The sequence below is a fragment of the Ursus arctos genome, unplaced genomic scaffold, assembly GCF_023065955.2.
Source record: "Ursus arctos isolate Adak ecotype North America unplaced genomic scaffold, UrsArc2.0 scaffold_19, whole genome shotgun sequence".
In the NCBI taxonomy this organism is placed as follows: Eukaryota; Metazoa; Chordata; class Mammalia; order Carnivora; family Ursidae; genus Ursus; species Ursus arctos.
In genome coordinates this window covers 44,854,175-44,915,122 of record NW_026622863.1, presented here as the reverse complement: position 1 = coordinate 44,915,122, position 60,948 = coordinate 44,854,175, and the positions used below count along the sequence as shown (strand labels likewise).

Below are 60,948 nucleotides of genomic sequence, written 5' to 3'. Positions count from 1 at the left end.
AAGTTACCCCATTAAAAAAAAGTTATATCCCTATTTAATTGTACATATATGATGAGCAGGTAGGATTAATATTTTGGAGTCACAGAGTGTCTAATTGATATAAACTGCTCTATTTACATAAAAAAGTTCAATAGCCCAGTGACGCAGCTCTGTTTCCATTTTTGCAGATTTGGATACACAGGCACAGAAAACGGTCAAGTCTTCTGCCTACTATCACCAGTAAGGAAATGCAAAGCTGGGTTTATGAAGCTTCAGAGCCTGTGCTCACCATGACGGGACACAGTGAAAAGACAACTCTCCTAACCCCCGCTCCAGGGCTCTTTAAGAGCCTCGGAACCGGGAGGAAAGGCGAGATCACAGTAAAGCGAGATCAAAGCGTATGTAAATAAGGACCAGGGGCTGCCGGGAAGTATCACTGTGGCGAGCCTTTAGGGAAAGCGGGCGTCAGAGTCCTGCTGCGCCTGCGCAATCCTGTCTCTTCTTTCCGTCCGGCGCCTGCGCATGACACCTTGTTAGCCCACCTCGACCCAAACTTTCCCAAAGTACGCAGGCGTTCGGCTCTGAGTCGGCCTCCTGCCCTGCTTTGCGCTTGCGCTCTAGCGCTCTACGAGTTCATCTCTCGTTCTTTTACGTCAGTTCCTGTTTGTGGTGGGAGAAGGCGGTATTTCCGGCCAGAGGGTGGGAGGGGGCGGTAAGCGGGGGCTGGGGGGAGGGGGCGGGGGGGCCGCGCCGCGCGAGCCGTTGGGCCTGGCTCGGAGAAGGCGTTGCCGCTGCCGCTGCAGTTGCCGCCGCCAGGAAACACAAGGAGCTGGACCAAGCGCAGCGTGGCGATGGGCGGGAATAGAGCCCCGCCGGAGAGGCTGGGCGGCCGCCGGTGACAGGTGAGTGCGCCAGCGCGTGTCCCCGAGCGCCTCCCCCCGCGATGGTCGCGTCCGGACCCCCCGCAGTGCGGCGCTGGGCCGTACCACCAGTGCCCGCCGGGCGGGGACCGCCGTCCTCGAGCCCCCCCCTTCCGGGACTGAGTGGGGGCGGCTACGCGGGGGCGGTCGTACTACCCCTGAGGGGCCGGGGGCGGGGGCGGGGGCGGCTGGCCGTACCACTGAGGCGGCGCGGGGGGGGGCACACCAAAGTGCGGGGACCGAACCACTGAGAATCTGGGGGCTGAACCAGTGGGATGGGAAGGGAGCGCCTGCCGGGTGTGAGAGAGCTAAGCCATCGTGGTGGGGGGGCGCCTTACCAAGTGTAGGGGGCTGTACCTATTCGGGGCTGTGGGAGCAGTTCCTCTAACGTGTTTAGGGAGGTGGGGGGCTGCTGCGGAGGGAGCTGTACCAAGTGCGGCCGGGGTAGCGCCTTGTGGGTTATACCACTGAGGTGTTGGGGGGGCATCCTGAGAGCGTGGAGGAGCGCTGTATCAAAGGAGGAGGGTTGTGATGTTTAGAATCTTTGAGGGACGCGCGGGGGTGGGGGGGCAGACCCCAGTGGGTGTTCAGGGGAGTACTTTGGGAGGGTTGTGATGCGGAGTGTTGAGGAAGGGCTTTGCCTCCCGAGTTTGGTGGGTGGGGCTTGGGGGTTTGCACTGAGCCTGAGGAGGGAGGGTCACTATTGAACTTCTTAATAACTTTGGGGGAACTGGATGGTCGCTGGGATTGCTGGCTGTCCCACCACTTTTTCATATCATTAAACCTTATTTTAAGGTGTGTGGGACGCTTTGGCACATTCTTTGTTTCTATGGCAGGAGATGTCTTAGAAGCCTCTGTCTGAAGTTTTCTGAGCTTTCAGCTCCATATTAGGGAGGGGAGGAGGTATTGAACTTAGATTTGAGGAGCTGTGCCCCCTGGATCTGCTTGTTAAGACTTAAGAGGAAGGAGAGTTTGGAGGGACACCTCTCTGCCAAGGCAAGGTGGCTGGGGACGTCTTAATCTTTGAGACTCTGAAGACCCCCTTTCTCTCATTTGGGGGCTGCTTGGGCTCAGCAAGAGGCCTGGGCTAGAGTAGTCAGGTTGCTCCTCCATGGTCTGCCTTTCAACCTTGTCCTCTCTTCCCCTCTCAGAGAAGCACTGGGGAGTTCAGCCCTGGCCAGACCTTGCTTGGCGGTGGGTGCAGAGGAGCCAGGCACCAGTACAGATCATGGCAGTCTCCATCCTGGTCATGAGGCTGTTTGTGACTCCCTGGTTAGCTGTCCAGCCTCCTATCGTGTTTTCGCTCCCCACCAGGCGATAACAGTTGGTCTCACCATTAGGTGACAATGAGGCTGAGTGTTGTTTTCCCAGCTGTTCCTCTCTGCACAGGTCAAGGGGACTTGGGTGGGGTGCCCTAGCCCAGCCTGAACCAGGGAGGAAGGTTTCTCTGAAGAACTTAGGGTAGCCAAATCCCCCACAGATCTAGTTTCTCACTGTGGTCACTCGGTGGGTGCTTGGAGCCACTGCCCCTGCTCCCTAGGCCATCTCGTGACCTTGGCTTGCCCGGTAGCCTTTGCCCTGGGTCTGGAGTTCCCGGAGGGCTGGCTGCAGTCCCTGATTGACCCAGCTAACGTGGGCTGGTGATGTGGTCACAGGGGGCAGATAGTTGCTTCTGATCCACATCCTTGGCTTTCAAGTTGACTGGCTTCTCTAGTTATGGTTCCTAGAGAACAGTCCTCGAGGTCCTTGAGTCTCTTCGAGACTGTGGGGCTCTAGAATTTTTCTCCACTAGGGGTTTGTTTCTCTGGTCTCCTTCTGCCAGCTTTTAGAGGGTTTGCCTGATGGGGTTAACAGCAGCAATAAAAATCGCAATCATGAGATTGATGGCTGACGTTTTTTGAGTGTGTTCTGTGTTGCCACGCACTTTTCAGAATGCTTCATACAGATTAACTTGCTGAGTACATCCTAGAGCTGTAGGTACTGTTGCACGATCTCCGTGTTAGAAGGGAAACTGAAGCACAGAGAGGCAAGTCATTTCCAGAGCCAGTGAACAGCCGACGTTTATTGGCCGTCCACAGTATGTCAGGCATGTGGCAACCCTTTTACACACGTGAGCTCTTTTAAATCTCAGAAATGCATCTACCTAATAGGTATGGTTATACCCATTTTGTAGACTTCTGTGAGCTAGGTAGGAGTGTGGTACGCATTTTACAGATGAGGAGACTGAAACACCTGCTGTGAAGTGAAAGGATCGGCCTAATGTGTCACACCCAAAAGTAGTAAAACCAATACATGAACACCCCCCCCCCCCCCGGCCTGGTGTGGCCTCAGTGAACCTCTTGTCGACAAGTAACTAGAACCGTGGGTTAGTTGCTCCCAGCAGTGGATATGGTATCTCTCCTTTTTGCAGAATGAGACCTCGGGACTCAGGGGAAGAATTGCTTTGCCCTAGGACTGTCAGACCCTAGGGGGCAGGCTGAGCTGTGCACCTGGGTGGGCTTGCCTCTAGTGATGTGCGCTCTTTGTTCCCCAGGTCCCAAGCTGTAGTGGGTCTCTGGCACCTCAAAGGCCCTGCCCTGGACCCTGCCAGCTGCACCCTTGGGCATTTCCTTCCCCTCACCCTCTGAGCTCAGGGCTGTCGGCAGCCAGTCTGATAGATCTGGGCTTGCTGGTGTAATTTGGTCCCTTCTCAGAGTTGAGCCATGGTGTCTTTTAACCCAGTGCAGAGTGTGTGCTGGGAGCCCGGAGAAAACAGCAGGGGAGACATGCAGGGGGTGACGGGAGCTGTGTTAGAGGTCCCTGCCCAAGGATGGCGTGGTGGTCCGCATGCAAGTTCTGGAGCTATCGTGTTCTGGCTGTGTGACCTTGGACCTTAGTGTTCACCTGTTGTGCAGTGGGCACTGAACGGCACCCACCTCAGACTGTTGTGAGGACGAAACGAGTACACCCACGAGGAGCTCCTAGGATGGTGGCTGGCACTGTGCAGATGCTCAGTGGGCAGTCCTGAGCACATCCGTCCTTCCCCACACCCTCCCATCAGTCCTCTCAGGTGTCTTAGTGTCCAGCTCCCCAGCTGGCCCAGCCAGAATCCGGGAATCCGGTGTCCTGCTTTCTGACCTCTGTAAAGAGCTGCACCGAAATGATTCAGAGCATGGGGTTCGAATCCAGCTCTAGCACTCCCTGGCTGTGTGCCCTTGAGCAGGTTCCTCAGCCTTTCTGAGCTTTCATTGTCTGAGTCAGGGGATGGTCATTCCCTCTCATACGTTGTCTGAAGGTTAAATGGGTTAATTTGTGGAAAGCATTTATAGCCTCCCTGGTGTAACAGCCTCCAGTAACAGCCTCCAGTAAACGTTTCCTGTTCTCGCTCTTTCAGAGGAGTGCCTGACACGCGGTGAGCCCTCAGGATATCTTAGCGATTGTAATTGTATTATCTTGGAGGCCCTTCCAGGGCTACAGAGCCTCCGCAGGTACCACCAGGAGGAGGGCCCGGCTGAAATTAGCATCTCCATTTTCCAGATGAGGAAACAGAGGTTTTGGAGGGTTGGGGCGGGGGTGGGGACATAATCAAATAAAGGGTGGCAAGTGCAGCACTCAGGCCTCCTCATCCTCCCACACAGCTGCTGCCCAGAGCTCCTCTGAGGTCAAAATTCTAGCTCTTTTTCAGATGTCAGGCTCTGCTAAACCCCCCTGTTATATGTGCTTTTATTGAATCTCCACCCCAGCCCCCAGAAGTGGCAGGAAGGACCTTGACCCAGGTGAGAACAGCCCTTTTGAAGGCTTCGAGGCAGAAGGGTGGGTGCAAGCTGGGTGAGGAGCAGAAGTGCTCGTGGGAGTCAGGGGCCCAGCTGTGCAGAGCCACCTGGGCGGGGAGAAGTGTGCATTGGATCCTGAAGGCATTGCAGAGCCAGAGGCTTTCGTTTATCCACCAGCCTTTACTGAGCGTCTGCTGCGTGCCTGGCATGGCTTCAGGTGCTAGGATGCCGCGGTGCACTGGACAGAGGCGCTCCCTCCATGGCACCTGGGGAATAAACAAGGGACAGGTTAAAGGGAGGTGCTGGGCAGTCAGTGAACATCAGGTGTGGCTGGGAGCTTCTGTAGTTGGGCTGTCAGGAAGACCTCTGCTGATCCCTGATCGGATGGACCCGGTGAGGAGAAGGACTGGCCTTGGGGCGCGGTGGGGGAACCACGGTGCCAGAGTTGGAAGCTTGGTGAGGTGCGGGGACCTGCGGCACGGAGGAGGCGTGTGTGGTGGGTCAGGGTGAGTGAGGGCAGGCGGGGCTCAGAGCCTTGCAGAGTGCTCTGAGGAACAGCTCGGTCAGATTTCGAGCTTCAGAAGGTGCCTTTTGCCAGAAGAGGTTCTCAGGCTTCTGCCTGGGGTGGGGGGTAGATTTTTGAGCCGGTCAGGGAGTTTCACATGCCTCCCACTTCCCCCTCGAGTAGAATCACTGCCTTAGAAACAGCGAAGGCGTGATGGTCGCCTCCCTCCTCTGTGGTTTTCACACCGCATTCCCCAGGGCCCAGGGCTGTTCCGTTTAGGGACAGATGGGGGAGGCTCAGCGAGGTAATTTGTGGCCCACCCCTCCCCAACCCAAACAGCTGGGCTAATATCAAATAACAGCGCAGAACAACAGTAAATACCTGATAAAAGCTGTGCTTGGCTGATTTGACCTTCCACGCAGCTTGTGTGCCTGAGGACCGACCACATTCCCGGTTGCTGCTTTAGAACTTGGAAGACCCAGGCCTTATGGGTGTACCTTCTAGTGGAGACAGGTGCCCAGCAAACAAATCTGGGAGAGGATATCAGTGTGTGATCAGTGTTAGGAAGGCAGAATGAATGGGGGTCAGGGGAAAGAGAGTGTGGGGATATTACTGTGTTTTAGCTGGGGTGACCCGGGAGGGCTTCCTGGAGGAGGTGACATGTAGGTCGGGATTGGAGTGCTGTAAAGGAGCCCTGGGAGGACTTGAGTGAAGACCCCTTAGATCGAGGAGGACTCGGCTCTGAATGCAGTTCGCAGAGGCCTGGAGAGCCTTGGTAACTATTGCTGGGTACCCAACCCTACTGGGCTCTGAATGTGGGCAGTGTGGCTCCAGAGTCTTCTGAGACCAGGTAAGCATAGGTGAGGAAGCTTCATACTGAAGGCTTAGTGCAGTAAGCAGAGGCCGGGATGTTGATTTTCCCAGGCTTGCTCTGGGCTATCTTCCCGGAAGGAATGGAGACCCTCAGAGCAAACCTCTTGGGGGTCTCCGGAAATCCTTTGGGATGGGGGGATGGAAAGGAGTGTCTTTTGAAGTTGATCTCCAGGCCTCTGGAGGACCCAGGGGCACCCCTCCCTGGGCCTCTCTTCAACTTTCCAAGAGCTCTCAGTGGAAGGCTCTCAACCACCAGGCCTCTGGGCTGCACAGTGGGGTGGTTCCGTGGCAGGCTCTTCTGGACAACCAGCCAAGCAGCAAGAGGCCCAGCTAGGGGAGACAGCCCTGGGAGCAAGACCAGGAGGGAGGGAACGAGGGAGCGGGGGTGGGAGGGGCAGGGGTGGGGGGTGGGAGCTCGGGCCTGGCCCCCTTGGGGGCAGGACCCACCGCCAACTCAGCACCCGCAGCGCGGCCTGGCTGTACTGGGTGCGTGAAGCAGGGGACGGTAAGCCGGGCTTGGCTAAGGGAAGACTGCATGTAGAGTCCGTGCAGGAAGTTCCTCGAGCCCTGCCGTTCTGCCCAGGAAGCTCGTCCGCAGATGTTGTTTCTAAGGGTGAGGCCAGAAATCCAAGCCTGCCTTGGTTTGCCACCTTGTGGACCCTTTCCGAATGGACCCCAGGGGATGGGGGGGAGGAAGCTGCCACTCCCTTGCCCCCTCCCTGCCTGATTTCAAAGTCTTCATCATCTCGTGGGTCATTGCACTGTGGTTGGGGCTGAGCTGGGTGTGCTCCCAGCTCCTAGCCTCTCCCTTGGTTGCTTTGGAGCCCTGGGGGCCTTATTTCATATCTTCGAGGTACATTTTGCTTGGCTGAAATGGGAACAGTCCTGCCAAGTGGGGAGGATTCAGGGATCCCATGTGTTTGAGAGTGCCTGACACGGGGCCTCCTGTGAAAGTGCTCGGTGGATCCATGCTGCTGCTGCTGGAGATGGTGAGCCTGGGTCAGGTTGGGCATCTGCGAGGGCACAGGGGCTCTGGACGCAGCCAGCCTGGGCTTGTTGCTTGGTGAGCCGCTGTGTGTTTGGAGCCTTGGGAGGAGGTGACAGGCCAATCAGCTGAGGTTCCTGCTGGGGAGGGCTCCCGACAGGAGTATCAATCATACCCATCACTGAGCCCCCGCTCAGCCAGACACGGCTTGGAGCAGCCTGTGCGTGTGAGCTTGGACACAGCAGCCTGTGAGGTGGGTAACAAGCACCACCATGGGTGGTTGGGAAACTGAGGCACAGAAAGCTACGTAGAATGCTCTGTTGTTATTCAGAGCTAACAGGGCGGCCTTTCTGTGCCGGGCCCTGTGGCGCCTTATGTGTCTGCTCTCACCAATCCTCACCGTGACCTGGGAGGTCAGCAAAACTCTTCCTCCCATTTCATAGGTGAGCGAGCAAAGGCCCAAGCAGGTTACTGGATTTGCCCAAAGTCACGGTGTTGGTAACAGACAGGAAATTTGAAGCCAGCTCTATCTGGGGTTGAGTCTGCGTTTTTGAGACTGGCTCTTCTGCCTCCGATCAGTGCCATGGCCACTGTTTCTGAGGTAATTACTGTTGTTGTTTTAAAAGTTTTTAAGTGATCTCTACACCCAGCGTGGGGCATGAACCCACAACGCCGAGATCAGGAGTCGCACACTCCACCGACTGAGCCAACTGGGCACCCCACAATACTGTTGTCCTAATGATCTTTTTGGCTTTCTCTTCTCCTAGATAGAGCTGGCCCGAAGTAGGCCCCAGTTCCGGAAATGACTGGATTAGCTCCATTCGATCCCTGCTTGGGAGATGGGGTGCAGCAGCCTCTCTCCACCCCCTAAAGCCCACGGAGCCCTGGCCTTGGCCAGCCCCTTCCTTCCCTAGAGGCCAGGGGGCAGGGGTGAGGGTTGGGAGATACTCCTGTATCCCCTACCTCGGGATCTGATTCCTGCATGGCCTCTGGAGCCCGCCCTTGGCTATTTGTGGTCATTTGGGTATTCCATTTTTTCACCGGTTAATTTATTGAGGGCCTACTGTGTGCTGCGTACAGTTTTGGCCGCGTACAGAGAGGCTGTACAGCCTCTCTCCACCCCCTAAAGCCCACGGAGCCCGCCCTTGGCTATTTGTGGTCATTTGTGTATTCCATTTTTTCACCGGTTAATTTATTGAGGGCCTACTGTGTGCCGCGTACAGTTTTGGAGGCAGAGAAGTCCAAGAGTGCTTGGTGCCGCAGAGGAAGGGAACAGAGATCTGGCTGGTCTTGGCAGGAGGGGGACTAGGGGAAGGGTCCTGAGGTGAGTCAGGCCTTGACCTGAAAGCCCAGAGGAACGGGCCAGGGAGGGGTGCAGCATAGGTAAAGGCCCTGAGGTGGCAGTGTGGTGACCCTGAGCACATACGCTGCAGCCAGGGGGGTGGGGTCAGCGCACAGGAGGGTGGCAGGGCCCAGGGCTGGCAGGCAAGTCTGTGCTGCTCAAACTGGTGTCCCTAGACCAAGGGTGGGGTGGCAGGCGGGTAGGGGAGGTGGTGAGTGTTGAGCATGTGTTTTGGGGTAGCGTCTGCGACTTGTCTACTTTTTTTAGCTGTGTGTTTTCATTTAGATGATATTTTCAACAAGTTAATATGGGCATGTCATGAATCATCTGGATGATTCCTTTTAACCAGCTAGTGACAGTATGAACGTAGCTGCCACTTCCATAGCTCTAACTCAGGCTCAGGCTGGCCCTTGACTTTGGTGTTTGCCTTTGTGTGATTGCTGCCTGTTTTCCCAAGTGCTGGCCTCATCCCCAGTTGTGCTTGAAGTACGTCTCATTGGGTCCCCGTGATGATCCTGGATTGCCAAAAAAAAAAAACCAAAACCAAAAAACCCAAAAAGCAAAACATCTTTTAAAATAATATAAACACACACTCAGGTTGGCGTTAAGATCGCGTTTTATAGGTGAGGACACTGAGGTTCAGGGAAGCGACCTGTACATCCTGGAAGGTAGCAGTCCGGATTTGAGTTGACCAGCGCTCTGGGTGTGGATTTGGGCCTCTGAGCCCTGTTTCAGCTCCCTGGGCTGAGTGGGTCAGGGGTTGGGAGTGATGGTATCACATGGGAGCTTCTCCGCGGCAGGCTGGGATGATCCAGCCCCTCGGGCCTGTGAGCACACCCCGGCCCTCACCTCCCTTCACCCCTCTTCCTGCTTTCAGTCCCCTGGTGCTTCACCAGAGAGGTTCTGTGGAGCTGCACCTCCAATATGCTGGCCCCTAGCCCTGTGTGGCTATTTGAGTTTTAGTTAAACTTAAATACAAGTAAAAATTTAGTTTTTTATCTGCACTATTCTCTGTAGCTACATTTCTATTATTACAGAAAGTTCTGTTGGCTAGATCAGCCGTCCCCTGCACTCACCTGCTGTGTGATCTTGGGCATGTGATTTCATCTCTCTGGGTCTCAGTTTCCTCTTCTGAAGAATGGGAACAGTAATGGCATCTACCTCCCGGGATTGCTGTGAGGATTCATAGGAGTCCAGACCTGGCACATCGTGAACACTTGGTAAACAGTAGCCGTGGGTAGGACCCTACCTGCTTGCTCCTGGGTGCCCCAGGGATAAGATGGGGACTCACACCACCAGACCCTGCCTCAAAACTGCTGGTCAGGGAGCCAGGCAGATGGTGACGTGGAGCAGCGCCTGTGAGGGTGGAAGCAAGCCCTCAGCCAGACTGGAGGGGCCCTGCTTGTGTGTGTGCGCGCGTGCATTTCTGTACATTGGGCAGCCCAGGGCTGCAGGGCATCAGGGATGGTAAGGGCAGGCTGGCCCGGCTGTGAGACGGGGCTCAGTCTCTTGGGAGTGAGGGCGGAAGGAGGTGGAAGAGGATCAGGGCTGGGACAGTTGCGATCCAGCTTTTCCTCTGCCGTGTCCCGGCTGCCCAGCGTTGGGTACTTGCTGCATCCTTCCTGTCCTCAGTTTCCCCATCGGTAAAATGTGGATCCTCGTGGTCCCCAAGTGAGCCAGGAGGTGAGAGAGTCAGGCCAATGGGGACAGCCGCAGAAGGTGGCTGTGATAGAAGCTCTGTCTCACGGGGGCCAGGAACTCCGCATCCCACTGTGCCCCAAGCCAGACCGTTCCCCATCTGTCCCTGAAAAATAGCCACAGCCCTTACAGCAGCCTCTGTTCCCCTCCACCCTCCTTACTGGGTCTCGTGCAGGCCACACCTGGCCTTGGCGCTACTCTCCCTGGGCCTCGGGTGCTCTCCCCCTCTCCCCGGTGCCTCATCTCTCGGTGGCTGCCTCATCTCTCGGTGAGAATTTCTGCTCACATTTCGCCATCTCAGTGAGCCCTTCCCTGATCACCCTGGATAAAACCAGAAACTCTCGCGCCTTCCCACATACCTAGTCCTCAGTGAGCTGCTTTTCTCCGTAACATCTGTCAGCTTCTGTTCCAGCATGTAATTTGCCTCTTCATTTAGCTTTACTTGAAGGCCTGTCCACCGTCTCCCCTCCCCCCATAAACTCCCCTAGGGCAGGGAGTTCTGTTTCAGTCACTGCTGTCTCCCTGGTGACCAGAGCAGTGCTGACACAACACGGGTGCCATATTTGTGGAATGAATGAATGCAGGATTTTTTGTTTTGCCTTTATTTGACCCAACTCTGACCTCAAAAGCTATGATTGTGTTTGCTACCCCTACCCTGAGTTCATGGAAGCTCTGGGCCTGGCCCTGTGGTTGGGGACACAGTGAGGGACCAGGACACTCCCATCCCTGCCTTGTGGAGTTCTGCATCCAATGGGGGAGGCACCATTACCCAGATAATTGTCCAAGTGACTGAGCACATTAGAGGTAAGTTCCGTGAGGGGGCAGGAAGGCTGAGCTCTGAGGATCTGTGACTCGTTGTGGGGCAAGGAGCAGTCTGGGTAGGCTTCCCTGAGGAAGTGAGGATTTAGCAGGTGAAGATGGCTGAGTAGTGTTCTGGGTGGGGGACTACTACGTGCAAAGGTCCTGGGGTGTATGTGTGTGTGAGAGAGAGCATGCACGCTCACAAATATCGTTCGAGGGACCAGAAGGGAAAAGTGCGTGTGGGGATGGCGCTGCTGTTCGACGAGCCAGGAGGCTAGGCGGGGGCCACTTGAGGTGGGCCCTTGTCTCCATGAAGGCCTTGGATGTGATCCCCAAACAGGGGAGGGACAGGGTGACAGGGTCAGAGCTGTGTTTGGACGGTCTTTGCCTGGCTGCAGCCCATTGTTTGGAGCCCGTGCCCAGGCCGACTCAGATATCTGACGTGATTTCTGTGGGGTGCTGTAGGGCCCTGGGTGGTGGGCTGAGGGGGAAGGTGTGGGGTGGGGGTGGCAAGGAAGAGAAGGAAATCTGCTCTGTGCTTATTCTTGTCCCAGTATCTTTTGCAGCCCGCCTCCGTCTTCAGCCTGCTCCTAGTCCTACCTGCTCCAAGTAGACAGATGGGGCAGCTGAGGGGACTGTGTGCTGTTTAAGAGAAAAAAAGTGGACCAAGAAGGTGGACTAGGTAAAAATTCACATGTTACAGAAACGTGCGACGTAGGAAGCGAGGGTCCCCCCGCCTCCCACCAGCAGAGGCAGTAACACCTGATAGGTCCTGAGCGGTGGCCACGCTGGCAGAGTTCAAGGGACTTGATGTGGATTGACTCCTTTAGTCTTCACCGCGGCCTTGGAGTGCGTTCCTATGTCTAGTGTGTGGATGGGGAGACCAAGGGGAGGAGCGGGGAAGTGACGTGCCCAGGGCCCCCTAGGAGGCCGGCAGAGCCACGGTGGGAGTGCGGAGGGTCCTGAGGCAGCCTTGACTCCGGCCTGTGATCCCGCCTCTCTTGGCACAGTTCCTTCCCCACGGGCGTCCGCGTGCACCCCCGCCTAAGGCGCTCTTCCCCAAGGCGCTCTTCCCCGTAAGGTCCATCGGTGATCGGGTGACTGCTTTTCTGAAGAGGATGCTGTGGCTCACGTCTACACTTGGGCCAGGACCAGCACGGCCAGCTCTGGAGCGTCGGCATGTGAGAAACCATCAGAACGGAGGACCTGTGCTGGGCGCACGTGTGTGTGGCAGGAGGGGGGGTCAGGTCGGATGTTCCGCGGAGCCGGAGCGCGCTGAACGCCGATGGCCAGGAGCCCGCGGAGGCTGCTTCTGTCTGAGGGCCGCACCGCCCATGGCAGGGGACGGCCCCTCATCCAGGAGTCTGAGCCCCAGCCCGTGGTGGAGGCAGCTCCGGCCTCCCTGCTGCACAGGGGGGAAGCTCGGAGCCCACCAAGCTGGGGAGCAGGGACCTGGCTCCTGATGTGCCGGACTCCCCCAGGCCATGTGGCCGCCGGCCCCGCCAGCTCCACGCTTTCTGGTCTGGACACTGGCACCGGTCATTGCGCTTCGTGACTTGGTTTCTTCATTAAAAAGAGATCGTAAAAGTGCCTGGGAGGGTTGAATTCCCACGCGCAGAACACTTGGGTGTGCCTGGCCTGTGGTAAATGAGACACAGCCGTCCGCTCCCTCTTTTTAGTGCTGTCACATTAACCATCGCTACGATGCCAGAGCCCTGGGGCAGACGTTTTGGTCACTTCCAGTCTTTTCATGATTTCAGCAAGTGTACCCTCGGCACAGTGGTTCGCAGCCAGGGGGTGGCTCTGCCCGCAGGGGACATTTGGTAGCCTGTGAGGACTTTTTTTTTTTTTTTTTTTTTAAGATTTTATTTATCTTAGAGCAGGGGGGAGGGGCAGAGGGGGAAAGGGACAAGCTAATTCTGCTCTGAGCATGGAGCCCCAGGAGCCCCAAGCGGGGCTCGATCCCATGACCTTGAGATCATGACCTGAGCCGAGATCGAGATTCACTGAGGCACCCAGGAGCCCCTGTGAGGACTTTTTGATAGTCACAGCTCAGGGAAGGCTGTGCAAGTAGACACCAGGGGTGCTGATAAACCTCCTCCTATGGGCACAGCGGCCTCTGCGCCAGGAATTACCTGGGCCCAAATCACATTCCTGCTGAGGTGGAGCAACCCCACCTCAGAACCTCTGTGCACCGGCATGATCATTTTCTGCAGGAGAAATTCCAACAGGGGCAGGTTGCCCCTTTTGTAGTATTACTAAAGTGCGCTCACAAAGCGCGGGACCAGTCCCCAGAGCTGCGGATGGCAAACAAGGGTGCTGCTTCCCTCCGAGCACCCCGCGCACACGTTTCCTCCCAGATTCCCGCAAGCAGGTGCTGCCTGTGGAAGGACAAGTTCTTGTTGTCTTTGCATTTATCTCCTGAGCAAGTCCTCCTCAGGGAGCCATAGGGAAGGCGCAGATTAGAGGGCAGGTGGCAGAGGCCCCCGGGGGTTGTAGCCCTGGGAATGAGCCCCACCCTGCTGTCTCCAGCTCCAGGAGCTGCAGAGCCTCGGCCTCCCCTCCTGCCTCCCTTATGCCATCTGTGCCGTCTGGCATAGAAACCAGGTCAGGGAGAGGGGGGCCGGAGGAAAAACGGACTTGACGAGTGGCAAGGGAAGGAATCTAACTTACTCTGAGCCTGTTCTGGGCACAGGGCTTCACTCTCTGCACATTCATTCCACAAATAGCTTTTCAAGTGCCCACTGTGTACCCAGCATCTTGCACGGCTCAGAGGATCCAGCAGGGCCCAAGACAGGCCATAGCCCATGTTCTTACCATGCTGACATCCTAGTAGGGAGAGGTCGACAGTAAGCTGATGAACAAGTAAATACATAACGTCAGCGATGATAAATGCTTACGGAGAAAAGTAAAGGATAAGGAGAGGTATAGAGAAAAATAAAGGGTAAAGGGAGGTAGGATGGGTGCTCCCTTTTGTCTGCTTGGGAAGGCTTCTTGAAGAACGTGGCATGTGGGCAGAGGCTGAAGAAAGTGGGGTAGAGCCCCTCAGGTACCTGGCAGCAGAGCATTCTGACCAAGGGAGCAGCACGTGCAAGGGCCCTGAGGTAGGGACGTCCTGGTGCGTTGGAGGAGCCACAGGACTAGGCAATGCTGAAATGGACTGTGTTTGGAGAAGTAAAGGGGGAACCATGCAGGCCTCATAGGGTCCTGAGGCGGCTATAAGGACTCTGGCTTTTACTCGGGGTAAGATGGGAACACCGGAGGGTTTGAGCACAGGAGGGATGGGCTCCAACTCGGGTGGTTACAGGGTCCCAGGCTATAGGAGGGGGTAGGACAGAAGTGCTAGAGCTCGGTGAGCCTTCACAGCCCTCCCTCTCCCTCCCCAAGCAACAGGAACCACACAACCCTAATTTTATAGATGAGGAAACAGGTTTGGAAGGACCCTTCCCAGGACCCAGTCCCTTGCCAGAGCTGCCACGAGGGCCTGCCCTCCTCTGAGTTGCCTCTCACGGATCTGACTCTGGCGCGTGAGCTAAAGCTTCTGAAGAAGGTACAGTTTGGAAACCATTGAGTAATAAGTAACACCTGTGAGTCAGATCGATGAGAATACTTCTTTAAATGTCTTAAAGAAGTTTTAAAATAAATTATTGTAGAGCGTTTCAGCTCAAACGGTAGAGTATGTCAGTGATACCCGTGTACTCAGCAGCTCTTGAAACCAATAAAAGCTCGTCAGAGTAGTTGGAGCCTCCTCGGGGACCGCGGTCCAGTCGCCTTCCCCCTCCCTGCTCAGAGCTGACCCCCGAGAGCAGTGATCTTCATCCCTGTTCAGTTGCCTTCTGTGCGGAGCTAGACGTCCCCTCCCCTCCCTCCAGCCCCCTCCCCACGCTGTGGGCTGGGAGTGTGCGCCTGCTCCCTGCTGGGGTGCGTAGCCCTTCTCCAGCAGGATCACTGTACAGAGGCAAGCTCTGCAGTCACAGAGGTCAGGGCGTCACCTGCCTGTGGCCACACAGCTGGGAAGCCAGCAGAGCCTGGGGGTGAAATTCGGATCCTCTGGATCTCTGATGCCTCTCCTTCCTCATTGGTGAGCTGGCCTTCTTGAGGGGAAAATCCAGGCACACCAGCCTTGGGGAGGGCGAGCCCTGGAAGCCAGGAGGCCTGATTTTGGCTCCCCCGCATTCTTTGGACTCTCAAACCCAGGTGTTTTTTTGTTTTTATAGTTATTTCTTTTGTCATATGGTACAGAAAAATATATTAAACCCATTTTGTATGGTGCAGTATAACAAACAGCTATAGAGCAGAGCCCTGTGTAACCACAACAGAACACGGTCCTCTCCCAGAAATTCCCCCTTCCGCGCTCCTACCCGCTCTCCCGACTTTTGCAGATTTGTTTCCTTGACGTTCAGCATAGTTTTATAAGTGAGAAAGGCACCCCTAAACATGTAGTGAGGTGTTGCCCGTTCCAAACTCACTGTGAATGGACGCAGTCTTGATGTGTTGTTGTGTGTCTGGTTTCTTCTGTTTATTTCGTGGTAACCTTATGCTGTTTCCCTGTTGTATGTGTCAGTAGTGAGTGGAAGAACGTTCTGCTGTATGAATTTACCTCCGTTTGTTTATCCGTTCTCCTGTGGGTAGACACTCGGTCTGTTTCCAGTTTGGGGGTTACTGTGAGTATTGCTGCTGTGAACATTCTACTATATGTCCCTTGGTAAACAAACACACTCCTTTCTTTCGGGTTGGGTTGTGGAATTGCTGGGTCATGGGGTGTGGGCACATATTGAGTTTAAATTTTTACTGCCAAGCAATTTTCCGTAGTGGTCTAACCATTTTATACTTCCACCGGTATTCATTGATATCTTTGTCAACTCTTGGCATTGTCTGTTCTTAAAATTTCTGCCATTCTGCTGGATGATTTTAATTTGCATAAATCCCTAAATAATGAGATTATGTGTGTTCCTTGTAGTGTGGGTGTCCTCTCTTGTGAAGTGGCCTTGCTCTTTTCGCCTTGCCTTCCAGGGGCCTCACCTCAAGCCTACAGGCTGCCCCAGGCTCTCGGCCAACTCAGGCCCAGACACTCAAGGAAGCAGCGAGTGGGGATGGGACCGTCCAGGTCCTCCCTGCCCTGGGGTGTGCTGCCTGCGGGCTGGCGGCCAGGGCAGGCCCCTGCGTGCTGACTCCTGGCTTCCAGAGGCTGTTCTCTGTCCTCTCGCCTGGGCGGCCTCCGCCAGCAGCTCCCCAGGGAGCAGGCCATCCCCCTGGCTTCCGTGCCTGGTATTTCATCACCTCAGTACTGCGTCACAGACACCTCAGCGGAGGCGCCACCCTCAGTGGGAGGACGGGCTGGATCCAGGCAGGGCGCAGGGGATCTTCCAGTTCCTCCCCCTGCCCTCGCTCAGGCTGCCTCTGGCTTCTTAATTGCCGAAATGGGAATGTAAAAAGTGGCCCCGGGGTGCTAAGCAGTGGCCAGGGCTTCCGCCACTCCTCAGCAGGAAGACCTGAGGTAAATGGCTTCCACGCTCTGAGCTTCTGCCCTCCCCTGGGCCTGGTCACTGCCCCTCTGGTGGGTCGGTTGGGATCATTCAGGAGGGTCTCCATGAGGGCACCGGCACCCTGATTGCTCAAGGCCACCCAGCTGGCAGTGGCTCTCGGACTCTGCGACCCTGACCACTCATGGCCACACCTGGCTGCCTTTGCTTCTCTCTGATCACAGCAGCTGCGTGTTTGAGCGCTCACCCACGTGTTTGAGTGTTCCCCGGGGGCCAGGCCAGGCAGTGGGCCGAGCCTCTGCACGCAGAGGGTGCTTCAGCGCTGATACCCCAAGACATGTGGAATAGCGGAGGTGAAGTTGCCGGGCTGGGGATGGGAGGGGAGAGCTGAGGTTGGACGTCAGGCCCCTGGTCTATTCTTCCACGTCCACCCTTCCTTGGGACTTGGGTTCTCCATCCCGGTTCTTTGAAACTTCCAAACTGAGCTGGTACCGGGGAAAGTGCAGTGTCAGCCCCTACATCAGGGGAAGACTTCTCGAACTTCCCACCACCGCCTCGCGTCAGGCCCTGTGTGTTCTTCCTGCCCACCTCTCCTCACTCCTTGGCCACACTGGCCCTTGGCAGTTCTTCATGCTCTACAAGTATTTCCTGACTCAGAGGCTTTGCACTTGCTATTCCCCTGCCTGAAATTCTTTTCCCTACGTGGCAGCATGGCTCCTTCCCTCCTCACATGTACCCCATACCACACGGCTAACATAACACCCCACATTCCCCGCCACCCTTTCCTCTGCTCTACTTTGCTTCTCAGAGCCTCTCTGCCACCTGACACTGTTCCGTGCGCACTCGTGCGTTGTCTGCCTCTTCCACTGGGATGTGAGCTTTGCGATGGCAGGGGCTGTGTCTTCCTGATGCTTCATTCTGGTACCCCTCTGGTTGTCTGGAGCTTAGGATACGCTCAGAGATTGGTGGCGTGAATAGACTCTGGAAATGTTTCCATGGCTCAATCTGGTCCTGGACTGGGGAGAGCTGGGTTCATTCATTACCTACTCGGCAGATATCCAGATGCTGTGCTGGTCCACTAGACTAGCACTTAATAGGTGTCGGGAGAATTGGCCGAGGAGGTGCACACAGAGCACCCAGGCAGCCTCTGAGGTCAGGAAGGCTTCCTGGAGGAGGCTTTGGTTCAGCTGAGACCTCAAGGAGGAGGGAGAACCCACAGAAGGTACAGGGGATGGAGGCCAGAGGGATGGGCCTGAGAGACAGAAGCCTGGTTGGGGGGGGGGCTGGAGACAGAGGTAGTACCGGGTATAATTATTGTCACGGTCATTAAGTTTTATGGAGAGCTTTTTAGGTGACCCTAGGCTTGTGGTGGGAACGACTTTGTTCCGTCTGAGCACGCTGGGGAACCCTGGAAGGGTTTTTAACCTGGAGGGACGGGGCCAGATTTGGATGGAGTCTAAGGGTTGAAAGCAGAGACTCAGAGCCCGGGGAGAAGGCCAGGGCAGTTGGGAGAGGCATCAGGAAGCGGGTGGATGGACAGTCGGGACTGTTGGGCTGAGCAGGGGCAGGAGGCAGCTGGAGTGAAGGTCAGCAGAGGCCGGGTCCTGAAGAGCCTCGAATCCCAAATGAGGGAGCTTGGCTCTTTCCCGAGGCCAGCGGGAAGCCATGGAAGGGTTTTGAGTGGGGGAAGGACAGGGTCAGGTTTGAGCGGTCCAGCTGGTGAATGGGGACAGATCGAAGGGAGCAATAACGGAGCAGGGAATCTAGGGAGGGGGTGGGGGGGGCCCTCGAGGGAGAGGAGAGCGCTGGACCTGAGCCAGTGAGCCAGGCCACCCGGAGGGCGGGAGGCGGGGCGTGGGGCAGGGCAGGTGCAGAGACCGGTCACATCAGAGGTGGACGTGCAGGCCAGTGGGATCTTCAGGCTCTGCGGTCCTGGGTGTTCCTGCGTGGAGCGTGAGCCCCTTGGGACTGGTCTGCCTGCTGCCAGAGGGAGCCCCTGTGCTGCTCCTGGCCCTGCCTTTGCGGCTCAGAGTCCAGAACGTGATTTCTCACCCTGCTGTTTACTTCTCTGTCACTGCCCATCTTGTCTTTCCTTTCGCTTCCTCCCACTTAGCTCCCTTCCCTGCCTGGACCCGGGCAGCCTGCCACTGTCACATGCCAGGCAGTAGTGCGTCCGGCCCACCAGCTCCCCTGGGGCATGAGAGAAAGCTGATGCCCTCGGTGTCCCTAGAGCCAGCTGCCACTTCTCTGGGGGCCGATGTAGCTCCTGACCTGCTGTCCGCAAATAACCCCAGGCCGGGAAAGGCGAAAGGCGCCTTGGGCTCCGTGGCCCCTTTCCAGGCCTGTGGCTCCAGGTAGGGGCCCAGCGGGCGGCTGCCTCCCGCCCTTCTCCCTTCCACCCTGGGAACCTGAGACGATGCAGTGGCCTCGGCGTCTGTCAGTCTGTCGGCTGCTGGTCTCTGAGGACGGAAGTAGAGGTCTCGGGGAAGGGACTGGGGCCTTGATCGAGCCCCCGGGACTGGCTCTTAAGCCCCAGACAAGTGCATACACAGTAGGTTGCTGTCTTGTTCAAGATCCTGAGCGTTGGAGACTTGTCTTCCCTCAGTCATCTGGTGGGGGCAAAGAGGGGACTGAGTCTGAGGGAGTGACATAGGGTGGTTCGGAGCAGGGGCTTGGGGGCACTTGGTTTGCTGAGGGTGGTAGGTTGGAAGGAGGGGAGGGGGCGGAGAAAGTGTGTGTGCGCATGTGTGTGTCTGCGTGTCGGGCTGGGGGGTGGCAGGCAGATGCTGGTGGCTTTGAGCACTCCCTCAGGTGCCCAGGGCTGTCTGATTCATCCCAGGTTACCTCAGTGTGGGAGTGACACGGGTGGAGCCACAGCTCCTTCCCTCCAGCCCTGTCTGGGCTGAAGGTGGGTGGAAGGGCTGCCGCTGCTCAGCAAGGCCTGCGCAGGCCAGGGAGCTCTGTTCCCTCAGGAGTAAGGCTCTGAGGGCAGGGTCATGCTCCCCCGACCCCAATCCCCAGTTGGAGTCCCCGAGGACGAGGCCACATCTTCCTCCCCGGACTGGGCCAAGTGGGCAGGGCTCCCTATCCTCACGGACTCCACCCTGTGCGGCGCCAGCAGAACAGCCCGAGGGTCGGAGAGCCTGGCCATCCTGAGGGCAGGGGCTGTGGCTGAATCCCCCTTGCGTTCTGATGAGCTCCTCTCTTGTCTTGCAGACTGTGCTCTGTCCACCGCGCCTCCTGCATGTCCTGCTGCCCTGAGCTGTCCCAAGCTAGGTGACAGCGTGTCACCCTGCCACCATGAACGAGGTGTCTGTCATCAAGGAAGGCTGGCTCCACAAGCGTGGTAAGGGGCAGCTTTTGTCCACTGGGTGGCGTATCTCCCCTCCTGCCTTGGCTTTCCTCCTGGCAGCTGGTGCCCAGGGAGGGCTGAGCCCTACCTGCCAGCCCCAGGCCAACAGCAACTTCCAAGCCTGTTTCATGGAATCCTTCAGCAGCAGCCTGGGGAGCTGCAGATTTGCCTGGGCCCGAGTCCCCGGCCTTGCTGGGCATCATCCTGTGTGAGCCCGCAGGCCAATCTCGAGTCTGCCTCTGCATTCATGGTCTCAGTCATAGCCCCATTTTATAGAAGAAGAAACTGAGGCTTGGAGAGGGGAGGTCACTTAACTGAAGTAACACAGTGAGGTAATACCTCAGCATTCATTCTTTCTGTAGTTACTCAGTGTGTGTGCTGTGCCAGGCTGGCTCAGGCTCCCAGACTCCTGGGACGTGTGGTGCCCTCATGGAGTTTACATTCTAGTGGGGGCTGGGGACAGCGAACAGAGAAGCAGACATACGATGTCAGGTGGTGAGGAGTGCTGTTGTGAGCAGTAGGGACTCTGAGGGCGAGCCTCTCTGAGGAGGGGACAGTGATGGACACCTGGGCGGGGGGAGGCCAGGGAGTGAGCCACACGCATAGCTGGGCAAGGCTGTCCCACGGAACAGGACAGCAGGGACGAAGACGGGAGTGTGTCTGGTTGAGTTGACCAGGCTGGCTGGAGTGGAGAGAGCGAGGACGAGCCAGATGTTGCATCCAACCACCCTGGGCCCTGGAGGCCACAGGTAGGACCTTGGCTTTAATTAACCGTGCAGGTGACCTGAGCCCAGGGCACCAGGAGCCAGGGCATGGCCTTGTCTGCTTGTATGGGTGGGCAACTGAGGCCTGGAGAAATGAAGTCATTGACAGTGAAGAGCCTAACAGCCTACCCTGTTAGAGCCCAGGCCTCCTGTCCCCAGAAGCGTTGTGCTCACTGGCTTGGTGGGGGGGCAGCTGTCCAGGCACTGTGGAGTGAAAGAGGCAGACTGTTCTGGCTTCCGTGGACCTTCTCCTAGGGAGGGAGGGAGGGGGCCAAGCCTAATGGGAGCCGCTCTCTGTGTGCGTGCATTCAGTCAGCAGACGCATACGGAGCAGCTACTGTGCTCCAGGCACTGGCGACTCGGCAGTGAACCAGATAGGCGAAGGTTCCCCTTCTCACGTTGATGTCTTACATTTAGTGGGGAAGGTGGGCGGCACCCAAGTGGACCAGTGCGTGCAGTGGTGGTAAGGGCCATGGAGAACAATTGAGCAATGTGAGAAGGGATATGGGAGGAAGCAGGGGGAGCTGTCGTAAACAAGGCGGTCAGGGAGGGTCTCACTGAGAAGGGACATTTGATAAAGACCCGCAGGAGTGCAGGGAACGAGCCCCAGGGCTAACTGGGGCAGGAGAGTGCAGGTGAAGGGGCCAGCCGTGGGTCTGGAGGGAGAGTGGACTGAATGTATTTGAAGAGGCAAGGAGGCTGAGGGGGCCAGCCCCGTGGGAACCAGGAGAAGTGCCCACCCATCTTGCCCTGTCCCAGTCTGCAGACACAGAGCAGTGATGAGGCATGGAGGTGATCCCCAGGGCCAGGCCTCCACGATCAGACTGGGCAAGGGAGACCTGTTTCCCAGTGCCCTTTCCGGGCATGGGTGGTATTTGAGGCACCTTGGCGCTACCCGCCCAGGGTGGGCCGTGAGTTTACAGCTGTCGATGGAGCTTTCCGAGCCTTGGCAGATGTCAGAGTTCTAACCCTGGCTCGCCACTTCCTCTTGGTGACTCGGAGCAAGCTCTGTCACCTTTCTGAGCCTTGGTTTCACATCTGTAAAATGGGTTAACAACCTAGGCCTCTGATCTAATCAGTTCTCTGAGGGCAGGGATTTTATCTGGCTGTTTACTGTGGTATCTCCAGGGCCTAGGAAAGTTCTTGGCATGCAGTAGGTGCTCAATAACTGATTGCTGAATGAATGATTGGGATTGTGTGTGGGTGGTATGAGTGTGTTAGGGTGTTGCCAGGGTCTCAGTCCCTGAGTGTCCCCAGGCCCGTGGCTCACTGGGCTGGGCTGTGAGGAGCCCTGGAGGCAGCCAGAGAGCTGTTGCTGGGGCGGGAGCTTGGGTCTGGTCTAGGGCTGCCGACGGCATTAAATGGGTCTCAGCCCCTCTTAGGCCTTCAGTGCCTCCATTCATGCTGCAGGGGCCCAGATGAGCTGCTGGGATGGCCTCGCTGGGACGCACCCACCTTGGGTTTGCACCGTACACACAAGGATGCACGGTGCTCCTGGGCCTCCCATTGCCCGCCATTCTTTTTTTTTTTTTTTTTTTTTTTAAGTAAGCTCTAGGCCCAACTTGGGGCTTGAACTCACGACCCCAAGATCCAGAATCGTATGCTCTTCTGACAGAGCCAGCCAGGTGTGCCCCCCCCCCAACCCATGGCCCACCATTCTGAGCAGAGGTGGGCAAGGGCAGGTGGGTACCTGTGCCATCTCACCCCACCGCTGGTGGTTAAAGTAATAGAGCCCCAGTTTGCCATGTGCCCGTCCGGTGCCAGGCACAGGGCTCTGCTCTAGGCAAGCCCAGTTTTGTGGCGTTTCCATAGCTGCCCTGGGAGGCCGGCGCCATCTTGTAGGCAAGGAAGCTGAGGCTTGGCAGGAAGACTGATTTACCCAGGATTCGGCAAAGACTTACCCTCTGCCTCCTGAACCAGCATTCTCAAGGTCTGGCCTACAGGCTACCTTTTGCTGAGCAGGGTCTGCTTTTGGAGTCCCTCATGCCCTGCGCCAGTCCCCTTTCTGACACAGCCTCTGCACACCTTCTGCCGGTCCCCACCAGGCCAGCCCCCGTCTGCCAGTTGTGAGGCAGGCAGTGTAGTGGTCAAGAGCGTGGACTCTGGACGGAGCAAACCTGACTTCCAATCCCAGCTCTCCCAGTTAACAGGCAAGTAATGGAGCCTCTGGGCTTCAGTTTTCTTGTTGGTAAAATGGGATTGTTGTGAAGATGTTTTCCCTTTCCTTCTAGGTTTCTCCCCCCCCCTTTATTACCAATACAGAAAATACTGCAGGTGAGTGCCTGGATCATAAACTCACTCTAGAACCAATGTCCAGATCAAGATATAGAACAAGACAGTCCCCAGAAGCCCTCTGCCCTTCCCAGACAGGAACACTTTCCTAACTTCCAGTAGCCTTAGTGTGTGTTTTTCTGGTTTTTTTGTTTGTTTGTTTGTTTGTGTGTTTTGCTCTTTAAAGTGGAGATAAAATTGGGATGCCTGGGTGGCTCAGTTGGTTAAGCGTCTGCTTTCAGCTCAAGTCATGATCCCAGGGTCCTGGGATCAAGTCCTAAATCAGGCTCCTTGCTCAGCGGGGGTCTGCTTCTCCCTCTCCCTCTGCCCCCCACCCCAGCTCGTGCTCACTGTATCTCAAATAAATAAAATCTTTTTAAAAAATTAAAATGGAGGTAAAATTTGCATAACACAAAGTTTACCATTTCAAAGTGTAGAGTTCAGTAGCGTTTAGTACACTCAACGATGTGGTGTCACCACCCCTCTGTCTAGTTCCAAAACATTTTCATCTCCCTGAAAGAAAACCTCGTACGTATTAAGCTGTCACTCCCCATTCCCCCCTCTTCCTAGCCCCTGGCAGCCTCCGATTTGTTTTGATTTGTTTTCTGTCTCTAAGGATTTAGTTATTACGGACATCTCATACAAATGAATCATACAATAGGTGGCGTTTTGTGTCCGGCTCCCTTTCACTTACCACAGTGTCTTTGAGTTCATCCATATCGTAGCTGGGATCAGTACTTCTTTCCTTCTTATGGCCAAACAACATTCCGTTGTATGAAAATACCACATTTTGTTTATCCATACATCGGTTGATGAACATTTGGGCTATTTCTACCTTTTGGCTACTGTGAATAGAGCTGCTACGAACATTGGTGTACAAGCATTTGAGTACTTGTTTTCAGTTCTTTTGGGTCCATACCTAGGAGTGGAATTGCTGGGTCACATGTTCTGTGTTTATAATCTGTATCTCTACAGGTTATATAAATTGGGTCGTATATTCTGTAATTACAATCTGATGCACTCTGATTAGGTAATATATGTATTTACATTTATGTGTATCAGGGTTGTATATTCTGCATTTATGACCTATAGTGTATTTTGTATTTAAGTTTTTGAGGAAGCACCAGCCTTTTCCACAGAGCCGTAGCATTTCACATTCCCACCAGCAGTGCACAAGGGTTTCGTTTTCTCCCACATCCTCACCAGCACTTGTTTTGTCTCTTTTCTTTTCTTTCTCTTTTATTATTTTTTTAAAAATATTTTTAGAAGGGGGAGGGGCAAAGGGAGAGAGAGAATCCTAAATAGGCTCCATGCCCAGCACAGAGCCCGACACAGGGCTCCATCCCTCAACATGAGATCATGACATGAGCTGAAATCAAGAGTCAGATGCGGGGCGCCTGGGTGGCTCAGTTAGTTAAGCGTCTGCCGTCAGCTCAGGTCATGATCTCAGGGTCCTGGGATCGAGCCCCGAGTTGGGCTCCCTGCTCAGTGCGGAGCCTGCTTCTCCCTCTTCCTCTGCCTGCCGCTCCCCCTGCTTTTGTGAGTACTCTCTCTCTGTCACATAAAAAAATAAAATCTTAGGGGCGCCTGGGTGGTGCATTCGTTAAGCGTCTGCCTTCGGCTCCGGGCGTGATCCCAGTGTTCCAGGATCGAGTCTCACATCAGGCTCCTCTGCTGGGAGCCTGCTTCTTCCTCTCCCTCTCCCCTGCTGTGTTCCCTCTCTCGCTGGCTGTCTCTCTGTCACATAAATAAATAAAAATCTTTAAAAAAAAATAAAATAAAATCTTAAAAAAAGAAAAGTGTCAGACACTTAACTGAGCCACTCGGATGCCCGTTTTCTTTTCTTTCTCTTAAATTACAGTCCTAGTGGCTGTGAGGCGGTAGCTCATCATGGTTTTGACTTACGTTTTCCTAATGACTGATGATGTTGAGCATCTTTTCATGTGTATAGTGGCCATTTTTATATCTTTAGAGAAATGCCCATGCAATCCGTTTGCCCATTTTTTAATTGGGCTATTTATCTTTTTGTTGTTGAGTTGTAAGAACTCTTTATATATTCTGGAAACTAGACCCTAATTAGTGCTATGATTTGCAGATATTTTGCCTGTTCTATTGGTTGTCTTTTTTTCTTCCTGATAATGTCCTTTGCACAAAAATTTTATTTTTAATGATCTACTTTATTTTCTTTCTTTTGTTGCTTGTAATTTTGGTGTCATATCAAAGAATCGATTGCCAAATCCAGGGTCATGAAGACTTACCCCATGTATTCTTCTAAGAGTTTACCATTTTAGCTCTTATATTTAAGTAGATCCATGTTGAGTTAATTTTTATATATGGTGTATGGTGCGAGGCTGAAGTCCATCTCTATTCTTTTGCCTGTGGTTGTCCTGTTGTTCCACCAGTTGTTGAAGAAACTATTCTTTCCCCACAGAATGCTCTTAGCACCCTTGTTGAAAACTGATTGACCATATGTGTGGGTTTATTTTTTGACTCCCAGTTCTATTCCATTGGTCTATCTGTCTATGCTCAGACCACACTGATTTGATTACGGTAGCTTTATAGTTTTGAAATCAAAACTTTTAAGTTTTGAAATCGGGAAGTATGAAGATTGACTTTTCTATTTCTGCAAAAAAGGTTGTTGGAATTTTGATAGGTACCATCCCATGTTGAATATGTAGATCACTTTGGGCAGTGTCGCCATCTTAACATATGTGAAGCCTTCCAATCCATGAACATAGGATATCTCTGCATTTGTTTGGGACTTTAATTTCTTTCAGCAGTGTCTTGTAGTTTTTAGTGTGTACATCTTTTGCCTCCTTGTGCTTTTGCAAATGGGATTTTTAAAAAAGTCCCTTTATGGATTGTGTATTGCTAACGTATAGAAACAACAGCTGGTTTTTGTGTGTCAATCTTGCCGGATTTATTAGCTCTTGTCATTACTTTGTGGATTCCTTGTGATAGTTTTACTTATTCCTTTTCAAGTTCAGTGCCTTTTATCTCTTTCTTTTTCTTTTTCTCTGGCTAGAACTTCTAGTGCAGTGTTTAACAGCAGTGGTGAAAGCAGTAGACATCTTGGTTTTTTCCTTGATGTTAATGAGAAAGTTTCAGTCTTTCATCACTGAATGATGTTAACTGTGAATTTTTCATAGATGCCTTTATCATGTGGGGGGAATTCTCTTCTATTCCTAGCTTGCCGAGTTTTTTTTTTTATCATGAAAGGGTATTGGGGTTTGTCAAGTATTTTTCTGCCATAGTCAAAATGATCATGTGGTTTTTTCCCCCTTTGTTCTATTAATGTGTATTACGTTGATTGATTTTCATATATTGAACCACCTTTGCATTCCTGGTATAACCCCACTTGGTCACGTCCTATAATCCTTCCTTTGTGCTGTTGGATTTGGGATTTTGTTGGTTTTTGAACTTTATATATATTGAGTCATTTAGAACCGACATGAAAGAATTGAATAAGTTAAGTCCTGAAAGATACTTGGGGCAGTACCTGACACGGAATACTACTAGAGTGTTACCTGATCATCGTCATCAGTTAATGGATATCCGCATGAGAGGAGACAAAGACTCAGAGAAGTGAAGTGACTTATTGGAGGCCACACAGCACACCCAGCTCAGAGCCCACCCTGCAGTCCTGCTTCCCGTGTGCCATGTGGGTCGGGGGCCTGGCCCAGTCTTGTTTACTTGCTTGCACAGTGGGCTGATGATGACAAGCATTTATTGAGCACCTGTGGTATGTTGGGCCCTAAGCTGGATGTCTTATGGTTACCATCTCATGTTTTTTAAGAGCTAGCACTAGAATTCACACGTCATACAATTCGGGAATTTAAAGTATGCAGTTCGGTGGCTTTCGGTGTGGTCAGAGTTGTAGACCCCTCACCACCATCAGTTTTAGAGCATTTCCACTCCCCTGGAAAGAACCCTGCCCTCCCCCTTGGCCATTCCCCTCCGACCTCCCCCCAGACTTCCCCCTCCCAGTCCCAGGCAGCCACAAATCTGCTTTTCACCTGTAGATTTGCCTACTCTGGACATTTTATACAAATGGAATAGTTTGTGGTCACAAGCTTTTTTCACTTAGCATAAGTTATGGTTCGTCCACATTGTATGTAGCGTGTAGTTGTAACTTCTTCATAGGACCGAGAGTCTCTTGTGTGGCTGTGCCACGTTCTGTCTCTCCATTCATTAGTTGATAGACTTTTGAGTTTCCACTTTTTACAGTTACGAATAAGGCCCTCTGAGGAGTGGGTCCTTGCCGCGTGGGCGTGTGAACACAGGGTGCTTGGATATTCTTGGTTCGAACAAATGGAAGCAATCAAGGGGCACTCAGAGGGCGCAGCAGCCGTTATACCCTGCCTGGCACAGTGTTTTGACATTTGATCCACCTGCACGGCTGTCCTGGTGAATACCAGCCCATGGGATTTGGCCTTACAGGGCCACAGGGCATGTGTGTTTGGAAGCCCGGGCCTCCCCTGGGAGCGGGCCACGCGCTGGCAGGGATGGCCGGGATGGCTTGCTGCTGGCCACACGCGGAGGCAGCTGGTGCCCTAGGGCACTGCAGCAGGCGCCTTCCTGCCAGGCCTGACCTCTGGATCACTGGGGCCCTGCCCAGCGCCCGGCCTGGCCCGGCCTGCGTCAGCGGGGGCTGCCTGGAGCTTTTCTCTAGCAGAGGTGGTCTCCTCCCGGCCCTCTCATGAACCCTCCTCCCACCCAGGTGCCCTTTGTGGGGTGCTGTCGCACAGGGCTGCCTGCCCTGACCTCTCTCCCTCCTCTCTGCCTCGACTCAGGTGAATACATCAAGACCTGGAGGCCCCGGTACTTCCTGTTGAAGAGTGACGGCTCCTTCATTGGATACAAGGAGCGGCCTGACGCCCCTGACCAGACCCTGCCCCCCCTGAACAACTTCTCTGTCGCAGGTGCGTCTTGGGGCACGCCAGGCCAGAGGTCAGGTGCTCAGGGAAGCAACCACTGGCAGGTCCAGGGGGCCCATGGGGGTTGGCCTTTCTTGGGTGCGGGCCTGTCCAGGTCTGGCTTGCCATCCAATCCATTTCCCACCTTTCCCACCTGCCCCACCTTTGTGTCAGCTTGGCCCGGGGTGGGAGGGCTGAACTGGTGGCCTGTGGGGAGCAGGAAGAAGGGAGAAGCCAGGCGTTTCCCCAGGCCCTCGCCCCAGGCATCACCGCCTCTGCAGTTGTAAATCTGCCAGCTGGACCTGTGGTGCTGGTGGGTGTCAGGCACCTGCCATCCTTCCTGCGCTCTGGTGACGGCCCACATCTCTGTCCCTCTAACCTAGAGACAGACAGCATGGTCTCCTGCTCAGCTGATCGCAGGGCTAACTTCACATCCTCCGTCCCATCCATGGTACCCCAAGTGGTGCCTTCTAGCCTTACGCTGGCCAGTGAAAGCTTGGCAGGCCCAAATCCCTTGCCTGGGCCTTGTAGAACCACAGTCCTGCCCCCGACCCCCTGCTTCCTTCCTTCCCTGCTCCCTGGATCGGTCACCACGTCCTCATTGTCCCACCTCCAGAGAACATTTCAGAGGCACCCCCTTCTCCTCTGCCACTCCTCAGCCCAGACCATCACCCTCTCCCACCCAGCTCCCTGTGCCAGCTTCTCCCCCTGGCAGCATCTGAGGCCACACCCACCCACACCAGTCCCCTCTCTGTCCTGCTTAATGCCTTGTCCTTGTCACTTTCCCTGGGTTCTGGTGACCCCGATGTGGCAGTGCCCCATGCTGGCTTCTCACTTGAACTGTCAGGCTATCCCGAGCAGCTTCTTGTGCATTTCTCCCTGGATGTCCTCTAGTCCACTTACCCACCATGTCCCAAACTGGCTCTCAACTCTCCCCTCCCCCAGCCGCCTCTTCTCCGTCTCTATCTCAGGGAGGGTCCTGTTGCCTCCTAGTGCTCAGGCCAGAGGCCTGGCCTCGTCCTAGTGGCCTCCACCTCTTCTATGGCCTGTCTCCCTGCCCTTTGCTCCCCTCCCCACGGCCCCACTCTGGCATAGCCCCGGCCTCCTCCCCCGGCTCCTGGCCTCCCTTCTCTCTCACCACCTCCATGGCAGACAGAGGGATCTGTTTAGATATCTTCATGTCCTTTCCCTATTGAAAGCCTTTTGTGGCTCCCTCTTGTCCTCAAGACGAAGCCCAAGTTCCTCACCATGCACCCCAAGCCCTGCAGTCCAGCTCCTGTCCGCCTCCAGCCTGTCCTTCTCTTCTCCCCTTCTTACATCTAGAGCAGAACCTGCCATTCCCTCACCATGCTGGACCCTCTCGCACTTCTGGGCTTCTGTACGTGATGCGCCCTTCTGTGTGGTTTGACTACATTCTGATCTCGTTGAGGGCTCAGTGCAGAGATGCCCCTTCTGGGATACCCCCTGAGCTCTGGGCTGGGTTGGCTGCCTCCTGGGCCTCCCCCGGAGACACTGAGCTGTCATTGTCTGGTGGTCTGTCCCCCTCCCCGACACACAGTGGACCTTGAGCCCCAGAGAGACAAGGCCAGGGCGGACTCCGTCACTAACGTATCTCTACACCATGTGGCACGCAGGCAGTGGCTCGGAATGTGGGCTGCAGGCCAGCAGGGCTGTCCCCCACTCTCCCGGCTCTGTCCCCTCTCTCTGTCTGCAGAATGCCAGCTGATGAAGACCGAGAGACCACGGCCCAACACCTTTGTCATACGCTGCCTGCAGTGGACCACGGTCATCGAGAGGACCTTCCACGTAGACTCTCCAGATGAGAGGTGAGTGTGGGCCTCTGTGTGGCCGCCCTTTGAGAGTGGCCCGGCCTCATGTGAGGAGGGGGGCCACAGATGGGCAGCGTCCCTTGGGCCCTGCCTAGGACTTGCCTGTCTTAGCCCTTCTGAGAGCTGGAAAGAGCAGGGATTCTTAGTCTGCAGACATTCTTCTGTGTTCCCAGACTGGAGGGTGCATCGGAATCGTGGGTGGAGCTTAACAGCACGGAGCTTTGGGCCCCGTCAGGGCCTCCCACTGCCTGCAGACCCGCGGAGGGTCGGGGAGCTGCACTTGTAATGAGCATTGCCGCTGATTTTGAAGTGATGGCTCAGACATTCAGTGTTAAAGAGATCCATTTAACCGTCAGAAGAGTGATACAGATTTACCTAGTTCAAAAATCAGTGTCAGGAGGTGTCTGTCACTTCTGCCCCATACACCCCTGCCCCCACACTCGCCGCTCGTCTTCTGTGTCCTTGGAGAGCTTCACGGGTGGACGAGCTCATTCAGATAGACTTTTGCACCCTGCTCCCGTGGTTGGTTCTTTTGACACAAAAGGTAGCATCGTACACAGACTTCTGAACTCTCTTTTCTTCCTCAGTGTGTCTCGGGGACTCTTTCTTTCTTTCTTTCTTTCTTTCTTTCTTTCTTTCTTTCTTTCTTTCTTTCTTTCTTTCTTTCTGTCTTTCTTTCTGTCTTTCTGTCTTTCTGTCTTTCTTTTTTTTTTCATTAATAATTTTTATTTTGTTATATTAGTCACCGTACAGTACATCCCCAGTTTTCGATGCAATGTTCCATGACTCATTATTTGCGTATAACACCCAGTGCACCATGCAATATGTGCCCTCCTTAATACCCATCACCGGCCTATCCCAGTCCCCCACCCCTCTCCCCTCTGAAGCCCTCAGTTTGTTTCCCAGAGTCCACAGTCTCTCATGGTTCATTCCTTGGGGACTTTTTCTGCTTCAGTCTACAGAGAGCCGCCGTACTTTTTGTTTTAGACAGCCGCACACCTGTGTCCCCAGGTTTACTGAGTGGTTCCTGACAAATGGTGATCGGCGTTGTTTCCAGGCTTTGGCTCATTACAGGCGGTACCACGGTGAAGTTCCCTGTGCTTACCTCGTTTGACGTATGTGCAGGGGGACCTATAAGAGGAGCTCTTAGATGTGGGATTTCTGGGTCACAGGGAATCTGCATTTGTGATTTCTAAGATGTCTAAGAGCGTCCTCGCAGCCTTCTGTTTTCTAATGGTTGGATTTTTACCAGTCTGGTCAGTGGGAAGTGGCACCTTAAGGTGGTTTTCACTGACCCTTTTGTCTGTATGGGTGATTTCGAGTATCCTCTCCTACGTGCAAGGGCCACATGAGTTTCCTGTTCGGAACCGTCTGTTCATAACCTTTGCTTACTTGTCTGTTGGGTAGTCGGTCTTCCTCTCATTTCTGAAAGCTCTGTATGTCCTAGGAAGCTCAGACCTTTGTAACGAGTATCACACATCTTTTTCCCCACTTTGTCCCCTTGGTCCTCACTTTGAGAAATACTCCTTTGGCTTGCCTGGGGGGTGAGGATTCCACTGACCCTGTGGGGAACCCAGGAAAACGGTGCTGTCCCCGAGAGTCTTGGCCATGAAAGAAGTGTTCAGTACTTGTGGTGTCTGAGAGGATGGCCGGTAGTCATAGGTGCCTGTTGAGCTTTTGAAATGTGAAATGTGGCTAGTGCAACTGAGAGCTGGAATTTTCATTTTTATTTAATCAATTTAAGCTTAAGTAGCCACATACGGCTGGCTGGTGGCTCCCCTCTTGGACAGTGTGGATCGAGGGTATACACAAAACAGTTTCATAAAGATGTGTGTCCACAGTCTGTGGTATAATTGTCATTGTTTGGCTTCCCAAAGTTAGAAATATGCCTGTCCCCCCACGGGCAGCAGAGCTCCCTACCATCTCAGGCCAGCCGTGACTCTGCTGAAAGCTGGCGACAGAAACCGTGGACTGCCAGTAAAAGCAGATGAAGACCAATAGGTACATAGGGCCTGGGTGTTGGAAGATGTTGGGTAGGAAGGTGAAGGTGACTCTGGGAAAAGGGACCAGCGTATGCAAAGGCCCGGAGGTGAGACAGGGTGTCCTTTCAGGGACCATAGAGGGTTCTGCGTCACCAAAGAATCAAGGGCCAGGGGCCTTGGAAGAGGGCCGGTGGAGGCCTTGCCGGTGAGCTCAACCAGGTCGTGGACTCCAGATGGAGATCCCTCCAGGGCTTGGCAGGTCGTGAATCAACTGGGGTTTGTCGCAAGGTTGCTCCGAGATTCAGGGGATGGTAAACAGGAAGCCCTTGATTCAGCAATACCGGGTGTGCAGTCTTCAAGCCTGGAAAAGGAGCAGTGGGGGGCTGGCAAAGCGTTTTAGTAGACAAGAGCCCCGCTCTGTTTTCCATTTTTGGTGAGATCCTGTGCTCTTCAGCATGGGGGAGAATCTCTTTACCAGGACCGTGGGGCTGGACGAGCCCTGCCTTGCTCCTTTTCCTAGCACCTGTGGCTGCTGGAGAGAAATCTGGGGTTGCTCTGAGGCCAGACCCCAGATTCCTGGCCTTCACCCTGGGGGAGGTGTGAGCTGGTAAGAGGGAGGACGCTCACTTGTGGCTGTCCTCACTGGCCTGCACCACCCATGTGGGCCCGAGCCTGCGCAGAGGTGGGCGCGGGGTGGGGGTGTTGTCTAGAGGCCGCAGCAGCCTGCTGCCTGTGCTCCTGGGAGCCTCTCCTGCCTTCCCCCCCAGACTCCCCCTTGCCACCCCCACCCCCTTGTTTGAGATGTACGGGAAAGTGGAGAGAAAAGTCTAGGAAACGAACATCCAGGTACCCTGCACCTAGACTCAGCCCTCCAGCATCTGCTGCGTTTGCCTCATCTGGCTTTGTTTTGTGCTGAATTGTGCACTTCTGACCACACTTCATGACACTTTGCTCCTTCATACGTCAGCAGGCGTTTGCTAAGAATAAGGACTTTCTCCTACAGAGTCATGATGCCGTTACCACAGCTGAGGTCACTGTTCATCGTAGATATTTACCAGCCTCCTCTCCATGTCCGTGTCTACTCTAGCTTCCCCAGTTGTCCTCAAAATGTTTTTCAGTCACCTCATTCAGCCCTGTCTTTTCCTCCCACACGACATTGGTTTTCTTTTTTTCCCCCTGACAAGCTGGGCTAGCTGTCTTGTAGAATGTCTCACACTCGGGATGTGTTATCTTATTTTGGCACTGTTCGCTTTGTTCCTTTGTGTCTATATTTCCTATAAACCAGAAATTAGGGCCTGAGCAGTGTTGGCAAACCACGGCCCAGCCTCCTGTTTTTGCAAAGAAAGTTTTATTGAAACAGGCCAAGCCCATTGATATACAAATTATCTGTGGCTGCTTTTGCCCTGCGGTGGTGGCCGAGTTGAGCAGCTGTAACAGACCGCGTGGCCTACAGAGCCTGGAACATTTAGTGCTCAGCCCTTTCCGGGACAGGTTTGCGGACATCTGGTCTTAGTAGGTACAGTTAACAGTACATCACATTATTATGACCTTTTAACGTAAATCTGATTGTGTCATTTCTCTCCTTAGAACTCTTGAGTGGCTTTACTTCCACTGGGAGTAACTCCAGAGTTTATGCTATATTCTTTTTTTTTTTTTTTTAAGATCTTTTTTACTGGAGCGGGGAGGGGAGAGAACATGCCCATGGGGGAGGAGCAGAAGGAGAGGGACAAGCAGACTCCACGCTGAACATGGAACCCGATGCAGGGCTCAATCTCACGACCCTGAGCTGAGATCATGACCTGAACTGAAATCAAGAGTCAGATGCTCGGGACACCTGGGTGGCTCAGTTGTTAAGCATCTGCCTTCGGCTTAGGTCATGATGCCAGGGTCCTGGGATTGAGCCCCGTGTCGGGCCCCCTGCTCAGCGGGAAGCCTGCTTCTCCCTTTCCCAGTCTCCCTGCTTGTGTTCCCTCTCTCACTGCCTCTCTCTCTGTCAAATAAATAAAATAAAATCTTAAAAAAAAAAGAGTTGGATGCTCAACCGACTGAGCCACCCTTTTTTTTTTTTTTTTTTTGTCAAGTAGGCTCCACACCCAGCATGGAGCCCAGTGCAAGGCTCAAACTCAGAACCCTGAGATCAAGACCTGAGCGGAGATCAAGAGTCGGCTGCTTAACGGACTGAGCCACTCAGGAGCCCGAATTTATGCCATATTCTACAAAGTGATCTGGTCTCCTCTCCAGAATCATTTTCTTTTTTTTTTTTTTAAGATTTTATTTATTCATTCGACAGAGAGAGAGACAGCCAGCGAGAGAGGGAACACAAGCAGGGGGAGTGGGAGAGGAAGAAGCAGGCTCACAGCGGAAGAGCCCGATGTGGGGCTCGATCCCACAACGCCGGGATCATGCCCTGAGCTGAAGGCAGACGCTTAACCGCTGCGCCACCCAGGCGCCCCCAGAATCATTTTCTATTGCTAGTTTCCTCACTGTAGCCACACTGGTCACTTTGTGATTCCTTAAACTTTCCAGACACACCTCCTGCCTCAGGTGGCAGCGGCAGCCCTGGCCCTGGCCCTGTGCTGTGTCACTCACACAGTGGAGCTCCGGTCCTTGGCCAAGGTGGGGAACAGAGGAGGAAGCGGCTGGCCCAGGCTGCCTGCATGGAATCGCACTTGCTGGTGCCTTGCCTCCCCTCCATCCCCTCGGCCACCTGGCACCCTGTGCCTGGAGGACTGCCATAGTCTCCTGATGCTTCCTCTCCCTACCTCCGGTCCGCACCCCACCACAGCTGCAGACTGAAAACAGAAATCAGGTCCTGTCACCCCCTGCACAGACCCTTTAGTGGCTTCTCAGGCCATGAAGGATGAAGTTGTCCATCCCTAACCCAGTGCCACATGGAGCCCGGTGTGTCCTGGGCCTTCCTCCCTCCTGCCCTCGTCTCCTCCTTTGCTCTCTGTTGCCCCAGCCATGCCGGCACCTCTGGGCCTTCTGCAGACACCCCGGGCTTCCCAGCTGCACCCTCAGCGCCAGAACACAGGCCTGGCACCCCGAAGGCGCTCGGGAAGTGTTTGCCGGTTGGCTGAGCGAATTCTCACAGCAGCCCTTTGAGGGTCTTGTTCTGTGCCAGGCAGTGCCCTAAGCACTTTGTGTCTCCTGTTCATTTCGCCCTTACACACACGGCCCTCGTCCTGGCGCTCTGTGTCAGCCAACTGAGGCATAGGAAAGTCAGATGGCCCGGCATCACCACCAGGAAGGGACAGACCTCGGATTCACGCCAGGCCATTGGCTCCAGAGTCTGCTTTTCAGCCCGTGTGTCGTGCCCTGGTGCGTGGGAGGCAGACCGAGGCCTGAGAAGTGCAGTCCCTTGGGTCCCCACAACCAGTTTGCAGTGGACTTGAGCTCCGGGCCCAGCTGCCTGCTCCTGAGCTGGTCTGCGCTGGGCCTAGTGCTGCGTGGGGGAGCGTGGCTCCTCCCAGTAGGCCTCCTGCGGTCCCAGAGCCCACAGGAGGGTTGAGAAGGTCCCTGAAAGTGCTCAGTTGACGGGACAAGTGCTTTGAGGGCAGTAGGGACTCTCGGGTTTGTGTCCTGCAGCTTCTGCTGGCTGGCTGTGTAATTGGGCATGTGCTGGCATCGCTGTGCCTCAGTCTCCTTGTTCATAGAATGAGGTGAGTCGCAGTCCGTACTTGGGAGGCTTGTGGGCAGACCGAGCTTCCGGCCGCAGTGCGTTCTGCAAGCCGTTGGTGTTCCTGTTGCTCCCTGGTGGGGAGGCCCTCTCAGAACGGTGGCCAGGGTCTGAACTCCCAGCGGGCGGCTTTCCTTCACCCCATGCCCGGGCTGCATGCACTGTGTACCTTATTCCCCGAGCCTTCTTGCGGGAGGGCCCTGCTTGATCCGTCAGGGCCTCATCTGGGAGGGAAGCTGTTACTCTCATCAGGGAATGGTGGCGTGGTGCCACAAGGAACGCAAGGATCCGATGTGAGTCTCAGCTTTGTCACCTCCTGTGTGTGTGTGCCCCCCACGAGTGACTCTACCGCTGTGTGCCTCAGTTTCCACATTAGAAATGCCCCCCCCCCCCAGTGTTCTTGATGAGTGTGGAAGGAGTTGGTGTCTGTGGAGCCTTTATTTTTCTCATCATGTCTCTGGGAGAAGGAGGTTGTTCCCCTGGGGGCTCTCCTCTGAGGCGTGGAAGGCTCAGCAGCCCCAGCTATGGGTGGGAGCTCCCCTCTGCCCCAGACACCATGTTGCAAACCCTTAAGGAGTACCCTGGACAGAGGCCCTTGCTTTTTCTCTGGAATTCTGTGCTGCAACCTTGCAATCTTGGTCCACTTGGAACAGGATCGGGGGCTTGTCTGGCGGTGGGAGAGCCCCAGTTACCCCTGAGCAGCCTCCTGCATGTCAGCGGCTTCCCTTGACAAGGGGCCAAGGGGCCTAGGGGCCTGGGCAGCGTGAGCCAGGGTGGATGGCATAGGTCCAGGCCTCACCCAGCGTCTTGAACACCTTCCTGGAGTCAAACGCTTCCCGTATACCATGGTCTGTACGCAGCGGCTCGCCTGTGCCTCAGCGTCTGCCAAGGAGGGGTGAGCCTGCCCTGGAGGCAGAATTGCTGCTTGAGTCCCAGCCCACGCAGCTCTGGAGCCCATGCTCCTCATCACCAGCTCTGGGGCCCAGAGATGCCCTTTGGAGCTGCTTCCAGTGCTCCCGTGGTGTGGCCGAGCCCATATTTACTTATCTAGGCTTCTGTGGATGGATTGTCTGTGTTCTCCTCCGTTACAACCAGAGATGACGGCGCCTCCTGCGTCTTAGTCTTTACCTTTTTCATGTGACAGTCCTTCGAGATCTCTATATGTGAGATATATACATATTTTGTTCTTTTTAATGTCTCTTAGGAGATTGGTGGGTGGTTTTTTGTTTTTCTTTTCTAAGTAGGCTCCATGCCCAGCGTGGAGCCCAGTGCAGGGCTTGAACTCAACCGTGAGATCAAGACCTGGGCTGAAGAGTCAGATGCTTAACCAACCGAGCTACCCAGGTGCCCCCGTGTTTTGTTTTGTTTTTTTTCTTCAATCCATGGTTTTAGACCTGAAGTCAGCATTTAAAAATTTCTAAGAGGACAGTTATGATCTGGTAAAGCCTATCATGGGATGTGCCCACCCCACCGCCATTTTTTGAAAAATAGAGATATGAATGTGGGGATAGGGATTTATACTGTAACTTGTCCCAAAGAGGTCATGGGTTAAAACAAGTTGAGAAATGGCAGCCTGAGGCGTTGGCTCGGAGAGGGTAGAGGCCAGTGCTGCCCTGCCTGCGCATGCGCCGGGCCTTGCTGTCATCTGTCTGGATGCGCACTGGGCCTCGTGTGCACCGAGTCTGGGGCCACTTGAACTTCAGCCTCCTTGCTCACTTGTTCCCCAGGTGCCTACTGAGTGCCCGCTCAGGTGCTGCGTTGTAGCGTGGACAGACAGACGAAATCCCTGCCCCTGTGGGTTAGGGGGCCCCCAGACTTGGCCCCGGGGAGGGCCAGTGTGCCAGCACTTGATGTCGGTGCTGGCGGTATTCACGCATCTGCCTCAGAAAGCACGATCTCCTGTGAGCGAGGCCACTTTGAGACCTGGAGCTCCCAGGCGTGAGCTGGGGCCTCCTGGGGTGGTGACTGCTTAGTTCCGCAAGCCGTAGAGCTAAGCAAGAATGGCCCTGCCCTTCGGCTCTGGAAGGTTGCGGGCCCTCTGTACTTCCTGCTACCAGGCTCGGAGCACCCGCTGTGTTCTTCTTGGATTGTGTTTTTTCAATCTGTGCCTCAGTTTCCACATCTGTAATGCAAAAGGAGGGGTGAATGCTCTGGGAGTGTTTGTGATGGGGGGACAGTGGAATTAGACTCCTCCTTACTGCTGACTCCCAGTTCCCCTCCCTTGGGGCAACCAGGGCCCCGTGTCATGCACGCCCTTCCAGAGGGGTCCATGCTGGGGTGAGCACACGTGCCTGTGCGACATTCCTCTTGCTTCTAACTCCAGGAGCGTGACACTCTGCCCCTTCTGCGCCTTCTTATTTCCCTTAAGGTGTCTCAGGCCATCCCAAGCCCGCATCTAGATCTTCCTCCTTCCTCTGAGCTGCAGGGTGTTCCTTGCATAGACATGCATTCCCTACCCCTTCCAGTGCCCGGGGAGTTCGACACTGTTGCCACCCTTCAGGAAATCCAAGATGCCATCCCCTGGAGGCACACCAGTATTTTCCATACCAAGCAAAAGCAAGGCCCAGTTCAGTCGAAAAAGACCACTGACTGTAAGGTGCCCCCGGATTCCAGCAGTGTCAAATTATGGGGAGATGTGCGCGTGGGCCTACAGCATAGCTGTAATGCCCTCGGGACATGAGGCACTGGAGCTGAGTGCAGCCCCCCAGGCCCCGGCTCCTCAGGCCACTTGCTCCCTGCGTGACCTTGGCCAGGGGCCTCAATGCCTCGGGAGTGCGAGCACAGTTTCACCTGCTGCCTGGGGCTGGGGGTGATTCTGGAAGAAGCAGGGCTGACTGGCCGGTCTCACGGAGGCTTACCTAAATTGTTGTGATTTGGGAGGTTGCCTGCTTGGGCTCTTTGAATTTTCTCGTTCTTCGTGTGCATTTTATTTTGCTCACTGTTCATGGGACTGTTTTATAGACCTAAGCAGAAGGGGGTTCAACATACACTGGGTTGAGCCACCTAAAATTGTGTAGTGAGTCAAACACGGGAGGGGTCTGGAAAATCGAGTATCGTTCAGCCTCCTGCTTTCTTTTTTGTGGTCTCTGGTTATTTTTACTTATTTCTCCTAGATCTATTTTCCCTTTCTAGAGACAGAACAGTTTGCAAGTATCAAAAGAAAGCTATTTCTGAGCAAGTTCTAAATCGTGAGTGACAGAAATAGTTTATTCTTAAACCCAGCTCCTTTTGGCTGGGACCTGCTTCCCTGTCTGCCACGTCTGCGTCACGTCTCTGCCCCACTAGGAACCTCTGTCCCTGGGCCCTCCTGGCAGACAGCTCCCTCCGGGCGATCTTGCCGCATGAGACTTCAGCTTCCTCCTGCTGATGAATCCTTCCTTTTCCTCTTGGTTTGCTTTTGCAAAACACTGCGCTTGGCATTTGTTCTGGAGGAATCCTTAGGAGCCCTGTGGCTCGGGGTGGTGGCTCATTTTCAAGGGGCTGTGATGAAAGGCGTCTCCTCTCTTTGGTCATTTAATTGCTGCTCTCTTCGAGCGGCCCTCAGGCCAGGCCACTCCTGGGACATAGATACAGTCTCTATCCTTATTCCGCTCCTGACTTCTCTTACCCACTGCATCCAAAGGCTCTGTAAGATGTCATTCCTGCCCCATCAGCTCCCCCCAGCTCAGACAGATCTTACCAGAATGCTCAAAGGTGTTGGGTCGTTTGCTCCCATTGGAGGGGGAGGGGCTCCGTCCTTCCTGCTCAGGCTCCTGGGACCCAAGGCTCTTGTGACCTGTCCTTCACAGGGAGGAGTGGATGCGGGCCATTCAGATGGTTGCCAACAGCCTCAAGCAGCGGGGCCCAGGTGAGGACCCCATGGACTATAAGTGTGGCTCCCCAAGCGACCCTTCTGCAGCCGAGGAGATGGAAGTGGCAGTTAGCAAGGCTCGGGCCAAGGTGGTAAGTGCTATGGGGCAGGCGGCCAGTCTGGAAACAGCCCTTTCCCCACTGGCGCTGGCCCTGCCGCCCGTGGTTCCCCTACAGAGCACGCAGGGGCGTGGTGGGACCCTTCGTGACTGCCCTGTGGGATGGGTGATGTATGGCTCTGGGTACCCCAGGGCTGCTCTTTGCCCCTGGAGCGAGGGGCAGCCACATCCTCAGAGATCGTGAAGACCTGTCTACCCCCACAGCCGAGCCTCCCGGAGCCCTCTGCCTGGGAGAGCCCTGGTCTGAAGGCCACTTCAGAGCAAACAGTTGCTGCCCGGAGCCTCCCTTCCTGCTCATGCCTGAGCATTTTGGCAACAGTGTCCTTCGATCTTTCCTTTCTCTTTGTTAAACTGTCCTCCCGTGGGCCACATGCCAAGCACTGACTGCCCCACTGTCTCCCCCTCCTGGGCAGACCATGAATGACTTCGACTATCTCAAACTTCTGGGCAAGGGCACCTTTGGCAAAGTGATTCTGGTGCGGGAGAAAGCCAGCGGCCGCTACTACGCCATGAAGATCCTGCGGAAGGAAGTTATCATCGCCAAGGTGGGTGCCCCTGGGGCTGCCGCTGGCTGGCCTCTGTGGTCAGGACCACACTCGCCTGGGCCTTTAGGGAGCCTGAGGCCCACCCCACCCCACCCCACCCTCTGGGCGCCCAGGGACTAGGGTGGAGAGTCTGACTGGGCCTCACCCAGCAGGTGCTGTCAGGGCCTGAAAGCAGGTCTCTTGTGGCAGAATGGGCCTGTGGGGAGGCCCTGAGGTTGGGGGCTTGGCTTAGGACCTCTCCATAAGAGGCTGGGCCAGAATGGTATCTGTTCCTTTTTTCCCCCCTTTAAAGTTTTTGAAAGGGAAAATTCCAGACAGTGTTCAAAAGAGAAATAAATACTGTGGACTCCCATGTAACCAACATCCAGCTTCAACAGTTGTCAACATTTGGCCCATCTTGTTTCATTAGCTCTCCCCTCCCCTTTGTTTGTTCTGTAGTATCTTAAGGCACGTTCTAGGTATCGTATAATTTTACCCATGTATACTTTTTTTTTTAAAGATTTTATTTATTTGAGAGAGAGAGTGAACGAGCAAGAGAGAACACACAAGCAGGGGCAGAGGGAGAGGGAGAAGCAGACTCCCTGCTGAGCAGGGAGCCTGACTCGGGGCTCGATCCCAGGACCCTGGGATCATGACCTGAGCCGAAGGCAGACGCTTAACAACTGAGCCACCCAGGCTCCCCTACACCCATATATACTTAGATATGGATCTTTAGCAGGTGAAGATTTTAAAGACTGTGACTGTGATCTCATCCAGCAAAACTAAGAGTCCCCTCTCTGACTGGTCCGAGGCAGGCTTCCTTGGCCTCAGCACTGTCGGCCTTTGCGGCCAGATCATTCTCTGACGGGGCTGTCCTGTGTACTGTAGGATGAGTTGCTGCACCCTGGCCTTCACCCCTAAAGACAGTAGCACCAAGTTGTGACAGTCGAAAAGTCGTCAGACATTCTCATCAGGTGTCCCCTGGGGACAGACTCAGCCCCACAAGAGCCGGTGTCCGTACTGCGGGCAGCGCAGGGTTTTTAGCAGTTCTCCAGGGGGCTGCTGTGTCCTCAGATACCAGACTTGACCTGCAGGGCCTGCGAAGCCCGTGCTGGGCCCACCCCCAAGTTTCTGACTCAGTGCGTCTGGGATGGGCCTGAGAATTTGCATTTCTCCAAGTTCCTAGGCGACATGATGCCGCCATTGTGGGGACCACACACTGGGAACCGCTGCTCCCCAGCATAGAGTTCTGATCAGATCCACCTCCTTTTCTCAGCAACAGCACGTAGAGTGGTGATTCCCACTGCCTGTGGGGTCACCTCAGGGATCTTAACAATGGCTGCTGCTTCTCCCTCCTTAGAGATGCTAAACTTGGCTTGTGCGTTCTGCAGGTGACAGCTCGAGCCCTCTGTCATAAAGTCCCCATCGACTTCTCACCTCATGGCTTTGAGAGTGAGCCACTCATTGGCCTTCTTTGGGGCCATTCTTTTTTTTTTTTTTAAGGTTTATTTATTTGAGAGAAAAAGCACGATTGGGGGGAGGGGCAGAGGGGGAGAATCTTCAAGCAGCCTCCCCGCTGAGCACAGAGCCCCACACAGGGCTCGATCTCACAGCCATGAGATCATGATCTGAGCTGAAACCAAGAGTCAGACACTTAACCCACTGAGCCACCCAGGGCGCCCTTGGGGCCATTATTTCATTCCGGCTTGCAGATGGTACCATTCCACTCCTGCCATTCTCTGTATTGGGTGGGAATAGAAGTGCATTTCCCCCGAAGCATTGCTCCCCCAACCCTTAGGTGGGGGTGGGGGCAGGGGCAGGCATGGTGTTGCCCACCAGCCCCTCACCCAGCCTCTGTCTGCAGGATGAAGTCGCCCACACGGTCACCGAGAGCCGGGTCCTCCAGAACACCAGGCACCCATTCCTCACCGTGAGTGGTCCTTCCCTCTCAGGCAGGGCCTGGCCTCCCTGTGTGCCATGAGAGGCCTGCTTCAGATGGAGCTCAGGAAAAGAGCCCAACCCTGCCACCACGAAGCAAGGACTTAGTGTCGGCCAGGTGGCCAGGGCCAGACCAAATGGCCTGAACCAAAGCCTGGGGGTGGCAGCTTCTTCACAGATGGTGGCTTCATGGCGCTGCTTTGGCTGACTGATGATACCATATTACAAGACGCCTCCAGGAGAGCATGGCTACTCTTTATGAGTTAGAGGCGTTTAGTCCAGTCGGTCAAAGTGGGAACAGTTTTTTGTTTCTGTTTTTAAATGTAATCTTAGGAGGAGATGTATTTTGTGCTGCCTTTCAGCTTTGTCTGAGGAGACACCTCTTTGGGCTACAGTCTTCATCGAGGCCAGCAGCCATCAGTTAAATGGACCAAGTGGAGGATGGCTTCTGGCATGGGTCATTTCTTTAGCTCAGCTGCTGTCCAGGTGTCGTATTAATTCATGGCACTTGTTCAAATGAGATTCTACGAGGTACTTTGATATAGAAGATAGAGAGTAGCAGACTTGTCATGAGCAAAGGGGTCACTCAGGGGTACTCCGAGGAACTTTCTGTAGGGCTTCTTAGTGCATAGTGTGAGAACTGCTGTTTATTGGCAGATGACTTGCTCATCCTGACTTTGGGGTTGCTCCCAAGCCACTGCCAACTCCCAGCCAGCAAACGTGTGTGTGCGCGCGTGTGCGTGCAACACACCTGACTGTGAAGAGGGCTAAAACAGCTCTGGTTGCTCCAAACTGAATGTCTTCCTGGCTGCACCTCTCAGAAGCTTAGCTGAAGGCTGAAGACCACATCCTTCAGCCCAGTAACCCTTTCCCTGCTCTCAGGGCCACAAGCTCATTCATGTACCCCAAAAGACAAAGCTGAAGTTTGAGCCCTGGCTGCCAGGGTTGGGGGGGTGTGTGCCTGCAGAATCAGCAGAGTGCCGGCCTTCTTCCCACCTCCCACCATGGCCGCCTTCCTGCCCCACAGGCACTGAAGTATGCCTTCCAGACCCACGACCGCCTGTGCTTCGTGATGGAGTATGCCAACGGTGGTGAGGTGAGCAGCAGCCCCCAGCCAGGGCTCCCACGTCTCCTTCCCAAGCGTCAGGGGAGCGGAGGGGAACCGTGGGTGAGACGAAGAGGGTGGAAGGGAGGGGACTTTGCTGGATGTCACCTCGTCCCCCTCCCACCCCTTGAGGCAGGCATCATCAACTCCATTTTGCAGGCAAGGAAACTGAGGCTCAGAGAGGTTAAGTGGCTTGCCCAAGTTCACCCAGCTAGTGAGTTGGGGGTAGGATACGCGCGCAGGTGCTGAGAGGGGTGGAGGGCTGCGGGGTGGGTGGCCAGCACGCGACGGAGGGCGTCTGTCAGGCTGCGAGGAAAATGTACGGGGAGGGGGCGGGCAGGCCGGTCCATGCTCTGCTTTCCCCATGCTCTCCTGCTGGGAGGAGTCTGCCACTCGTCATCTCTGGGCTGCTCCAGCTCAGGCGGTCACCTGCCCCTCATCCCTCACAGCCTTCTCTCTGCACACAGGTGTCAGGCACTGGCTCCTGATTGTTGGCTTCATCTGTCCCATTGGTCTCACGGCTTATTGTCACTTGCTTGTGACGTGTTCCTGCGTGTTCTTGCTGTCACTCCCCCGTCCCCTCACACTCCCTCCTTACTCTCCCCTTGATGCCTCCTGACTGTCCTTCGCTCCTCATGCCTCGCTCAGTGTTTTCTTCGCGAGAGTTCTTCCCTGCTCACCGTCTCTCACTTGGTTCTTCCTGCTGTCACTTGCAGGTTCATGGAGTGTCACCGTGTCCCTGGGCTAGGTGTTGGGGGCCAGTGGGCAGGGTCCTGTGTTTCGCTCCTCTGGGCCAGTGTCTGACCTCCTGCCCCTCCCTCCCCTCGCAGCTGTTTTTCCACCTGTCCCGGGAGCGTGTCTTCACGGAGGAGCGGGCTCGCTTCTACGGTGCAGAGATAGTCTCTGCCCTCGAGTATTTGCACTCGCGGGACGTGGTGTACCGCGACATCAAGGTGAGCGTGCGCTTGCCTCCTGGCCCGTGGCACCTGCACAGCTCACACCAGGGAGGCGGGACCTAGGCCCTCAACCCCAGACTTCCCCCTCCCGGGAGGGTCTACCCTGTGGGTGTTCCCGAGTCCCCCTTGCCGTGGGACGCCAGCCCTCCTGCCGAGGCTGCGGGTGGCGGTGGTGAACGCACACCTCTGTGCCGGGAGTGCAGGGCTGGTGTTGGCGGGCATATCGGTCCAAGCACCATAGGCACTGGTTTCGCACAGTACCCCCCACAGCTGACTGTCCGTGTGCCCGCGAGCCAGCCATTGCACCCTAGGTTCATGCACAGCCGGAGTGGGCCCCTATGTCCCCCGCAGAGCCTAGGCACACACGCTGCCAGCACACCGTTCACACTAGCCCCAGGCTGGCAGCAACCCCAGGGCCCGCTGTCCGGGGAACGGCCACAGTGCGCCGCGGTGGTGCCCCGCAGCCAGGCTCTGCGCAACCGTTACTGAGGCAGCTCTGCTGCCGTGCGCATGCGCCTCAGGCTGTCCTGGAGGGAAGCCAGCACGGGCCACACACGTCTGTGGTGTTTGTAGGGGCATCCTTAGGTGGGGAAATTGTAAAGAAGAGCGGGGGAGTAGAGTTTTTCCTCAGTTGTGCGGGGATGGTTAATAAGAGGGAAGGGGCGCTTGGGGGAGGTTCTAGGGGTCTGGGAATGGTCTCTTGACCTGGTGGGGCTTCCACAAAGGCCCATTAAATTGCCCATTTTGTTTTGTTTTGTTTTAAAGATTTTATTTATTTATTTGACAGAGAGACAGCCAGTGAGAGAGGGACCACAAGCAGGGGGAGTGGGAGAGGAAGAAGCAGGCTCCCAGAGGAGGAGCCTGATGCGGGTCTCGATCCCAGAACACTGGGATCACTCCCTGAGCCAAAGGCAGACACTTAACGACTGAGCCACCCAGGCGCCCCTAAATTGCCCATTTGTGTTAAGTTTGTTAAAAGTTGAGGAAGAAGGGCGCCTGGCTGGTGCAGTGGGCAGAGCGTGCAACTCCTGATCTCGAGGTCGTGAGTTCAAGCCACACGTTGGGCCTAGAGTTTACTTTAAAATAAAAAACAGGGGCGCCTGGGTGGCACAGCGGTTAAGCGTCTGCCTTCGGCTCAGGGCGTGATCCTGGCATTATGGGATTGAGCCCCACATCAGGCTCCTCCGCTATGAGCCTGCTTCTTCCTCTCCCACTCCCCCTGCTTTGTGTTCCCTCTCTTGCTGGCTGTCTCTATCTCTGTCAAATAAATAAATAAAATCTTTAAAAAAAATAAATAAAAAATAAAATGAAAAACAGTGGAGGAACAAAGCTAGTGTTGCTCACGTGTCAGATTGTCACTGTCCCTACCCCAGCTTTTTTCCAGCTGCCTTGGGGGCTGACCAGGGGCTAGGGAGGTGTGGGGTCTGGCTTCGCTTTGAGCCTCAAGGGCTTAACCTTATGCTGGGGGTGTGCCCCATGCTCAGCCTGGAGCCCCTGGCATGACAGCTATCACCCCAGGCCAGGGCCCTCCCAGAGAATGGCTGGGGCATGTGGGGTTCAGGGGTGGGGGGGGCGGCTGGCGGAAAGCTTTGGGAGGATATGACCCTGATACATTGACTTTTTCTATAGCTGGAAAACCTCATGCTGGACAAAGATGGCCACATCAAGATCACTGACTTCGGCCTGTGCAAAGAGGGCATCAGTGACGGGGCCACCATGAAAACCTTCTGTGGGACACCCGAGTACCTGGCACCCGAGGTGCCTGGGCGTGTGAGGCCAGGGGAGGAGGGGCCCTCAGATCTGTGTGGTTTCCCTAGCTCAGACCCTCGGATGGCCCTCCACAGCCACAGGCCGTGCCGCATCCCCCCCTTGGGTCCCCGGGGTGTGGGTCCGGCTCCTCACTGCCCCTCCGTGCTCAGGTGCTGGAGGACAACGACTACGGCCGCGCGGTGGACTGGTGGGGGCTGGGCGTGGTCATGTACGAGATGATGTGCGGCCGCCTGCCTTTCTACAACCAGGACCACGAGCGCCTCTTCGAGCTCATCCTCATGGAGGAGATCCGCTTCCCGCGCACGCTCAGCCCCGAGGCCAAGTCCCTGCTTGCTGGGCTGCTTAAGAAGGACCCCAAGCAGAGGTGAGGGCTGGAGTCTGCCCTGCCCAGCCCAGTGCCACCTGCCGCCACTGTCCCCTCGGCCCGGAGGGGGGCTGAGTGCACAGGCGCACGCCTGAGTACCGTGCCTACGTACTGTCCCTACAGCGCCTCCAGCCATCCCTGCCGATGGCGCCTAGTGGGTACTCCCTCGGGGTCAGGCTTGTCCTTAGCGCTCTGCCCGCACCGCTTTGGTCTTTGGGGACGCTGAGAGACAGGGCAGCCCCGAGCCTGGCTGAGGGTGGCCAAGCGCACCCTCCCGGCTCCTGTTCTGGACTCAGAGCCCACGTTACCAGCTCCCTGGCTCTGACCCTGGGCCTCTGAGCCCCCTCCCTGAGCCAGGTTTCCTCCTCTGCAAAGCGGTCTGTGGCCAGGACAGAATCACTAAAGGTTGTTCAGGGCCTGCACTGAGAGCCTCTCTCCGGGAACCCGCTGGCCCCAGAGGCGGGTGCTCATGACCGTCTCTGCCCAGGCTCGGCGGGGGGCCCAGCGATGCCAGGGAGGTCATGGAGCACAGGTTCTTCCTCAGCGTCAACTGGCAGGACGTGGTACAGAAGAAGGTGAGCCCCGCCACCCGCCTGCCCCTGCCAGAGCCCCGCAGCCCCACCGCTCGAGAGTGACCTTGGCCAGGTCTCCTCTTCCCAGGGTCCTGAGTCTGGGCTCCTTTCCTCCGCAGCTTCTGCCCCCCTTCAAACCTCAGGTCACCTCCGAGGTTGACACAAGGTACTTTGACGATGAGTTTACCGCCCAGTCCATCACAATCACGCCCCCGGACCGCTGTGAGTGTCTGGCCCTCTCCATGGGCCTGGCTGGGTGTGGAGGGGTGGGGTCTGCCCTTGACCTAGTTCCGGGGAGGAAGCTCGCAGGCCCCTCCCGGTGTCTGGGCAGTTTGTCTGCAGTTTGCTTGCGGGGCTCTTTGCCATTGGGCTGTGCACCTTTGGACCCAGTGAGGGTCACTGGGAGCCATCGGCCACAGCACATTCCAGAGGTCAGGGGAGAGAGGTCTGGGCAGGAGATGCATGGGAAGCTTTCAGTGCCAGGATGGCACATTGGATTCTTTCCAAATCGCCCAGGTCTTTGGGGCCGGATGGGTGCATTGATTCTGCACCTATTTGAGTTCTTGCTGTCACTCAGCCATTGCTGGGCTGTGCTGGGGACACAGCAGTGACTGAGACGGCCCTGGCCCTGCCTCGAGGGAGCTTTGGGCCAGGTGGTGTGACAGCCCAGAGTGGTCAGGTCTAGGGTGTAGGAGCCCAGGGACTGGGGAGACCCAGAGGAAATGCCTGACTTGGCCTCCGAGTCAGGGCGGGTGGCTTCCTGGAGGAGGAGACGTGGCAGCTGAGCAGGAGGAATGGCATGCGGGAATGGAGCCCAGGAGTGGGAGTGTTGCAGAGGCCGGAGTAGTTGGGAGAGGAAGGGAGTCCGGGGCCTGAGCAAGAGGATCTTGGGGGCCACTGGGAAGAACAGAGACTTGCTGCATGGGGAGCCGGGAAAGGTTTGGTGCAGGAGGGGCAGGGTTGCATCTGGGCTTCGCGAGAGTCCCTCTGGCTGGAGGCTGGATGGGGGGGGAGCTGCAGTGGCAGCCAGGGCAGGGGACAGGGAGAGGTCTGGGCTAGACCAGAGTGTGGTGCTGGAGGGGAGAGCCGAGTTGGCTGAGGGAGGAGCCTGTGGGACCTGTGGGCCCAGGCTCTGGTCGGGGGTGGGCCTCTGTTAGGGGGAGTCTCTGGGTCTTCCCTGTCCTGTTCTCATGGATGGCTACCAGTTGGGGGTTCGTGCGACCTGCATTCCTTCCTAAGGCTGGGCCCTCTTGCCCACTCCCGGTAGTGCACTCAGGGTGCTGGGCCCTCCACAGGCCCGTTCTCCCCAATCCACCTCCACCCGCCCCCCCACAGATGACAGCCTGGGCTCCCTCGAACTGGACCAGCGGACCCACTTCCCCCAGTTCTCCTACTCGGCCAGCATCCGCGAGTGAGCAGTGCCGCCCACCGCCGCTGACGCCGCCGCCGCAGGATGCACGCTCGGCTGCCATCACCGCCCCGGGGGCTTGTCTCTTTGTTTTTAGACTTTTTATTTTGCCTTTTCTTGTTTGCATCCCCATCCCTCACCTGCTCACCCCCATTTCCAGTTTTTTCTTCAGCCCTCCGCCAAACTCACCTCAGCGGTCTCAGCGGCCCTGCCTCCAGGATCCTGTCCTCACCTTTGTGCCCAGACCAGAATTTGGGAGACTCTCCACTGCCCGCCCCAGGACCAGGCCTTCGGGCGGTTGGAGAGATTCCGGTTTTTAATCAACACAAGCCCCTGCGAGGGGCGTCGCGTGGAGCTGCGGGTCCTGCCTGAATTTCTGGCTGGGCACCTGCAGGCAGCCTGCCCCTGCGCCACTGCCTCGGTCAGAGGCTGCCTTCTCGGGGGACACCTCGTGGGACGCGACACCCAGCGGACAGTGTCCTGGTGCTGTTGGGCTCAGAGAAGCCTGGCGCGGGCAGTCCAGCCCCTCCCCGCACAGGGGCAGAAAAGCAATAATATCCAGGGACAGGCGGGGGCCTTTGGAAGCTGCAGGGTTGGGGGTTCGGGGAACCCTCGTGTAGATGGGACCTGATCTGCCCTGTGGGGAACGAGGAGGGGCCCAGGGATGGGCACTGCCTCCTGGCCCTGCCTTCCGCAGCCTCCCAAGCTGCTCCCCTGACCCTGTGGGTGAGGCAGGAGGAACATTTGGGGACGAGCCTCCCCGCCACCCAGTCCTGTGCCTTACCAGGGCTTCCTTCCGGCTGGCCTTAACTCCTGCTGGGCCCTGGGCCCTGGGCCCGGCCCCAGCCCTTGCCAAGGATGGGAGCTGGGCTCACCCCCTTCTTTCCGCCTGGGGTGGAGGGGTGCCAGTTCCACTGTTACACATCTCGCACCAAGACAGTATTGGGCCCCTTGGACTTGGGGTTGAAGAGGGGGTGGGAGTGGGGGTCTCTGGTACGTACTGGGGGGGGGACAGCCTCTGAGCAGGGGAGGCTCCAGGGCCCCTCCCTCCCCCTCCCTGGGCCCCAAGTTCTGTAGCCTTAAGGTGAACGTGTGTCAGTGCTGTGGGCACGTGTGTGCGTGCCTCAGACTGTGTGTGTCTGTGGTCGGCCCTGTGCATCTGGGACGTGGATGCAAAAGGGGGTGTGTGTGCGTGCGTGTTGGGTATGTGTGTGTGAGGGCGAGCGTGTCCCGGCCTTGCGTGCGTGGCATGTGTGGGCTTGGGCCCTGGCCCGAGCATTTCATCCTGTAGGGGAGGGGTGCTGGCCTGGTAGGGGAGCCGCACTTGGGGTCCATTTGCTGCCCAGCCTCCCTCCCCCTCCTTCCCTCCCCCCAACATCTCTGGGTGTGTGGAGTTTCGTTGTGGCTTTGGTCTCCCTGCCCCACCTCCTGTACTAGGTAGTTCAGAGACACATCCTGTGGTGGGGTGAGGGTTGGTTTGGGTGGGTGGGGGGTCTTTTTCCTTTCTGTGTGTGTATGTCATTTATCTGACAAATCTCTGTCCTCCCCACTGGCCTTCCCCATTCCTCCCGTTTGTACGGTACAAGCAATAAAGACACTCATTTCAGACCGGGGCCTGCCGCCCTGGGCCGTTCTTGCCTGCGGAGCCTGGCCCCGCTGATCCGCTCCCAGGACCTGTCCGCTGTGGTGGGACCCGGGCATCTGGAGCCGTGCTCGCCGTCTGGCCAGCGGGGTTGGGCAGGTGGGGCTCCGCATGGGCGCCCCTGTGGGTGCAAACGGCTGAGGGGCTTGGGAAGCTTCCTGGGGAGTACGGGTGTGGTGGGCGGAGGCCGTTCCCAGTCTTCAGAAGCTGCCCAGGTGCGAAGAGGGTGGACAGGGGTGGGATAGTGGGGCAGGTGGCTCTGAACGAGAAGGGTGCCCCAGGTGTCCCTGAGCCCTGGAAGCAAGCGCGAGGGTGTGGCTTCATCGTGTGGGGCCCTTGGGCCTTAGAGCGCGGCATTGCCTGCACGTCTTCTCCCCACTGAGGCTAAACCGGGGAGACTTGAGGCCCCCAAATTCCAGCGCAGTCCTTGGTGTATGAACGGGAATCGTGGCTGTCAGCTGGGGGCACCTCTGGTTACAGCCCTCACGCTCTGCGATCCTCTGACAGCCGCCCCCTTTAGCCTGGGCAGGGTTCCCGTGCTTGACTCACTCTTCCCACCCCTGGGGACCAGGGTGGCCCCGGCACCAGTGAATTGAATGACAGACTTTGCCAGAAGGCCTTAGGGCTTCTTCACATGCATGAAGTCTCGGAGATCTTGCGTGAGGGTAGCAGAAAAGTCAGATTCGGTGTATAGGAATCTGCGTTTGCTGCAGCCAAGACCCAAGGAGTGCGTGGCTTTTTCTCACTTAATATGGACTTTATTATTTATTTCATTACGAAAGTATGTCCTGGCGGTCATAAGACAAGCCGCAGAGAAACTTCTAGAGAAAAGTCTCCTAGTTTTCCCTCCAGTCGAGGCCCCGGAGGCGGCCGGGGCCAGTTCATTTTCGCGTCACCCCTCTGCTGTCGTGTGGGGGGCACCCCGAGCCTACCTCAGTCCGCTGGGTCACCTCGCAGCCCCGGGTCCCTGGTGCGGGGCCCGCAGGCTGATGAACCGCTTCCCTCGGGCGCACGTAGCCCCCTGGATGTGGTGGTGCTTCCTTCTGTAGAACCTTTCCCAAAGGGACTTTCAGGTGGGAGCGTTTTAATAATAAAATTTTACCAATTGGAAACCTTCAGTTCTGAGTAGATTAATCTGTCTTTTGTCATGTGCATGTGGGGACTTTGACGTGTTGTGTAAGAATAACGTGAGCAACACCGACGTCTGAGGAAGAAAGTAAAGTGAGACAGAGCCGCACCCTAGGTCCTGCGCGCTCGTCCTGGCGCTCGCTCGTCTCGTCTCAGATGCACGTGGCACCAGGAAAAGGCTCTTTCCCTCTGGTTTGGTTCGGTTTGGTTTTTGCGTGGCTCGCCTCCCAGTTAATAATGGCAAGTGGCTGGGCTCTACCTGCCGCATCTCTCCAGTGCCCCTCCCCGCGTGTGGACGTTATTAATGGGGCATGTTGGTCACTGGTGAAAATGAGAGCCTCTAAGGCCTCTTTCTGGATCCGGGCACCTCCTCACCGACGCGGTGCGGCGGTGCCTCGACTGATCCGCCGCCCCCAGTTTCAAGAATTGACTCGCCAGGTTTTTGCTGCTTCCAATGGTGCTGGAATAACCCTTAACGACCCAGCCTTCCCGCACTTCTGTGGCCTACGTTCCAGGGTGGGTGGAATTTAATAATGTGTCTGATAGCTTTCCAGATTTGGGGATTCACAGATCGGATTTTTACCTTTGTTTTTAAGATAAATGCAGATGCGGGCTTGGAGAAGAAAACTTCCAAAAAACAGTACTAAACATGATTCTAGGCCTGGAGCACCTTGTAGTCCCCCGAAGGGATGACCCGCTGGAAAGCAGGCAAAGCAGAGCCTCCCTGATGGGGGAGGGGGCGGTATGTGAAGGGACTCGGGGGCTGTGGAAAGTGCTCCCGCTGGGCTGAGAGTACTCTGAGCAGCTGCAAAGAAACAGCATAGTATGGGCTCATCCAAAGTTCAGGGTCAGCGAGTTCGCACGGAGATAAACAGTAAATGGCAGGAGCAGACGTATCTGAACGGACTTGCAGGTAGTTTCTGTAGATGCTGTGCCTCCAAGGAGGGGGAACATCTCCCCCATTCCTTACCTGCGGGCCGCAAAGTGACTTCCTTCCAAAGAGGATGGTGTAGAAAGGGAGGGAGCAATTTCTCCGTGAAAAAACCCGACACACGTGATGTCAGCCAGGAGATCAAGGTTAACGTTAACCGTGTAACTGCTGCTGGCAGGAGGTGCCCTTGATAGGCCATGAGGGTGGCATCCCAGTTGGTCCATGGTTGTGACAAGTGCACGACACTAGGACGTTGACGGGGGACAGGAGGGGTGGGGTGCAGGGGAACTCTTTCCTCTCTTTGCAGTTTCCCATAAACCTACCGTAAAATTGGACTTTAAAGAAAGTACAAAGCATTCTCCTCGACCCTTCACGCAGGTTCCTGGGACATCAGCTTGCTCCCTCCTTCTCCCTCCACATTTACACATCTGCCCTGAAGCAAGAACATTCTCTTGTACGACCACAGTTCAATTATCCAGGTCAGGAAGTGAATGCTCAACCCTCTTCTCTCAGATCTTTATCACATTTGATGAATGGTCACACTCCTTGTACACAAAACAATCATCTGGCTAATGACTCCTGTCGCATTCAGGTGTCAGGTTTGAAACTTACAAGGCAGTTAAACCTCATAGAATGTCCCTCAGTTATGGTTTGTGGCCTGATGTTTCCTCACGGTTAGAGTCAAGCTACCCTTGACAGGAAATTTGAGAAATGCTGTGCCCTTCTCCCTGCATCCTCTCAAAGAGGCACATGAGATTCTGTCCCACGACAGGTGAGGGCTTTTGATCCCTTGCTTAAGATGGTGTCTGTCAGGTGTTTCCACTGTAAAGTTACTACTTTCCCTTTGTAGTTAGTATCTTGTGTGGAGATACTCTGAAAATGTAGATATCTACATTTTGATCAAGTGTTCAGGCAAAGGGAACAGCAAGCACAAAGGCCCTGAGGCCAGCAGGTGCTGATGTGTTTGGGGAATGGAAAGAGACCAGGGTGTGTCAAATGGAACGCGGGAGGGGGAGAACAGAAGGAAATGGGGTTAGAGAGGTAACAGTGGGCTGAAAGGACCGTGTGGCAAGGTAAGGAGTTTGGGTGTTATTGTGTGACAGGAAGTCATTGGTTCAGCATCTCATATTCCTCTGCTGGCTTTTCCAGTCTTGCTGACCTCCCAGTGCTTGAAAATAGCAATTCCTTTCCTACCTTAGTGCCTTTGCTCACGCTGTTTCCACCATTTGGAATATTCTCCCCTCCCTTTGCATTCCTGGCTCCTTGCCTTTCAGGTTTCACTCCAACATCACCTCCTCAGAGATGCCCTTCCAGGCCACGGTTCTAAGTTAGGTCCAGCCTGTTCACTTACTCATCCAACAAATATTCCTTGAGTACCTGCCACATGCCAAACTCCGTTCTAGGCACTGGGAATACAGCAATCAAAACACCAGACAAGCCTTGCCCTCCTGGGGTTCACATTCTCATCAGGAGAGAGACAGTAAATAAGATCGGGCTGTAAGTGCTAAGGAGAGAGTAAGTTACAAAGAATGGTGATAGGAAATTCTCAGGATAGCCCTTTTCACAGGGAAGGTAGCGTCTGAGTAAATACCTCGAATGAGGGATGTCTGAGGGAGGAGCATCTCAGGCAAAGGAAACAGCAAGGGCAAAGGCCCTGAGGTAGGAGCGTGCCTGGTGTGGGTGAGAATGAGCCTGGAGGCTGGTGGGTCAGGAGAGACAGGAGTTGGGGGGAGGGTTGGGAGATGAACTCAAACGTGTGTGGGGATGGGTGGGAGGATAATAAAGGACCTCATGGACTTTCAAATTGAGGGAGATGGGAGCCACGATGGAGTTCTGAACGGAGGCAGAGTGTGCTCTGACTTGGGTGTGTGCAGGATCCCTTCTGGCTGCATTGGGGGAACAGACAATGGGGGTGGGAAACGGGGAGCAGTGAGGAGGTCGCCGTGCTAGTCCAGACCCATCGCTGGCCACTTGTCTTACTAGTTTTGAAACAATCCCTAGTTTATAGCTGAGGAAAGGGAGCCTCGGAGGGGCTGTTTCTGATCCTATAATAAGTAGGAGGGGCTGTTTCTGATCCTATAATAAGTAGCAGGAAGAGGATTTGACTCCAGCTGCCTGACCTTAGGTTCGGAGGGGCCAGAGCCAACCTGCATAGTATTCGCCATCACCTCTGCACCTGCCCCTGTGAGGCGTGCTCAGCGCGCATGCGTGCAGGCACAATTTAAAGCGCCCGCCACGGATCCTTCGCTCCAGCAGGAAGAGGGCCTCTCGGCTTGGTCCCCCGACGCCAGCGTGGAGGATGCTGGTGAGATGCAGCCTCCAGGGCCCCGCCTCCGGGCTCAGGCCTCCCTCCAGGCGCTGAGCCGCATCCCTCGCCCTTGCAGAGTCCCGCCGCCGCCTCCGCCGCCCCTCCCAGCGCCCTAGGCCCAGACAGCATCCCCGAGGGCACGAGTGTGTCTCTAGGACGCCGGGAGAGGCCCCCTGGGCCGCGCGCGCCACCGGGGCTGGCGGAGGCGCTGAGCGCGCTGGGGCTGGAGGGAGAGCGTGAGTACGCTGGGGACATCTTCGCCGAAGTCATGGTGAGCGAGCCCCGGAGGGCAGCAGAGGGGTTCGGGTTGGACGAGGCGAAAGCTGACCGCTCGCCCAACACCCATTCCACAAGCCTTCCCGAACTCCCACCTGCCTGCAGCCCCTTCTACTCGTCCCTCCCATGTATTCGTTTACAAACCCTTGGCAACTTATTAACAAATGTTTCTGAGCATATTCTAGGCCCTGGGGATGCCGTGATGAACAACGTGGTCCGCTCTCATTGTGGACAACCAAGCAAACGTAGGCGGTAATAGCAGAAGGGAGACCAAAGTGCACACCCGGTCACCTCCAGATACCTGTGCAGGATAGAAACTGTCCGAAGAAATACTGCAGGGATGCAGTCGTTTCAGAAACTGAAGTGGGTGGGAGTCTCTCTTCCCAGCCAGGGACTCTGTTAGGAACTGAGATGCAGGTGTGATCCAGAGAGAAATCCCTGCCCTTGTGGGGCCAGCAGCCTAGGGAGGCAAACAGACAGAACACAAAAGGAAACACCAGATGTCTCCAGACTGAAAATACTACGAGGACCATAAAGTGCTGACACAGAGTGGGGTGGGTGCAGGGAGAACTCTGCAGAGGAAAAGTCCAGGGAATTTGAGCTGAGGTTTCAACAATGCAAGGACCTGGGGGAGAACCATTCCAGGTGGAGGGAACGGTGCATAAGTGCAAAGGCCCTGGGGTAGGAGTGAGCCTGTCCTAGTCTAGGGCTAGAGAAGGCTGGTGTAGCTGGAGTGTGCGTTGTGAAGGGAGAGGGGAAAGAGGTGGTGTTGGCGCCGGGGGCGGTGCCTGAGAGCTAGCAATTAGGATTTTCTCCTGAGGGTACTGGAAGCCGTGGAAGGGTTTTAAGCTGGGGAGTTCCTTGGCCAGTTTTGTGTTTTAGAAAGACCCTTCTGGGAGCTCTGAGGAGGATGGGTTGAGGGTTGGTGACCACTAGTGGTCTGGATACCCAGGGGGGAGAGGCTCAGGAGGAGCCGTGGCCATGGGGGCTACAGATTGGAGAGGTGGAGTGGGGAGGCGTCCCGAACAAAGTCCAAGGCTCTAATGCGGATAAGGAATAGAAGCACATTTGGAGAAGACGTTGGAGGCCAGTTGCAGTGTGGCGCTCACGCTTGGTCCAGTTGGTGCGAGGAGGCTGCTGCACTTGGGGCTGGAGCTCAGGCGAGAAGCCGAGGCACGTGTGGAGAGTGAGGCCATTCCTGCCCAACCGCAGGTGTGCCGCGCGCTGCCCTGGAGCGCCCTGCCCCGGACCGTGACCCCAGAGATGCGCGCGCTAGTGGTGGACTGGCTGATTCAGGTGCACGTACGTATCCGGCAGGGGGCAGCGCTGAGCCCGAGTCGCAGCCTAGAGCCCTGGTGGTCACTCACGTCCCTCCCCAGGAGTACCTGGGCCTGGCGGGGGACACGCTCTACCTGGCGGTGCACCTGCTCGATGCCTACCTGCGCGCCCGCCGAGTGCGCCTACACCGCCTGCAGCTGCTGGGCGTGGCCTGCCTGTTCGTCGCCTGCAAAATGGAAGAGTGCGTGCTTCCTGAGGTACTCTCTGGAGTGGGGCTTGGGAAGGTGGAACCCTCGCTCGTCGCGTCATAGATGGAACACCTACTGTATGCCGAGCTAGCGCTTTACCTATTCTTGGAATCCCAGCATATCTGTATGAGACCAGGGCTTCCAATGCGTCCTTTTAGCAGAGGAGGAGACCCAGAGAGAGCGAGACGTTTGCCCAAAGCAGGTGGGACTTGGACTCAGTCTTGAATAGTTATAGTCGCTGTAGTGCTCCACTAGTTAGAGGGAGCCTTATCAGAGCTGCCTGGAGATGTACGGAGTCATATTTCCGTGTTATAGACGAGGAAACTCCGTCTGTTTCAGTGACGTCCATGTCACACGGTGTGAAAATGGTAGGGTTTGAACTTGAACCCAGGTCTTTCTGTTCTGAAGCCTTTGCTCTCCGTGGCTTCCACACAACAAATCAATAGCTCCATTTTACAGACCAGGAAATCGAGGTTCAGAACGGAGACTGAACCGATCCCAGGCGCGCCTCAGGGCAGGGAGCAACCAGCCGGGGTCCAAGACTCTCCCACCCCTTTCCCCGCCATCCGCAGTCGGCCTCCCTCTGCCTCCTCGGCGCTGGCTCCTTCTCGCGGGCCGAGCTTCTGCGCGCCGAGCGCCGCATCCTGAGCCGCTTGGATTTCCGGCTGCACCACCCGGGTCCGCTACTCTGCCTCGGGCTACTTGCCGCGCTGGCCGGAAGCAGCCCCCAGGTGCGGGGCGGGGGCGGGGGGAGAAAGACCTGCGCGGGTGGGGGTGTGGCCTGTACCGGGTTAGGGGCGTGGCCTGACCTCCCCGGGGGCGGGGGCTTGGCAGGTGATGCTACTTGCCACCTACTTTCTGGAGCTGTCTCTGCTGGAGGCCGAGGCCGCAGGGTGGGAGCCCGGTCGGCGCGCAGCTGCGGCGCTGAGCCTGGCGCACCGCTTGCTCGACGGGGCGGGCTCCGGCCTCGAGCCCTCGCTTTACAGGTATGGCTCCAGGGGTGGGCCTCTGTGGCTACAGGAACCTACTTGCCAGTCTTTCCCATCTCCTAGAATGAGAGACCATGGCGGGCAGGAGGCACCTAGACTTGATTTTTCTGGATGTGAGAAAATGGTGTGTCTGCCTAGTCTGGGGGCTGTCAGAGAATGAGGTGTTTGTCCAGATTTGGGGACCCTTAACCTTGCCCCTGGGTGGAAGATCCTAACTGCGTTCCAGGGTTGAGAATGAGCGGTCTGCCAATCTCGAGTCCCCCAGCTCCCCTGCTGGCCGCAAATGGGGCGCCCCCCTCCCTGTTAACCATGTCACTGGAGGCCGGGGTGAGTCCTCTTTTCTCCCAGTCCATCCCCCATCCTCCGGGGTACAGCTGGATGTCTGCATCCTCAGCCCCGCTCCGTCCCTCCCCGAGGTTCCGGCTCTCCACTGGCTCGAGAGAGCCCCTGAACGGTCCTCGGGGACCCCAGTCAACGAGTCTTCTCAGCCTCGCGCCCCCAGCTCCGAGAACAGGTCGTCTTCACCGCTGCCCCTGCCCCCGCCTCAGTTTCTTCGTCTCCCCGCCGCAGCCCCGCAGAGCTGCGCCCGCTCGAGCCGTGCATGGCCCGCGCCGCGCTCCGAGGCCCCGCGCCCGGCCGCGCCGCCATCTTCCTCAAGTACGCGCGGCCCCAGCGCCAGGGCACCAGCCTCGCCGCCGCCCGCCTGCTCCGCCGCCCCCAGCCCGGGCCTCCCTGAGCCGGGAGACCCCATCAAAAAAGACTGTCCGTGTGTATCCGTTTCCCACTTCAATAAAAGAGGTTTTTGTTGTTTTTGTTGTTGTTGTTTTTAATTTTGAGCGCTCTCTGTCCTCATTGGGCGAATTCGGACCCCTGTCTCGCTTTTGATCGGTCACTTTCCAGGCCTCTCATCTTTCTGATTGGATGCTCTTTACCGAGTCCCTTAATGGCTGCCGGGAGACACGTTGCAAATTCTGGACCCTTCCGCTAGGGGGCACTGGCGGACTTCCGCAAGCGCGGCTCCGCGAGCTAAAACTAGGATCCCCGGCGCGACTGCCTGCTGGAGATAAATGGACAGAGATGCTGCAACCTGAGTGGTTCTCCGTCTCAGAGTCGGGAAGAAACTGGGAGGGATGGGGACTGTGGGAAGCTGTCCCAGTCATAAGGAATGCTACGTCAATGGTGCCAGATTTTCAGATTTTGTTCACGTGAATTTGAAAATCTACAATTCCATAAGTATCTCTACTTCCATATGTTAGCAACTAATTCAATATTTTGTAATGGTTGCACAAGCCCAGCACATCACAGGGAGTCATCAGTCTGGGATAGTATGGGTCTTGGATAGCATGTGTTCTATGAATGGGATCTGATTTACTTAACCCCTAGGGTGCCACGGTGCGAATAGGTATAAATTGCAGCCCCGGTCTCCTAGAGGTGTGCTGTGGGTGTGAGTTAATAGAGATGTAGAGCTTTAGGACCGTGCTTGACACCTAGTAGGTCCTATGGAGTTGCTAGCACTGCATCCCAGCAGGACTGCGAGCTAGGCACACTTGTCCCCTGTTTCTGCCAAACCCCAGCACCTAGCTATTTAGCAGGTGCTCAGAAAATATTTGTTATAAACCAATGGACCTCCACGTTTTTTAACTAAAAACACGGCTGGGGTGATCTCAGGAATTCAACCTCAGGAATATTAATTAGACTCTTAACCAAGCCTAGGTTTGGAGGTGCAAGAGAGGAGGAAGTTTTTGCCCTGGAGATGTTCATGGTTGGAGGACCAGAGAGGGGAGAGACTCATTCAGCAAAGCTCGATAAGAGATGGAAGCAAATATTGCCGTTGGGACGGAAGGTGCTGTGTTCAGTTTTGGACCTGCTGGGTGGGACCTGCCATGTGGCCTCCAGGAAGAGGATGTGCAGTGGCAGGGGGAGGGGAGAGTGGAAATAGAAGCTTGGTGCTTGGGGCTGAGGCCCAAGCCAGGGTCTGGCAGGGAGCGGGAGAGGGTGGTAATACATGAAGCACATAAAGTTATCCCTTCACTTATTCCTTCAGCAGCTCTACATGGATGCTGACTCAGCCATGCACTTATGATCACAGACCTCACAGTCTCATGGGTGATAAGAAACGGGGCTTGTTAACTGTCCATTCCTGTGCCAGGCCCCAAGCTAACTGCTTTATCTGCGCAACGTAATTCAGTCCCTATGACTACTCTGAAGTAAACTCACTCGTTATTCCCAGGTTACCCAGAAGGAAGGCAAGGGGGAAGCCAAGGTCCCACCACCAAGTGAGCAGCTAAGGAGGGTTGGAGATCAACCATCTTATTCACCCTGTTTTTCTCTTAAAAGCCTCTCATGTGCTTCCTTCTCTGTACACTCTCGTATTATTGTGCTGCTCACTCTGGGCTGTTGCTTGTCTGCATTCCCACTGCTTTTCCTACCCAGACAGTGAGCTCGAGGAGAGCAAGAAGCAGATCTCTTTTGTTCATTGAGTTATCCCCTCCTCCAGGAAGCCTTCACTCACCACCTCAGTCTAGGGCAGGCGCCTCCTCTGGGTCCTCACAGCCCGTTGTGCCTCCCCCATGCAGGGCTCGACCCACTGCCTGTGCCTTCCCTGTCCCACCCTGGCCACTTTGCCAGAGCTTCCCAGGCTAGCCCATCAGTGCTGTCACTGTCTGGTCACTGGTCTGTCTCCCCGCTGGACTAGGGGCTCAGTGAGGGTAGGGGCTGAGGCTCTCTCAGTCCCTGCTCTTTCCTGGCATCACCCAGACCAGAGCTGAGCACAGAAAAGATATCAGTGAATATTTGTTGCATAGATAAACAAATGAGTTTCCAAGTTGCTATCATTGTCCTATGGTACTGATGAGGATATAGAGTTCCAGGTAATTTGGGTGATTTGTCCAAGTACTACAACTATTGAGAAGAGCAAGGAATTGAATCTGGGCAGCCCAAGCCCATAACCCGTGTTCTTATCTAAATATGTGAAACGCCTAGGGGTCTGAAAACCTGCTTTCCACGAGGTTGGTATCTTCCAGCTCTTTCCCCCAGACTTGTCTTTTCCTTCCAGAAAGCTTTGGGAGCTTTGGGCAGGGAGGAGGAGAGCAGGCAGGAGGGTGGGAGGTAAGTGAGAAGAAGGGAGAGGCCGGTTGGAGAACTAGGGCTGGGGCAGATTTGGAGGATAGGAAGGGAAAGTCCTGAGGGGTTTCTCCAGACCCATAGGGGGCAGGCGGAGTCGGCTGCCGGAGGTGCGGGGGCGGAGAAAGGGTGGGGACCGGCCCCGCGGGGGGCGATGCGGTAGCTGCAGCGGCGGCCGCAGGAGTTTCCCACAATGCAGCGCGGCGCGCTGTCCCCGGTGCTGATGCTCAGCGCTGCCCCGGAGCCTCCGCCGCGCCCGCCTCCCGCCCTCTCCCCGCCGGCCCCGGGCCCCCGCCATGGCTCGGCTCGGCCCAGCCCTGCCCCCGAGCCGTCGGGGGGCCTGGGCGCGGCGCTCGACAGCAGCCTGCGGGCCGCCGTGGCGTTCAAGGCGGAGGGCCAGCGCTGCTACCGAGAGAAGAAGTTCCGGGAAGCCATCGGCAAGTATCATCGGGCACTGCTGCAGCTGAAGGCGGCTCAGGGGGCCCGCCCTGGAGGCCTGCCCGCCCCCGCCCCCGGGCCCGCCAGCAGCCCGGGGCCAGCCCGCCTCAGCGAGGAGCAGCGGCGCCTGGTGGAGAACACGGAGGTGGAATGTTATGACTCTCTCACGGGTATGGGGCCGTCGGGGGGGCGCAGAGGATGCATACGGAGAGAGATGGGGAGTGACGGGCAATTATGAAGCTTTGGGCGGGGGGTTGGAGGCTTGAAGGGCCCAGACCTGAGGTCTGTGAAGAGAGACCCTGGAGCTTATCAAGGAGAGGAGTTCAGGGTGTAGGGGAACACAGGGATGGAAGGGCTGGGATGCAAGAAATGGGCTTTGGGCTGTCACCTGCGAACGTCAGGTGAGAAAAATCTTATCCTGGATTAGCGATTCAACGCCCCTCCCTCACCTGAGATAGCCTTTAGTACTCTCCCCTGCAGAAACTTCCCCGCTAATCGCCCGGGAGCGCCTGTCTGTGTTTTCGCTCCCTCTAGCGGCGGCGCAGATTGATTCTATCCTGATTGGTCAGAAGATCGGCGGCCCCGGGGGCCTGACCCTTAGGCCCCGCTCAGCGACGGGAAAGGGCTGGGGGTTCCTGTAGCCTGAAGGCCTGGCTCCTAGAAGTCAGGTGAGGTCTAGGGGTGCTGCCAGGCTCTTTGAGCACCTGTCCGGTGTCCCCACAGCCTGCCTGCTGCAGTCGGAGCTGGTGAACTATGAGCGGGTGCGTGAGTACTGTCTCAAGGTCCTGGAGAAGCAGCAGGGCAACTTCAAGGCCACCTACCGCGCCGGCATTGCCTTCTACCACCTGGGC

The 60,948-nt window shown here is 55.9% G+C and overlaps 3 protein-coding genes across 21 annotated transcripts in view; all 3 read left to right on the top strand.

Annotated features, from left to right (window-relative positions):
- The first annotated feature begins 693 nt into the window (after nt 1–693).
- Nucleotides 694–49,349, top strand: AKT2 (AKT serine/threonine kinase 2). 19 transcript variants are annotated; one of them, XM_026482299.4, is made up of 14 exons: nt 694–881; nt 19,555–19,684; nt 27,519–27,647; nt 29,356–29,467; nt 38,920–39,073; nt 39,513–39,644; nt 41,488–41,553; nt 42,589–42,657; nt 43,497–43,619; nt 45,252–45,380; nt 45,542–45,756; nt 46,244–46,331; nt 46,448–46,550; nt 47,897–49,349. In XM_026482299.4, exons 2-14 carry the CDS (start codon nt 19,639–19,641, stop codon nt 48,106–48,108), a joined length of 1,578 nt encoding a protein of 525 aa, XP_026338084.1. In that variant the 5' UTR covers nt 694–881; nt 19,555–19,638; the 3' UTR covers nt 48,109–49,349. The 19 variants fall into 19 exon arrangements, with proteins under 19 accessions (XP_026338084.1, XP_026338086.1, XP_057170374.1 ...); XM_026482301.4 differs by having other exon boundaries at nt 698–881; nt 47,664–49,349; XM_044378071.3 differs by lacking the exon at nt 694–881 and adding an exon at nt 13,416–16,352.
- Nucleotides 49,350–50,836: 1,487 nt separating this feature from the next.
- Nucleotides 50,837–57,289, top strand: CCNP (cyclin P). Its single transcript, XM_044378091.3, has 7 exons — nt 50,837–51,022; nt 53,822–54,016; nt 55,234–55,323; nt 55,401–55,556; nt 56,120–56,278; nt 56,382–56,533; nt 57,107–57,289. Exons 1-7 carry the CDS (start codon nt 50,837–50,839, stop codon nt 57,270–57,272), a joined length of 1,104 nt encoding a protein of 367 aa, XP_044234026.2. The 3' UTR covers nt 57,273–57,289.
- A 2,563-nt stretch (nt 57,290–59,852) lies between these two features.
- TTC9B (tetratricopeptide repeat domain 9B) overlaps nt 59,853–60,948 on the top strand; it is a 2,165-nt gene continuing 1,069 nt past the window's right edge. Inside the window, exons 1-2 of the mRNA XM_026482307.2 lie at nt 59,853–60,267; nt 60,821–60,948. The exon at nt 60,821–60,948 is cut by the window's right edge and continues 55 nt beyond it. Coding sequence (XP_026338092.1) covers nt 59,853–60,267; nt 60,821–60,948 — 543 coding nt within the window. The remainder of the gene's footprint in view (nt 60,268–60,820) is intronic.

Excerpts from the sequence above, each read along its gene's own strand:
- AKT2 (XM_057314391.1), top strand. The coding sequence starts at position 19,639 with ATGAACGAGGTGTCTGTCATCAAGGAAGGCTGGCTCCACAAGCGTG. Across the intron at positions 39,645-41,487 it reads AGGAAGTTATCATCGCCAAG|GATGAAGTCGCCCACACGGT; the intron begins GTGGGTGCCCCT and ends CTCTGTCTGCAG. Across the intron at positions 42,658-43,496 it reads AGTATGCCAACGGTGGTGAG|CTGTTTTTCCACCTGTCCCG; the intron begins GTGAGCAGCAGC and ends CTCCCCTCGCAG.
- CCNP (XM_044378091.3), top strand. The coding sequence starts at position 50,837 with ATGAGAGCCTCTAAGGCCTCTTTCTGGATCCGGGCACCTCCTCACCGA. Across the intron at positions 54,017-55,233 it reads ACATCTTCGCCGAAGTCATG|GTGTGCCGCGCGCTGCCCTG; the intron begins GTGAGCGAGCCC and ends GCCCAACCGCAG. Across the intron at positions 55,324-55,400 it reads ACTGGCTGATTCAGGTGCAC|GAGTACCTGGGCCTGGCGGG; the intron begins GTACGTATCCGG and ends GTCCCTCCCCAG.